The sequence below is a fragment of the Musa acuminata genome, chromosome BXJ3-9, assembly GCF_036884655.1.
Source record: "Musa acuminata AAA Group cultivar baxijiao chromosome BXJ3-9, Cavendish_Baxijiao_AAA, whole genome shotgun sequence".
Lineage (NCBI taxonomy): Eukaryota > Viridiplantae > Streptophyta > Magnoliopsida > Zingiberales > Musaceae > Musa > Musa acuminata.
In genome coordinates, this window is record NC_088357.1 from 39,793,502 (window position 1) to 39,865,590 (window position 72,089).

Here is a 72,089-nt window from a genome sequence, read left to right on the forward strand (position 1 = left end):
AAGACTTAGTTCGAAAAAAAAGGTATTAACTCGACCTTTGTATGTTTCGAATAAAACATTATAGAAGTTCCTTCTAATACTTAGTGGATTGATTCTGGTGCTTCAACTCACGTTACCAATAATACATAGGGATTTCTTTCAATCAGGAAACCAAAAGAACATGAATGATTCATCATTATAGTAAATCATCTCAAAGCAAAAGTCATACCAGTGGGGACTTATCATCTACACTTAGAGACGGGTCATTTGATGGATCTTGTTGATACATGTTATGTTTCTACTATTTCTAGAAATTTAGTTTCCCTATCTAGAATTGATGAGTTAGGATATTGTCTTTCTTTTGATAATGGTAAACTCAGTATATTTTATGATTCAATAAAAGTTGGTTCTAGAATTCTGTATGATAGTTTGTACAAAATTAATTTGAATCTTGAGTTTATAAAGACATTATTGACCCTGTAATCAAGTGTTGGATTGAAACGTAGTTTTAATAATAAATGATCTTCTATATTATGGCATAGACGATTAGGGCATGTCTCCAAGGAAAGAATTAAAAAATTAGTGAATCATAATATTTTAAATCATTTAGATTTCACTGATTTTGATGTTTATATAGATTGCATTAAGGTAAAAAAATAAACATATAAAGAAAAATGCCACAAGAAGTAACGAACTCCTTGAGATTATTAATATTGATATTCGCGGACCGCTCCATATTCATTATTTTAGTGGAGAAAGGTATTTCATCACATTTATAAATGACATGTCCAGATATGGCTATGTTTATCTAATACATGAAAAGTCTCAAGCCGTTGATACTCTTGAAGTGTACATAAATGAGGTCGAGAGACAATTAGATAGAAAAGTTAAAATTGTCAAATTCAAAAGCGGTGGTGAATTTTATGACATATATGATGGATCTAGTCGGAATATTGGTCATTTTACTAGATTTCTAGAACAATAGGGTATTTGTGCTCAATATGCATTAATAGGTGTGCTACAGCAGAACGATGTTGCTAAAAGGCGAAATCTTGCTCTTATGGATATGGTTAGGAGCATAATGAGTTATTCCTCTATACTTAAGTCGATGTGGGGTGAAGCTCTTAGGACAACAATGTATATCTTGAACATGGTTCATAGTAAGTCAGTTCCATTTGAGTTGTGGACTGGTAGGAAGCCAAGTTTGAGACATTTACATATTTGGGGGTGTCCTACAGAGATAAGAGTATTCAATCCACATGAAAAGAAATTGGATCCAAGAATTATTTTAGGATATTTTATTAGTTATATAGAAAAATCCAAGAGATACATATTTTATTACCCTAATCATAGTACGAGGATAGTTAAATCTGATAATGTAAAATTCCTAGAAAATGATGAAATCAGTGGGAGTGAAAAATCTCAAATGATCAATTTTGATATTGAGGAGATTTGGGTTAATTCTCCTATATCATCTCTTATTTGAGAGATTGTTGTTCCTCAAATCAATGAGAGTATTGATTGCTAGTCATAGGTGCCCTATAAGCCAATCACGTGAGTGATGACACGTGTGACTTGACACACAATCTTTTTGCTTATTATATTTTGGTATTTTGTCACTTCATATTAATTGCTGCATATATGCATCTATATTGTGATGTTCGTGGACTTGTTCAATGGGAATCAGATCGTGATGAGATCATGATAATGAGACCGATTTACCTTTAAACACATACCCTAAATAATCCTGGTCTTAGGTTACTCGAGAGGGACATTGAGATAACCGGATAGACTAGCATGTTATATACCCATCCATATGATGGAGGTAGCTGATCTCATAGCTACTCGTGTGGGGACACTAAGGATACAATACAAGTGCTCATTGGAGAATGACTTCACTAATTGATCTGCTCATAGAATACTCGATGATTGATGATGCCTTATTGTCAAACAACGATTCCATAGTCCTAGTAGTGTATCTGATCCTTAGACTTGAGACACCAATGATGTCTTGTATGAGTACTCCACTCTTTAATACTAGATTTATAGGTTTGGAAGTTCCAAATCTAGTAAAACAGGTTATTAGGAGTGATAACCAACCTTACGAGGGTTATTGAGTGTCAATAGAGGATCATCCGCTCTCGGTATCATGAGAAGAATATCCTGTGTGTTCTTGTTTAAACAAATCCTTGGCCAAGGTTATTCAGATTGAGAGAAAAAGAGTTCTTTGGGAGAATACGATTAGAGAGAGACTCGAGGAGAAACCATATAGACCTGACAGAACCATGTCTGATATATGGTCTCTGAGATATTATATGGTTAAGGGACTATAGGTATACCGTAACTAAGAATAGATAGGTCCAAAGGATTGGATTTCCTTGTATCGTTTGTGTTGAATCTTATATTTTGATGATGAAACTACTTGATATATGTTATGATTTAATCTGCATTTTGAGTGACGCAGGATGCTTCGATCAGGATGAAACAATTAAAGCAGGAAAACTCATGTTGTGCCGAAGGAACATGTCAGAAGATTACACGTCGGGCCGATGGATCGGTCGACGTATCGACAGAAGGCTTCGGGTCGTGGACTTGGGCATCGAGCCAAGAAGAGTGGGTATTGTGCTAAGGATATTAGAGTTGTAGAGTCAACTGGCCGATTGGGCAATAGGCCGCAGAAGAGGACGATGCGCCGAAGAATCGAACGAAGCATCGAGGGATCAATGACATGTCGGACAACTTGGTTAATTGCTTAGGAATAATTGTCTCGATCAAAGTTTTGTTTTACATGTGCAGGATTAACTACGATGAAAGTAAGACATGCAGCAGGAGTTACGCTGGAGTCAAGACTATGATCACGGTGGGAGTTTGAGAGTTCGACGGAAGTTCGGACGGTCATCGGAGGTTCTACGAGAACAAATTCGAGAAGTCTAGGAGCTTGCTAAAGAAGCTCGTCGGAACTCGCCAAGTGGATCATCGCAAGTCCAGGAGTTTGCCGGAAGTCCGCAAGAGCATCATCGAGGGTTCATCGGATGATCGACGGAAGTTCGCCGGAAGCTCGCCGAAAGAAGCGATTGACGCACCGGAAGCAAGCTGTAGTAAATGTCTAAAAAAATTCGTAGTTAGCATGATGATTAAGTTAGAAATGGGAGGTGATCCCATTAACTTAATCTTGGGGCAATTGGGCCCTTGACAGACCCAAATTGGGCCGAATGGATCAGCCCATTCAGACCCAGATTTCTTGGCCAAAGATGGCACCGCATGGGTCGACGGTGGCACCGCCCAGGGCTCAGTCTCCGAGCTCTAGTTGGGCGGTGCAACCGCCTCTGATAGAGGTGCAACCGCTTGAGCTCGGTCTCCGAGCTCTAGCAGGAGGTGCAATCGCCCTTGACAGGAGGTGGCACCGCCTAGAGGCTCAGTCTTCAAGCTCTGCCAGGCGGTGCAACCGCCCCAGTCAGGCGGTACAACCGCTAGACCCCGAAAATCCGGGAAATGATAGTTTTGAGCTCGAAATTCAAATTGGGTTGGGGCCTATAAATACCCCACCCTTTCAGCAATGAAAGGGCAACCCAAAGGCACCGAAAGCTTGATCTTTCTCTATGATTTTAGAGCTTAAAAGTGTTGTAAAGTCTAGAAGTTCTCCTCCCTATTTTCTTCCAAGTTTTGATCTTTCAAGAGAGGAGAGAAAAGTTTGTAAGGGTTGTCTCCTAAGCCCGTGAAAAAGACTGAAATTGTAAAAGGGTGGTTGGCCTTTGCCTATTGAAGAAAGGCCTCTAGTGGACGTCGGTGACCTCGTCGGTGGAGGAAGCCAGAAGTGGATGTAGGTCAAGATTGACCGAACCACTCTAAAATCGCGGTGCTCTCTGGTTTGCATTTACTTTGAGCATATTATCTTTACTGCAAACCTCCTCAATAGCTTACTGCCTTCTGCGAATTTACGATCGTGTTTCAAAGTTCAGTATTTTCTGAATCGGTGTTTAGACGTAAATCAGTTTTATCATACGAATATCATATTTTAGTTTGCGCTTACATTTTGATTTCCATCATAACTGCAAACTGCCCTTATAGATTCGCTTTAACTGCATCTTGCTTGATCACAAGTTAAAGTGATTTATGAATCGGCTTTTCTACCGAAATCGCTCTTATCGTATGAACACAGTTTTATTCGTCGAAAGTTTTCCACTGCACTAATTCCCCCCCCCCCTCTTAGTACTCCTGATCCTAACAGTTTGGGGATTGCGACGTAGTGGCCTAGTACGTTTGTAGTCAATGAGTCAAGTGAATTATTATCTCCATAATAATTCACTAAACCAAAAGGAATTTTGATAGGGATGACTCATGACCAACTTGATATTAGGCCTAGAGGGTCACACATATATGGTAGGTGTTGCAATGACGAGTAAAGGTTCGGATATGAGATATCCGCTGGAGCCCCTATTTTATTGGATATCCAATTAGCCCTTAAATTATTGGATCCCATGGATGAGATCCATAAGAGCTAATAAGAGATTATTGGGTAGAGATCCACTGATCTAAAAGGCTTGGGTAATTAGATGAAGATCCAATACCCAAAAGGGCAGGATCTATTAGGGTTAATTAGGGGCATCTATAAATAGGAGGGAACTATAAATGCCCATAGGCTAGGGCTTCTTAGTTGTCACCTCGTATTCTCCTCTCCCCTTCTCCTCCTTAGATAGCAAGTATGGAGATTTGAGTAGCGTCGTCGTAATCCTACTATGTAGATTATAGTAAGAGAGGAGGATGCTTGACCTTCTTCAACCACTCTTACAGATCTATAAGGATTTAAGGATATACGATCTCCCTAAGTAACACAGCTATCTCACGTGTGATTTTTAGTTTTGCAGATTTTGCACACCAATTTTCACATGATGATAAACACCTTTTGAGAAATTTAAGATTTTTATTTTCTGTTCTTTCGCTACGTATGTGATGTCGCCCCTATTGAATCTCGAATTTTGATGATGAAACCAATTGATGGTGTTTATTAGATTTGTGTTTTGAGTGACGCAGGAAGCATCGATCAAGGAGAGACAATTAAGGTAGGAAGAATCATATTGGGCCAGGGTAGAATATATCAGAAGATTAGATGTCGAGCCGAAAGATCGATCGACGTATCGGTAGAAGGCTTCAGGTCATGAGTTCGGGTATCGGGCCAAGAAGAGCAGAAATTACGCTAAGGAAATCAAAGTTGCAGAGGTCAACTGGCTGATTGGGTAATAGGCCCCAAGAGAGGACGATGCGCTGAAGAATCGGACGAAGTGTCGATGAACCAATGACATGCCAGATAACATGATTCAAGCTTTGTAATAATTGTTTAGATTAAAGTAGGTTTAATTTGTGCAGGATTAACTATGATAGTGATCAAGGCATAAAGCAAAATGAAGTCCCGGAGTCAAGAATGAGACTTCGTTGGGAGTTCGAGAGTTCGTCAGAAGTTCGGACGTTCGTCGAAAGTTCTGCCGGAATTGACCGAGAAGTCTAGGAGCTTGCCGAAGAAGCTCGTCCGAACTCACCAAGAAGATCGTCGTGAAGTCCAGGAGCTTACCAAGACTCTACTGGAACATTGTCGAAAGATCATCGGAAGATCGTCGGAAGATCGCTAGAAGAAACCCAGACTAACCGGACCGAATTTGCTTAGTGTATGCCTTAAATTTCATAGTTAACACATAATTGAGATTAAAATTGGGCCAACCTAATTAGGGCCAGTTGGGCCCATGTATAGACTATGTTGGGCCAAGTGAAAGGCCTAAACAGTGACCCAACATGTGGCACCGTCATGGCACTACCTCCGAGACTATGTCAGGCGATGGTACCACCCAGCACAAGTGGTGGTACTGCTAGGACCCAGGAAACCCGAGATAAGACCTTTTTAGGCTCCAAGTTTGAATCAAATTGAGGCCTATAAATACCCCTCTCATCCTTGGTTAACTCACACAAGAATTGAGTGAAAAAAGTAGAAAAACTCTGTTATAATCTTATGAGTATTAGGAACGAGTCGACACTAAGAGAGGGGGATGAATTAGTACAGTGGTAAAAATTACGTTGGTTCAAAATCTCGTTGCGATTAAAGTCGATTTCAGAAAGATACTTAGAATTGAAAGCGAACGAAAGAGCGTAATGGATGTAAAGCGAATAAGTTTACAGTAAAGATAAATTGCATAAATAGAAATATAATTCAAGTTTATAGTGGTTCGGTCATCATGACCTATATCCACTCTGTCGATTCCTCTTTCGTTGAGGCCACCGGCATCCACTTTCGGTCTTCCTTCAATAGGCGAAGACCAACCACCTTTTACACCCCTCTTCTCTTTTTCAGAGGTATAGGAGACAACATTTACAAACACTCACTCCTTTTAAACAGAATTCTAAACTTAGACTAGAGGAGGGGATCTCTCAAGTGATTACAATAGTGTTTTCCCACTTTTAAGCTCTCTGTGCTTGTGTAAGTTAACCAAGGATGAGAGGGGTATTTATAGGCCTTAAGTTGAATTAAACTTGGAGCCTAAAAATATCTTATCTTGGGTTTCTCGGGTCTTGGTGATACCACCGCCTACAGCACTATCACTGGGCGATACCACCGCCCAGTCTGATGGTACCACCACTTGGGAGATTATGTCTGGGTGGTACCATCATCCAGACTAACGATACCACCGTCTGACACTGCCACTGGGCGGTACCACCGCCTGACATTGCCATTGGGCAGGACCATTGCCCAGACTGGCGATACCATCACCTGACATAATCTCGGAGATTGTGCCAATACAGTACCACTTGTTGGGTCACTATTTGGGCCTTTCATTAGTCTCAACACAGTCCATACATGGGCCCAACTGGTTCCTAATTAGGTTGGCCCAATTCCAATCCCAATTATCTGCTAACTTTGAAATTTAAGACATTTACTAAGCTAAACAAGTCCGTAAGTCTAGGTTTCTTCCGGCGAGCTTCCTGTGATCTTCCAGCTAACTTCCGACGATCTCTCGACAATGTTCCAATGGACTCCTGGAAAGCTCCTGGACTTCACGACGATCTTCTTGGCGAGTTCCGATGAGCTTCTTTGGCAAGCTCTTGAACTTCTCGGTCAATTTCGACAGAACTTCCGATGAACATCCAGACTTTCGACGAACTCTCAAACTCCAAATGAAATCGCGTTCTTGACTTCGGGTCTTTATTTTGCTTTATGCTTTGCTATCATAGTTAATCCTGCACACATAAAACCTACTTCGATCTAGACAATTATTACAAAGCAAATCAAGTATTGTCTGGCATGCCATTGGTTTATCGGCGCTTCGTCCGAATCTTTGACGCATCATCCTCTCTTGCGGCCTATTGCCCAATCGGCCAATTAACCTCCGCAACTCCAATTTACTTGGCACAATTTCTGCTCTTTTTGGCCCGATGCCCGAACTATGGCCTGAAGCCTTTTGCCGATATGTCGACCGATCCTTCAGCTCGACGTCCAATATTCTGACATGTTTTCTCCGGCCCAACATGATTTTTCTTGCTTTAATTGTCTCTCCCTGATCGAAGCATCCTATGTCACTCAAAATGCAGATTAAATCATAAACATTATTAATTGGTTTCATCATCAAAATCCGAGATTCAACAATCTCCCCCTTTTTTATGATGACAACCAATTGATGACAGAGTTAACCTTAACTCCTCCTATCAATATGCCATATTGATAAAACTCTTGGATTCAAAAATCCAAGCAACATGTTATCATAAACTTATGTATAACATCATCATACTTCTCCCCCTTTGTCATCAACAAAAAAAGAGAAGTTCAACTATCAAGTGTTTGAGATATTACAGTTCAAATCATTACATAATAAACATTATCTTCAGTTTTATCATCGTACAAGCTAGCAAAAATTTTAAGTTTTGCAAGTTTGTAAATTTTGTTATATGTGTAAGTTTAACATGTTTTGCTTCTTGAGATAGGCAAGATAGCACTTTTGCTTCTGTTAAGAGTGCAAGCTATCAATTTTGCTTTTTAGCAAGTTTTGCTCCCCCTTTGTCATTGTCAAATAGAGAGGAAGAATACAATGTTGTAACTCTTTTCCCTTTACATCAATTTTCAAATCATGACAAAGGTAAACAACAAAAATGAATGTCAAAAGATCATATATCATTTTTGACCAGTTTCTTCTTTTTGTAAATATAAAGTATGATAGGAAACAATCTTGATTCAAAAAGAAAACTCAAGTTATAATTCTAAAAATTCACAAGAAAAATCATGATTCATTTGACAAAAAGATTGTTGATTCATACATTTGAATAAATATTTTTAAACCAACATCACTTCAACTCATCATGCATTATTTCAAAATGTAAAATCATCAAACATGATACAAACATTTGTTTTCAAAACCTTCATCATTACTCCCATGCATGATATTAAAGCATTTATGATACCAAACATTAAATCAACATCTTTAAGTATTTATCACTTCATGATTGTTGGTACCAAGTATTCATCATTTAATTTCTCCTCTTAAGTAAATGACAAGAAGAAACAAGGAGAAGAAATGATATAATATCTTGATTGATGCATAAGAAATCTTTAGTTATAAATCTCAAAAAATCAAGATAAAGCTCATTCAAATTCAAATCATAAAATCAAAATCATTTTCAAGAGATTCATAAAAAGGACATAGATAGATTCATTAATCTCTCCTTTTTAGAAAAATGGTAAGAAGAAACATAGGAGTTCAAAAATAAGATCTTGATTCATAGAGAAATCTCATGTATCAAATATCAAGAAATCAAGATGATGATTCATATAAAAAAAATATCACAAGTTATAATAAAGTGAAAATCATCGTTTATCTTCAAATCGTTCAACTTGTTAAATCAACAAAGTCACTTTTAAGAGATTCATAAAAATGCTACAAATAGATTCATCAAAATCAATAAGATATAGAAAAAGAAATTAAAAAAAAATATTTTTCTCGTTTTAGTTATTTCAATTTAAGTGATTGATTTCATATAAGCATACTCAAGTTTTTCATATGAAAACCATACATCATGGTTTAAAATCAAAAGAGTAAATCTTATCATTGAAATCATCAAGATTAATAAATCATAAATTACCCAAAAATCATCATGCATAATTTCGAAATATATATTTATTAAGATTGATCATTATGCATAAAATAAAATCATCAATTATGGTATCAAAATATTTAATATTTTCATTACATCATTAAATATGTAATTTTTATATTTATTTTCAAAATTAGCTAGAAAAAGAAAAGCATGATCCCCAATTTTTTTGGCATTTTCATTCATTAAACATGTAATTTTCAAGAAAAATATTTTTTCTAAACTAAATTAAAAATAACTCATGAAAAACATTATGTAATTTCGAAATAAACTAAGGGGATTTTGATTACTTGTCATCGAAAGTCATTAAGGCGTAGTTTGCAATCTCACCTTTGTTGGTTTGTTCTTCATCGGTTTTCTTATCATCGGATGAGCTCGATTCGTCTCAAAGTGCTTCCCTCTTCTTGCGTTCATAGCAAGTAATTGTATTCTTTTTGTTCTTTAATTTTTGTTTCATGAACTTTTTAAATTTCATAGTAAGGAGTTCAAGTTCACCATCATTTAAGCTTATGCTCGAGTGGTCTTTAATTGTTCTAAGTCTGAAATCCTTCTTGTTCTTTGGAAGGTTATCCTCAAGTTCGTTTTATACCACATTAGTCATTTCGTAGGTCATTAAAGACCCGATAAGTTCTTCGAGTGTAAACTTGTTTAAGTTTTTTACCTCTTGTACTACAGTTACTTTTGAATCCCAATTCTTATGAAGAGAATGAAAAATTTTATTTACAAGTTCAAAATCCGAAAAACTTTACCAAGTGCTTTTAGACTATTGATGATATCCATAAAATAGGTGTACATGTCTCCAATAGTCTCGCTAGGTTCCATTCGAAATAACTCAAAATCATGCATCAAAATATTAATCTTAGAGTCTTTCCTCTACTAGTGCCTTCATGTGTGATTTCAAGAGTGTACCAAATCTCAAAAGTCGTTTCACAAGTCGAAATATGATTAAATTCAATTTTATCCAAAGAGCAAAATAGAGGGTTCATAGCTCTAGCATTTAAGGAAAAAGTTTTCTTCTCCAAATCATTTAATTATTTCATTGGAGTAGAAGACTTTTGAAAATCACTTTCGATAATATTCCATATATTCAAGTCCAACGAAAGCAAGAAAACTCTCATTCAAGTTTTCCAATATGTGTAGTCTGTCCCATTGAACCAGGGAGGACGAATGAGAGAGTGACTCTCTTGAAAGTTGAAAAGAGCCACTTCTATTTGGGTGTTAAACCAAATGAGAAAAACGTAGCTCTGATACCAACTGTTCGGAACGAGTCGGCACTAAGAGGGGTGGGTGAATTAGTGCAAGAGTAAAAATTATGTTGGTTCAAAATCTCATTGCGATTAAAGCCGATTTCGGAAAGATACTTAGAATTGAAAGCATACGGAAGAGCGTAGTGGATGTAAAGCAAGTAAGTTTGCAGTAAAGGTAAATTGCACAAATAGAAATACAAACTGAGTTTATAGTGGTTCGGTCGTCGTGACCTACATCCACTCCACTGATTTCTCTTCCGTCGAGGCCACTAGTATCCACTATCGGTCTTCCTTCAATAGGCGAAAACCAACCATGTTTTACACCCCTCTTCTCCTTTTCAGAGGTTTAGGAGACAACCTTTACAAGCACTTACTCTTCCTAAATAGAATTCTAAACTTAGACTAGAGGAGGAGATCTCTCAAGTGATTACAACAACGTTTTCCCACTTTTAAGCTCTTTGTGCTTATGTAAGTTAACCAGGGATGAGAGGGGTATTTATAGGCCTCAAGTTAAATCAAACTTGGAGCCTAAAAATGTCTTATCTTGGGTTTCCCAGGTCCTGGCGGTACCACCGCTTGTGCTCGGCGGTACCACCGTTAGGGAGACTGTGTTTGGGTGGTACCACCGACTGGCGGTACCACCGCCTGACATTGCCACTGGGTGGTACCATTGCCCAAACTGGCGGTACCACCACCTGATAGTCTCGAAGACTGTGCCACGATGATGTCACTTGTTGGGTCATTGTTTGGGCCTTTCATTAGGCCCAACACAGTCTATACATGGGCCCAACTGGCCCCTAATTGGGTTGGCCCAATTCCAATCCCAATTATGTGCTAACTACGAAATTTAAGACATTTACTAATGTAAACAAGTCCGTAAGTCTAGGTTTCTTTCAGCGATCTTCCGGCAAACTTCCGACGATCTCTCGGCAATGTTCCAGCGGACTCTTGGTAAGCTCCTAGACTTCACGATGATCTTCTTGGCGAGTTCTGACGAGCTTCTTTGGCAAGCTCCTAGACTTCTCGGTCAATTCCGGCAGAACTTCCGATGAATATTCAGACCTTCGACGAACTCTCGAACTCTCAACGAAATTACGTTCTTGACTCCGTGACTTCATTTTGCTTTATCCCTTGCTATCGTAGTTAATCCTGCATACATAAACTAATGTCTTGCTGTCATTAGTTTATCAGCGCTTCATTCGAATCTTCGACGTATCGTCCTCTCTTGCGGCCTATTGCCCAATCGGCTAGTTAACCTTCGCAACTCTGATTTACTTGGCGTAATTTCTGCTCTTTTTGGCCTGATGCCTGAACTCATGGCCCGAAGCCTTCTATCGATACGTCGACCGATCCTTCGGCTCGACGTCCAATCTTCTAACATGTTTTTCTCTGGCCCAACATGATTCTTCTAGGTTTAATTATCTCTCCCTGATCGAAGCATCCTGTGTCACTCAAAACGCAGATTAAATCATAAACACTATCAATTTCATCATCAAAATCCAAGGTTTAACAGTGAGAACTCCTTTAAAAGCTCTAAGTGTTAGTATAGTTTAAGAGATAAGTGAAGGGTGTGTAAAGGTTATCTCCTAAACCTGTGAAAAGGAGAAGAGAGTTGTAAAAGGATAGTTGATTTTCGCCCATTGAAAGAAGATCGTTAGTGGATACCGATGGCCTCGATGGAAGAGGAATCGGTGGAGTGGATGTAGGTCATGATGACCAAACCACTATAAATTGGTTTGCATTTCATTTTGAGCAATTTACCTTTACTACAAACTGCTTTAACTTCTTACTACTTTCACTACGCTCCCATACTCTTTCAAGTTAATATCTTTATGAAACAGTTTTCATCATAATCGAGTTTAATCGAAATGAAGATTTTTCAAACCGAAGTAATTTTTTCGATGTACTAATTCATCGCCCCCCCCCCTCTTAGTGCCGACTCGTTCCTAACAGCCCCTAAATTTTCCTACATTGATAAGGGTGAACAACAAAATAACATCGAAGAACTCTCATATGATGTTGATGTCGAAGCTGATGATATTGTAGAACAATCACAATTGGAGAAGATCTCAAAGGAAAAGGAAATATGTCATTTTTTATGATTATGTGGTATATCTATAAGAATCAGATTATGATATAGGAATAAAAAGAGACCCTTATCGTTTTCACAAGCCATAAAAAGTAACGATTCTAAAAAATGGTATGATACAATGAAAAAAGTGTTAAAATCAATGGTCCAGAATGGTGCTTGGAAACTCATTGAATTGCCCAATAATTATAAAAAAGTCAGATGTAAGTGAGTCTTTAAGACAAAACATGACTCAATGGGTAATATCGAACGATATAAAGCCAAACTTGTGGCCAAAGGTTTTTCTAAGAAAGAAGGCATCGACTATAATGAGACTTTTTCTCTAGTTTCTAGAAAGGACTTATTGAGAATCGTCATGACATTAGTAGCTCATTCTGAATAGGGATCTAGATGAGGAAATCTATATGGAACAACCTGAAGGATTCATAGAAAAGGAAAAAGAAAGTTAGACTTGTAAACTTAAGAAATCCATTTATAGCCTTAAACAAGCTTCTAGACAATGGTATATAAAGTTTCATAATACCATTACTTCCTTTGGATTTAAGGAAAACACTTTTGATCAATACATATATATGAAGGTAAGTGGGAGCAAGTTTATTATATTAGTCTTATATGTGGATGATATTTTACTTGCCAATAGTGATCTTGGTTTATTACACGAAACCAAGAAATTTCTCAACAAGAACTTTAAAATAGTTGATATGAATGAGGCAACCTATGTTATTAGCATTGAGATATTCAAGGATATATATAAAGGATTATTAGGATTGTCTTAAAAATGATATATTACTTATATCTTAAAGAGATTTATTGTGCAGCTTTGCTCAGCTAATGATATACCTATTACTAGAGGTGAAAAATTCAGTCAAAACAAATGCTCAAAAAATGACTTAGAAAAGAATCAAATGAAGAATATTCCCTATGGGTGCGTAGTTGGAAGTCTATTATATGCTCAAACATGTACAAGACTAGATATTAGTTTTACAGTTGCAATGTTAAGAAGATACCAAAGCAACTTATGAATGAAATATTGGAAAGCTATAAAAAAAGTAATGAGATATCTGTAGGAGATGAAAGATTATATGCTCATATACAAGAGATCAGATCAGTTTGAAGTGATAGGATATTCAGATGCTGATTTTATAAATTACCTCAAAGTAGGAAGTCCACTTCAGGATTTGTATTCATATTAGCTAGTGATGTAATTTTTTAAAAAAATGTAAATCAATCGCTTATTATATCATTAACAATGGAAGTTGAATTTGTGGCATGCTTTTAAGCCAGTTTTCTTCTCTAAGAATGATAAGTACTCTAGTGGTTCTGAGCACATCGAGATAAAGTACATAGTGGTTAGAGAAAGAGTCCAGAAACAACAAATGTCAATTGACAACCTGAGCACCTCTATGATGATTGTTGTTCCATTGACAAAAGCTTTACAATAAAAAATATTTAAAGAACATATTCTGAGGCTTATGAACAAGTCATAAAAGATATGGTGATGCATGTTTAGATAGATACTATTATTGATATTTTTCTTGCTTAACTAAAGTTATTTTTCTGTACTATCCTATTTACATTTATGTTTATGCATATTATAGTTGAATGCAATAATAGGATTATCTTGACAAGACAAATTACAAGGGTCATTATGGACTATATTAAGAAAGACTAACAATGTTGTTGTACATATAAGGGAGTATGATTTTGATGATATACAACTGCTATGACTCGCATTAATAGTTGGACTTAATATAGTATTATTATGTTTATTAGACTTATTGGCTTGTTTTAAAATTCATGACCATGTATAAAATATTTTTTTAAAATTCTTTGGAATCCAATTAGGTAAAATTATTTTTAAATTAATTTTTTATTTATTTTGATTTTAAATATTTCTTTATATCTTATCAATTAATATGTTAAGTGAGAGAGTATTAGATTTTGTGACCCTTTATAATTGGATAAGATATTTATAATATAACTAATTGGATGATGACATATATTGATCAATAGAAAAGAAATCAATTTAAAGTATGATTCCTTATAAGATAATCTTGTTGGAAGGAACTCTCCTAATTACTTATATCGTCTGTTCTCGTCTATAAATAGACAGGATCAGTTGATGGATTACAGTCTCTCTCTCAACTCTTTTTCCTAACTGGTCCTGTGAAAGGATAGAAAGAGATGTGAAGGATCTAGTTCTTTTGCATATTGACCATGATCTTGGATCTAAAGACGGTCCTTACAGATCAAAACATAAATCTCTTTTTCAGATGACATTAAAAGGTACACATTATAAAACTAAATCTAATTTTATTTGATTTCAATTCTAACATTGTTTTCGCATTTAATATAATTTTATTACTTACACTTTTCACTTAGTAATTTCAATTATAAGGATACTAATATGATAATATTATGATATCTTATTAGAGAGATAGATATTAAGACCTGTCAAATGATTCATGAGATATTATCTGCGGACTTTAAGATCAATCTATAACACCTCGGGAAAAGAATATTATAAACCTACTAATATAACATTATGATATAACCCCCACCTTTTTTTTTATGGAAAGCTTTGAACATTATCGATAATGAGATTGATCTAATTTGGGGTGTCTCATAAATATATTTGATGAAACATGAAAGCCACCATGATTTCGTAGATGCTTAATTTTATAGTAGAGATAAGTATCCCATAGGTTATATAGTATACATCACATATTCACATGGACTCATAGGACAATTACAAACTAACATGTCTAATGAACCAAAATATGGCTATGCAGTTTTTGAGCTTTTAATGTAAGCCAAGTTTACTAACACCAAATGCTTAGGTATGGCAAAGTTAGCGATTGGATAGAAAAGCATCACCACCAAATTGCTTTGGCTAATGCTAGATTTAGTGAACAAAATCCTGTCACAATAAAGTTTGTTGGAAAATATTGAAGTTAATACGTAGTTTTTATTTTTAAAATAAAAAAATTACTATATCAAATGAGACACTCAAGAATTGTATCAAAAAATTATTACTGCTTGCAGAAGTAAAAGGTATTGAGAAATGTGAACAGCTCAAGAATTACAGTGATGATTGAACTTTTATATGAAAAGATGTGGCAGTAGGAACCAGTACTTATTCAGTATGTATAAGAAACTTAATCAAATAAGCAGCTCTAATATATATATATATATATATATATATATATATATATATATATATCCATTAAACATTCATTTTCTTTATCCACTTGGACTCAACTTGCATCACATGTCAACATATATTCTCTTACATAATTTTTTTGTAATACATTCCAAAACTTCAATAACATACTAAATTCTAGAAAACAATTGCAACAAACGTACTCAAGAGAAAATAAATATTTACTAACAGTGAATCTGTGGTGGAGGATATAGTCAATAAATAAATATAAGCATATGAAACATGTAGGGACAAAAAAAATCAACTGGTTTTATGATAACTGTATCACATCAGTAGCATATGGTTCCACCAATATTGGTCAGAATATTATGCACATAATTGCATCGTACAGGAGCATAAAAGCAACTCGATCCTGATAATGGGTGTTGGAAAAGCAAGTAGAAGACTGCAAATAAACATTTGAACACAGGGAGTGCTAACTTCCAACAACAACAGAGAACGTTCATAAAATCGAACAATCCATTTCTAAAACCAGACATGGAAACAATGATGCTGAGACATTGGTGACCTCCCTATAAGCAATACAAGCTCCTCTACATACAGAGAATATCAGAAAACGAAATGATGAGGTAGGTACTGGAGAATTAACAAGCTTTATACATGGAGAGTTATAATATGTACATGAACACAGTCTGAGGTCACTGCATCCATAGAAAAGCAGTAAACATAGTATTTTGAGAACTAAGATATTCAGCAGGTACATAACTAAGAGAAAATTCTATCTTGCCTCATGAGTTGACACCATTTCATTTCCATCAAAAGATAGCATGCTAAACGCTGGCTGTTAAGAACAAATCAGTATAGATCGTGATAAGTTAACACTATCTCATTTCTATCTAAACATAGCATGTTAAACCCCTGATGTTAAGAACGTATCAGTATATATTGTGATATATGTGGGACTGCGTTGATCCTTGCTACAGGCCTATGACTAAATATTCAATTTTCTAACTTAAGGTACTATTCTGACTCAAATTACACCTCTAATCAGATATTCTGGTTTTCTTGTTCTCCAAATGGTCAGTCATACCAATTAAAGCCTTTTATTTCTCCATCTTGTTTACTGAATTTTCACTTGCATACAGGTGCAAGCTCACAATGGATAAATAATTCCTCAGCAAAGTCATCTACAAAACCATCAATCTCCCAGAAGAAAGAATCAGAAGAAGATGCAACATGACTGCATGGTTTGATGGGGAAAACAAAAGCAACAGCTAGTGTAACAATCTGGAGCAATTCAAACACGATAACACTTTTGACGAATTGGCTCAACACATTATGTGATTCCATTTTCAGTCTAAGAAATCCAATATCTACTTTCCACTCTCGTTAAAAATTCAAGTTTCTTTAAGGATAAACACCCTCGAATCACCTCTCAGATTATCAAAGATTTCCTGAACTTCAGCTACCATCGTCAAGCCTTTAAGAATGATCCCAGCAATCTAACCAAAAAAACAGATTGCTATGGCCTTAAAATTTTTCAAAATTGGTCTCATATAATCCTCCATGAATCTTCCATAAAAAAAAAATAATTAATATGAAAATTACACTTATCTATCATTTCAGAGATTCATAAAATCATCCTTAAGTTTTGTCATGGAAAGGTGATTACACTAATTGTTCTATGTTACTCAAGATCTTCCTGCTATCTTCCCACACCTAAACTCTGCAACAAAGAAGTTTTGCATTAGCCCATTCAAGTAACAAAAAAAACCTAACATCTGCAGAACATCCATATGCAGAACAGAAAAATACTTGAAAAAATGATTATTGTCTTAGGGGGAAAAAAAGGAGAGAGAGTAATAGCAGTGAGGATTAGAAAAAAAAAAAAGCATAAGGCAAACGTATAAAATAAGACTTGAATGCTAGAATAGATCCACTAGAAAGAATATCGTTGCCATCAGTTCCAGTAGCCTCTGTTGCATGCTTAATTCAAGGCTGATGTTGAGGACAGCTGCTTGATATTAATGCAAGCACAAAAAATTGTTCTCATGAAGTGCCGAACTATAAAAAAAACTTCGAACGCTGAATTAGCTAACACTTTCTAAGTGCTAGAATATAATAAGAACTATGTGCCTGCAACATCAACCAACCACAAGATAACACCACATTTCGATTTCTAAAATCAAACCACCATTCACAGATAGTGCATTCTAACATGTCTAATGGAAATTCATCCACTGCTGTACAAATGCAGCTTCGTGGATGCAGCACAGAAGATACTTCCAATGAGATCTACAATAGATGAATAAATATTCTCTAACTCAGTGCCATTCATACCATATATCAAACCATTGATATAGATGTCATTGATATCTATCACATAGCCTCTCTTTACCAACAGATCTTTGCCAAAACTAAAACAGATTTCTATAGTCAATAACTGGTCAATAAGTATTAAACAGATAAGCATTTGCACATCTAAGACAAAATTTCACCTTTGTATGCCCTAATCATCCCCATGCTCGCTCGATGCTGCCATCGTCATCAGTTACCCATTTCCAGAAATGTCTCCTAACAAAAATTGCCTTCTCCATTGCCTCAATGCCTTCCCCGTTCTCTTCAGTCGAGAATTCGCCCTCCTCCGGCAGTCCCTCCACCTCGGCATCAACAAAATGCAAGACGTATCGTGCCGGAAGGCCTGGGTACGAGGCGGAAGTCCTCTCCTCAACCCTCATATTGTATGACCCCGGCACAATCTTCACGACATCCTTCCCCAATTCCTCACGCACTGCACGGGCGACCGCCGCCTCCACGGGTTCCCCGGGCATCATCTTCTCCGAGAGGGGCCGGTAGCGGTGGCGTATAGTGCCGTCGGAGAGGAGTTGGTGCGATTCAACAAGGACGGCGCCGCGAGAGTTGCGGATCCTCACGGCAGCCACGTTGACAACGCGGAGAAGGGTAGAGGAGCCATCTTCGCCGCCTCTTGTCTCATCCTGGGAGTGGGGGAGGAGAAGGAGCGAGGCCTCGCCGTGGAAGATCTCGAGCCAGAGATTATGAAGAGATTTGGTGCCGGGGGAGGCGCCCCACGAGGCCAAAGCGTCGGAGGGGAGGCGGGGTCGGATCCAATCATTGAGCGACTCCGGCGAGGAAAAGGAGAGGGACGGCGGGGGGGAGTCAGCGCGTCTCATCGTCACCGCGTGGTAGGGGCCCCGATGGCGGCGGGAGACAGGGGCGAAAGTAGATAAGGGTGGCCTGAACAAGCAGACGACGGAGAAAGACGCTGCGGCGGCGAAGAAGAGGAGATTAGGAGGAGAGGGGAAGGGGAAGGCGGAGAGGAGGGCGGCGGTGAAACCAGCGGTGACGAGAGAAGGTAGTGGGCGCATCAGGCGGCGGCGGCTACCGGCGCGTTACTCCTAAACTGCATCAGTTGTGGCTCACGGTGGTCAGCCGAGGACCGCCGCCCGATTTAGTGGATTTTCTAAGGCTGGAAATCCTCCAATCCCGGGCCGGCCTTCCAGGATTTGGACCAAATCAACCTTTCATGGCCCAAATTTAATGACAGTCTGAATCTTGATGTCATGCAATTTAATCTAAAATATTATATTCCTTAATATTATCAACATGTCAGTTTTGAAGTCACTGACCCGATGACTTTTAGTACGAATCACCAAGCAGCAAGTCCCAGATCGGGCGAGGATAGACTCCATGCTTGCTTTTTGATCAGAACCGCCCAAATCATGTAAATAGATGACGTCATACCGCTCACCGGGGACCACACTCTTCCGTCAAAGCAACACAGGGAACAGCTCTCGCTGGTTTTGTGGACCCGGCGCTGCTTTTATGTGGAGCGGACTCCCTCGCCCCAATGGCAGGAGCTCCAGACGTGTTTTATTGGCCGGTTCATGGGCTCGAATGCCCGTTTTCCCCCCCCTTTCTCCACCCCTCTTGTTCAGATGGCCCTCCTCCTCGCATGGCGGACACCGACGGTCATCTCACCGTCCCCTCCTGTCCCTCGACCTCGATGACCCGCTCTATCGCCGGAGCATCGCGGATGACCCTCGTGTATATCTTCCGGTACCGGACGCCCTCCATCTCTGGGCTTAAACGGTGGCGTAAAGATGGTTGTCTGCCTGCCGCTCGGCTGGTGCCCTTAGCGCTTGCCATCGTGGTAGAGCAAGTCGCCACGGTTGGGCTCTGTACCGGGGGAAGGACGAGAAGAACCCCGTGACACGGTGGCGATCGAGCGTCGTGCGGATCATCAGGATCTGCGCCCGGTGCGTCCTCTTTTCGTTTGCGTGAAACAGGATTCCTTGGTTTTTGGGTCGTGATGCTAATGGTCACCGGAAGTCGAGTGCATTAGGGTTTCATGGTTCTTGATACTGGTCTTTTGGTTCCAGAAGCTAATGGCGTTAGTTTGATCAACAGGCCCAAGCTTTGGTCAAGAATCCCAAGCTTATCTTTTGGTTCCAGAAGCTAATGGCTTTAGTTTGATCAACAGGCCCAAGCTTTGGTCAAGAATCCCAAGCTTATCTTGTCTCCCTTTTGCAAAGTTTCACTGCCTTCTCTCGGTACATAAGAGATTGGGCTGTCTTGAATCGTGTCTGTTATGTGTGAAATTACGCCTAGAGTGACAAAAAATTGACACTGAGATCATATCAAATTATATTGTTTTTAGCTTCTTTTGTAATAATATTTTAATCTGTTTGGGTCTGGGCATTCCCTTCTCTATGTTTGAAGATAGGATTATTGCACCGTTCTTCAGGAATCAGGAGGGTCAACGCAGGTTGCAGTAACATGATTTTGAAGTCACTGCGCTGATGTCTTTTACGAATCTCCACGCAGATAGTCCCATGATCGGGCGACGAAAGACTTCCTCCTTGCTTTTTGATCGATCAGAACCGTCCGAATGGGATGACGTCATGACATTCTAGATGGCCTCACACCGTTCTATTCTGTCAAAGCGACCTCACCTGTAATGAGCGGGGCAGGGAAGCGAGAGTGTCTCTCGGTCGTGGGCCCCCAAACGAACGGTTGTGGCTCGCCGAAGAGAGGTACTTTCATGGGGCTCGCTTTCTTTTTCCGCTTTCTCAACCGCCCATTCTTCTTTTCGGTGGCTTTCGCCCTCCCCTTGGCTGATGTAGACGGCGATCTCGCCGTTCCCTCCTCTCACTCGACCTTAATGACTTCCACTATGCCGGAGCGCCACTGGCGCTGCCGCTGATGATCCTTCGGGTACCATACGCCCGCCGCCTGTGGGTTCAAAGGTTGGCGCAAAGACGTCCCTATGCCTGCCGATTGCCGCCGCTCGGCTGGTGCTCTTGGCGCTGGCGATTGTGGCGGAGCACGTCGCCACAGTTGGCCTATCTTCGGAGGGAAGGACAAGGGGAGCCTCGTGCCACGGTAGTGGCGCAGCGCTGTGTAGATCATCAGGATCTACGCCAGGTGTGTCCATTTCTCGTTTGCATGAAATAGGATTCGTTGGTTTTTGGATCATAATGCTAAAGATCGCCAAATCATGGTTAGTGAGTCTGAGTGCATTAGGGTTTCTTGGTTCTTGAGGCTAATGCATGATTCTTTAAAACTGGGGGATGGGTTTAGTTTGAACAAGCTTGACCAAAAGACTCAATCTTTGTTCAAGAATCCCAAGTTGATGTCGATTCGAAGGTTTCATTGTATGACCATGGGCCCAAGCTTGTCCTGTTTACCTCCTTGCAGAGTTTTCCTGCATTCTCGATATATAAAGCTTCGACGTTCTTGAATTACGTATTTTATATGTGAACCCATGAAATTCCTATTTTCATACTAAGTTCCCTGTACGATTTTTGTAAATATGCACCTAAACTGACCAAATATTGTTTCGTAAATCTTCAATCAAGACCATACCAAATTATTCTATTTGCTTTTAGTTTATCTTCTTTTGTAATCATTTTCTTCCCTGTTTGGGTCTTTGCATTCTCTTCCATATCTAGTTTCTTCTCATCGTTTCCGTTTTTTGCTTATCTATTCTTTTAATGAAAGAAGAACTGATCATGCAAGGTTCCTCTTTTGGACATAACTAATTGTTAGAGTTCATAGAGGAACGAACATATCTTGTTGCAGGATGTATCTTTGTTCTGAAGGTGGACCAACAGTACACAAACCTAGGTATCAGATGAGGTCAACTAGGAACTACCGAAAGTAATAACATGACTTAACAGTAGTGTATGCCAAAGCTCTTTAATCTTTAGGTTATACATAATTCTTTTCATCTTGTGGTAGGAAATACAAGTGGCTTTATCGGATTATTTCATCTTTCAGGATATACACATTTTCTCTCTTTGTGGTAGGAAATAAAGAGCAAGGTTATTGTAATGGTTGGGTGCTGTATGTGCATGGTACCTTACTTTTAGTTATTATCAACTTTTTAATATCATTATGTGCTGTGCATGGTGCTTTTCTTTAATCATTACCAACTTATTAATATCATTATGTCCAGTGTATGGCACTTTACTTTTAGTTATTATCAATTTTTTAACATCATTATGTGCAATTATTAGGTGCTGTGCAAAATTTTCATGGTTACTGTTTAAGGAATAGATAGACATGTGTAGTGTGCTTCCCTCGAGAGGATTTATGGTACTCCACTTTAGTTCCACACTAGTTGTCATAAAATAATTGAATTAATTTATAGATCTAGATAATTCTACTGTCATTATCTTGGGTTTAAGCATTTTGAGTTTGATCAGTTGGTTGGACTTATGAAGATCAAGTTAATAGTTCAGTTCTATTGGTGAGGTCGTGCAAAATAGTCTCAGAATGGATTAATATTTTCGGTGAAGGCACGCCACAACATGGAGCACCTACCAAGTTAGACCTCGTGTGCACCATACTAATGCGTGATTTTGAGCAACGAATTAAGATTTGATATAATGAATCTTAAGTGGGTGAGATTGTGATATATAGTTTAATTTCACATTGGGCATTGCAAGAGAATTGAATTGGTTTGTTGGGCTATATGGTGTGCTATTAATATTAACTCGAGCTGAAGAATTTTGTGTAGATGGTTCAAGTCTATAAGTTAATGGGTCGGTTACCCATAGTGGCAAGGTACAAATAGAATTGAGGCAACTCTTTGTATGTACAGCATTAACATGCCTACTTTCAGAATATATGGACAAACTGCACACTTTGTAATTGCTCCTTTATGTTATACGGGGTACTACTTTGACCAATAGGGCCAAACTATAATTAGACACAAGAAACTAAACAAATGCATCCATTGTGCAAGGTTGGATCCAAGTTGATTCATCAACAAAACTTAGTTAGCAACAATTAGAACTGATATCAAGTTGAGGATGACTAAACAAGTTTCTAGGTTTCAAACTAAATCAGTTTTAGACAAATCAAAGCCATTTTCCAAATTGTGGGAGAGATAGTCACCATAAAGGTAAACAAGAGCGAGTTGGGAAAGAGTAAGGAAAGAAGGCATCCACTTTTGAGCATTGATGAGCATCACTAGAGTGTTTGTATGAAATCACTTTTTGTGAGGTTGACTGTGAAGACACATATGAGAAAGATAACAAAAAATAAAACATTGAGTTGGAAAATCATTGATTTAAATTAGGTTTGCAAAGTATGAAATTTTGTGGCAGAGTATGATGAGTTGGCTCATCAATATACATGCTTAGTCATAATCATCCTTGTATATTCAAGTTGATGATGCAAATCAAATCTAACTTAGGAGTATACAACACATGCCCAAGCTTTGCTCAAGGCCATGTTGTACATTGTTATTTTCTGCATGGCTTACCGTTGCACCTTTATGCGAGTATTGTCAGACAGATATAGTTTTTTAAATTGATTAAGTACAAAACAACTTTAATACAATTTCATATGCTTATAGGAAAAAGTATAAATGAAGTTATTTTGGTTACTTAGCTTGTGGGGAACAGAATTGTGAGAACTTCCAAATTCCATGTTTGATGTATTTTCTCTACATTAGTGGTCATGAACATTTTCTTTATCCAATTTCTACTTATTTTTGTGATTACATTTTTCATTGTAGGGCTTTGAATTATTTGCTAAGAAATGTTGAGATAAATGCTTAGAAAAGTACAGGATTGGATTTTGCCTTTTTATCTAATTCATCTTTATTATAAATGGTTGTTTGTGTCTGTTACTCTATCAGATATTATTGGATTAATTGAAAGGAAAGGCCTGCTTCAAGGAGCAGTTTGTAGTCATTGCATATACACTGAGATCATATTTTTCTTTGACTATTTCCAACTATGATTGCTTCCAAATTACATGACAAATTACCACCCTTGGAACTATTACTAGAGAGATGCTGGTGGGCATATTTTCTTTTGTCCTAGAAGCCTTTCTTATATTGTAGCTTTGTTTGTGTGATTTAGTCATTTTTTATGCTTTACATAACATACTTTGAATGAAAGATTTTATATTAACATGTTTCCTGTGTTATATATGTTGATAGGTTCTCTAACACAATCAAGAAAGCTCACACTTCATGAAATAAAGGTACAAATACTGGATTTTTTAGATCAATGCTATCATTTGTTTCCTCAAGTTTTTATCTCCTGCAATTGTACTTTTGTGTTAAGATGATATGCCTTATTGGACTCACTTATGTCAACTCACTAAAATTACATATATAAATTATTATGAGATATGGCCTGTCTGCTGTTAAAAAGTACATTTTTGCACTAGTAAGTACAAAATTGAGCATAATGTGTATGATCAACAAGCTTGTCATGGTGATGCAGTTTTTTTGAAGATCATAACTAATTTCTGTAGGCTAGTGGTAAACTTAAATGTCTACAAGCTAAATATCACCTCATGAACAATCTTACTCTGCTTTTTCTTAAGGTTAATGGTTCTCTTTTATAGAAGTCACGTGGCCATATAGAGCTGTTGCGACAGCCATCTTAGGGTAAACAAAAATACGAGGTTGGTTTGCAACAGATTTCAAAAACTTGTTTCTTGATCTAACATCTCAAAATACCAGTGGCAATATTGCTCCTAAACCATAGGTATTGTTATTGTATGTCTATCTAGGTGCAATTTAAGATTTTCCTGACTAACCTTTTTTAGATTTTGAAACAGCGACATCTCATTGGTTTTAGGGATATGCTTATGGTCTCTTAATTGCGATGTATTTTTTAATTATAAGCTTTATTAGAATTCTTGTATGTATATTCTAGATTACTCTTGTTCCTACTAACAAGAAATATTTTCACTTATTGTTATTAACTTCTTAAGATGTTCAATGATCAGATAAATTATGCTGAAGTGATATTTGCAAAATTCAAAATTATTAATTGATATAGAGTGAGAGTTATGGAGTTCATGAACCATAGAATCTCTGATGAGATATCGTACGATAGGTGATGCATTTTGGTCAAGGTTACCTTTCCATCATGTCATTATATTATGAAGGTTTGAGTGAACTACTGTCTATGTTTAGGAGGTCTAGTCTTCAGTTTTGGTGTAATTATAGGTATCTTATTGATAAAACATACCGTCTGGACTACTTCTAACCAAAATGACTTGGCTAGACTTGTAGTTTTTAACATTACCTCAGTCCTTAATACTAGAGTCCTATTCATCCGCTCTGCGAAACATAAAGTTTTCTGCGCCTCTTCATGATGGAACTAGTTATCTCCAATGCTAAAATGTATTTACTTCTAGTGGTATATTTGTCAAACTCTAATTTATGTTGTTGATATAGTTAGATTTAATAGTCAATTAGAACTTGACATATGGAACCTAGTTAAATCATGGATAGCCAACCGAGGCCTGACACGTATAGCTGAGTTGATTATGTTTGTCTGTCTAGGCAATGATGTGGTGCCACATGAGTGTGCCTAGTCAACTAGGCAATGCTGTGTCCCTTCATAAACATGCTTAGTCATTATAATGTCCAAAAGGAAATATTTCCCACAAATGTCCTAGGTTGTGAATCCCCAACTAATACTCCGATCTGTCACGGACTTAGCTGGAATTGCCTAAGTTGTGAGGCACCCTTGCGGCAAAGACGCTAACTTAGCTTGCGTTGCTTAAGTCGCACCTCGCCTTTGCGATATACGTCCGCAAAGATTAGCCCACTTGCAACCTCTCGTAGGTCTCGAAGGACCTGTAAAAGAGAAAGTTGATTAGTTCAAAGAACGAGCGACGGACAAGTCCCGACGTCTTGTGAAAAGGGGAAGCTTTACAAGCAATTCGGTGAGCACCTTGCGTGCACAAGAGAAAAGAGGGAGAGGAGGAAAACAAGGACTTTAGAAGGTTGAACGAACAGTTGCAAGTCCACAAACAGCTACTCACCGGGTGCCGGGTGCGATAACAAGTTCCCATCAAGGTAACGTGCGAACTTGCGAAAGATTGTTCAACGCCCGACACTATGCCAAAGCCCTATCCCCCATGGTGCCACCCGGGTAGTTCCAGGGTGCTGAGATGGCCGACGTTTTGCGTACGACAGCGGGCTATAGAAAACAGCCCGTGTCACGCGAAAACGGAGCTGTTTTGGGTTGTTTTGCTCGGTTCAGTGAGCGATCGCACTGTAGCTCTGCAACTTGTTCGAACTTACATTTTTACAAGCAAACGAGCATAAAACCAAGCCAAAACATGCTGCCATGCAGCTGTACATGTAAACACAAATGACAAATGGTTTGTTGAACAGAGTTGTTGCGGGCGCACGACGACCGTTCGTGACATTCTCCCCCACTCAAATTGTTGACGCCCTCGTCGACGCTTGTTGGTAGTTGTTGATGATTGCTTCATGTCGTAGGGCGTCTTCGGGCTCCTAACTGGCTTCAGTTCGGGGAAGCCTTCGCCACTTCACCAAGTACTCGGTCTGCTCAGCTCCAGTGGGTAGCTTTATCTTGCGGTCCGCTAAAATGGTTTCAACTCGCTTCTCGTAGGAGGCTCTGATGGGGGGTAGTCAAGTTGGAACACTTCGGGAAGCATCTTGCGGATCCGAGTGGTAGGCTTTCAAGTTGCTGGCGTGAAGAACATTGTGAATTTTGAATCACGCCGGCAGCTGCAACTTGTTGGAGATGTTGCCCACCCTTCATACTTGCGCACCAATCCTTTATGTACTTTGTTCCTAAAGAATTGGAGTGATGCTGGTTGGAGCTTGACCAACACCAAATCGTCGATCTTGAACTCTTGTAGTCGCCTGCCCAAGTTTGCCCATTTCTTCATTCTTTTTGCCACCTTCTTTAAGTAAGCTCGGGCAATATCTGCATTTCGATGCCACTCCTTTACAAAGTGGTAGGCAGATGAACTACTCCCAGTATACTCGATTACCATGGTATGAGAAGTTGACGGTTGTTACCCTGTAATGATCTCGAAGGGGCTCTTGTTGGATACAGAGTTCCGCTACAAGTTGTAGGAGAATTAGGCAATGTCCAACAACTTCACCCAATCTCGTTGGTTGGCACTCACGTCGTGCCGAAGATATTGCTCTAAGAGCGAGTTTATCCTTTCAGTTTGGCCATCCATCTAGGGTTGGAGGCTTGTGGAAAAGTATAACTTCGACCCCAACAATTTAAATAGCTCGGTCCAGAATCGTCCCAAGGATCGAGCGTCTCGATCACTGATGATATTGTACGGGACTCCCTAATACTTCACCACATCCTTCATCATCAGCTTGGCCGCCTCCATCATCAGCAGCAATGAAAGTTGCATACTTTGAAAATCGATCGGCCATCACGAGTATCGATCCGAGTCTCCCTACTATTGGCAAGCTTGATATGAAATCGAAGGAAATGCTCTCCCACGACCTTTATGGTACAGGCAATGGCTCCAATAGTCCCATCGACTTTCACTGCTCCACCTTGTCTTGTTGGCAAGTGAGGCACGTTCGAACATATTCCTCCACATCAGTCCCCATCTTCGGCCAGTAGAAGGCCCTCTTCACGAGAGCCAAGGTTCTGTGAATGCCTGGGTGTCTCGCCCAAAGGGAATCGTGATACTCTCTTAAGAGTTTACGCCTCAGATTGTCCACTCGAGGAACATAAACCCTATTTCCTTAGGTGTAAACGAGTCCCTCCTGGACCCAAAACCATCGTGCCTTGCCTTCTTTAATGAGCTGCATCAGGGTTACTGCCTGGGGATCACTGTATAGACCATCCCTGATCTTGGAAAGGAAGTTGGAGTGCAATTGACTCTTGGCCTCTACCCTCCAATTGTACGACATTCACACGCTCCACAATCCGACTCAATGCATCGACCACGACATTTGCCTTTCCGGGCTTGTACTCCATTGCTATATCAAACTCAGCCAGGAAGTCATGCCATCGTGCTTGCTTTGGGGAGAGTTTCTTCTGTGTTTGGAAATAGCTCAAAGCGATGTTGTCTGTCCTTAACACAAATCGCGATCCAAGAAGGTAGTTTCGCTAAACTCGTAAACAGTGGATCATCGTTGTCATTTCCTTTTTGTGCATCGGATACCGTCGCTCGGTCTCGTTGAGTTTATGGCTCTCGTAGGCCACCGGATGACCCTCTTGCATGAGTACTCCCCCAATAGCGAAGTCTGAAGCATCTGTATGGACTTCGAAGGGCTCCCCATAGTCTAGCAATTTGAGCACTGGTTCTTCCAACACAGCAGCCTTCAGATCTTGGAATGCAATTTCACATTTATCAGACCACCTCCAAGGCTACTCCTTCAGCAACTCCATCAGTGGAGTTGCACGCTTCGAATACCCCGTTATGAAGCGTCGATAGTAGTTGACGAAACCAAGGAAGGATCTCAACTCTGGCACCTTCTTTGGGGTTTGCCATTCCGCAACCGCCTCCACCTTCGATTTGTCCATCCGAATGGAGCCATCACCGATTCGATGCCCCAAGAATAAGATCTCCGTTTGAGCAATGTAGCATTTCTCCCTTTTCACGAACAAAGTGTAGAAACATAAGAACCTTGAAAATTGTCCGAAGGTGCTTAACATGCTCCTCGAGCGTTTGACTGTAGACGACGATATCGTCCAAGTAGACAACCACGAACTTATCCAAATACTCTTTGAATAGCTGGTTCATGAGAGTGCTGAACGTGGCCGGAGCATTGGTTAAGCCGAAAGGCATCACCAAGAACTCAAAGGCTCCATACCTGGTCACACAGGTAGTCTTCGCTTCGTCGCCTTCAGCAATGCGCACCTGTCAATACCTCGACCGAAGGTCGAGTTTTGAGAAATACTTGGCTTTGTCTAATTGGTCGAATAAGTCCGCGATGAGCGGGATGGGATACTTGTTCTTCACCGTCACTTTATTGAGGGCTCGGTAATCGATGCATAGTCTGAGACTTCCATCTTGTTTCTTCTGGAAGAGAATTGGAGCTCCGAATGGTGCTTTAGAACTGCGGATGAGACCACCGCTTAGCAGTTCACCTAACTGCTTTCTGAGCTCTGCCAACTCTGGAGGGGGCATGCGGTAGGGTAGTCTCGCTGGAGGCTTCACTCCTGGCTCCAGCTCGATGTGGTGATCCACACCTCTGCGTGGCGACAAAGTCTTCGGCAACTCGAGTGGCATAACATCCATGAACTCCTTCAGGACATTTGCCACCACAGCAGGTTCATGAATGACCTTCTCATCGAGTGGCACTAGCTTCATAGCAGCCATGAATGTTAGTTCACCTTTTCGTACCCCTTTCTTCAGTTGTAATGCCGATATATATTGGGGTTCCCTGGTTCCTTTCTGAGAGACGGGAACCACACAGGGGTCGTCACCTCCCATCATACATAGGGAGTTTAGGAATGGCATTGGCACCAACTTCGTCGCGTACACGAATTCCATTCCAAGAATCACTTGGAAGTCGTCTAGTGGCACCGCCATCATGTTTGTGCTCCCGCTCTATGTTCCGATCTTGATAGGAACTCCCTTAGCCAACTCGGAGATTCGCTTGGCCTCCAAGTTCACCGCCTTCATTCGACTCGGGCTCTTCTCCAAGATCAGCCCAAGTCGTTTTGCTTCTCGATCGACAATAAAGTTGTGGGTAGCACCCGTGTCCACCATTGCATGGGTCGTTTAGCCATTGAGCTTTATGTCTACGTACATTAGCTCGCCACTTCCTGCTTTTTGTAGCCTTGTCTTCGTGTTCTCCCCCACTTGACCCCGCATGGTGTTCAACAAACGCATTGCTCCCATCCGGGGTCCTTGCGACTCCTCATTGTCGCTGTTGGATTCAAAACTACTCGAATTAAGAGCGACAGCCTTGCCCTTGTCCGATCGCGGGGGATGGATGGAAGCTGTTAAAGCATTGAGTGCTTATTTTTGTGGGCACTCTCTTACCATGTGCGTCTCTCCGCACAAGAAGCATCTGCCAGGTTTCGGGGCCTTGCCTTTCGGGCTTGGCCCTTTGTGGGAACTCTTCTTCCTTTGTTTGCCCCCGAGCTCCTTCCCTTGAGAATATTTTGGAGGGCGATTGCCTGAAGATTGTTTTCATTTTCTCCGGGCTTCAGAGGAAACAAAGTCGGTGAGCCTTTCTGCGGCATCAATTGCTCCGATCACATCGGCGACATTCCTTCGATGTAGTTCTTGTTGAGCCCATGGCTTCAAATCATCGAGGAAGCTGAATAGTTTATCCTTCTCGGGCATGTCTTGTATGTCCAGTATTAGTGCAGAAAATTGCTTTATGTAGTCTCGAATAGAAGTATTTTGGTGGAGTTGTCTCAACTTCCTTCTTGCGACGAACTTTGTGTTCTCCGGTAGGAACTGAGTTCTCAACTCCCGCTTCAAGTCCTCCCATGTGTCAACTCGACACCGACCTTGTTGGATCTCCTCCCAACAGGTTCGCCACCAAAGTTTTGCTTCTCCGTTCAGATACATGGTTGCTATAGAAACTTTGGTTTCTTTATAATCAGGCCTTGTAGCTCGAAAGTTTTGTTTCATGTCAAACAAGAAATTCTCAAGCTTTGGCATCTCGGGCACCTCCATAACAATGCAGCTCGGGTGCTCTCAAGTTTTGTGCCGGTGCAACGCGGGTGTTGCTTCCTCCCGCATTCAAGGCCCTCGTGAACATGGTCACCGTGGAAGTGAGTTCCGCCACGACTTCCTGCAAGTGTTGCACGGAGTCTTTAGTGTCATCTGACAATCGGTCGACTAGGGCCTCAACCTTGTCGATCCGGGACTCCGCTTCTTCTTGCGAGCTCTCTACCCCAACAAGCCTTCGTTGGCGGTAGAGTTCCTCTAAGCTTGCTTCAAGAACATCCAAGTGGGTTTCCGCCGCTGTGAGTCTCTCCTTACGGCTCTTCTTCCCGGTTGGCGCTCCAGATTGCGCCTCCTCCGCTTGCGGAGAGTAACCAACTTCTCGTTCATCATGTTTGCTATCGTGCTCCACTTGAGTGACTCCAACGACATGAGAGCGAGTATGCACTTACAGCCCACCTGCGACTGCTTGGGGCAAGGGTCCGGCTTGCCCCGTCTTGCTTGATTCGCCACGATGCTTTGCCATGGCGAAAATACGAAGTTCCTTCGCTGCTTGCTCTAATTGCTTGCCCGCTCTGATACCACAATATCACAGACTTAGCTGGCATTGCCTAAGTCGTGAGGCACCCTTGCGGTAAAGACGCGAACTTAGCTTGTGTTGCCTAAGTCGCGCCTCGCCCTTGCGATATGCATCCGCAAAGATCAGCCCACTTGCAACCTCTCACAGGTCCCGAAGGACCTGTAAAAGAGAAAGTTGATTAGTTCGAAGAACGAGCGACAGACAAATCCCGACGTCTTGCGAAAAGGGGAAGCTTTACAAGCAATTCAGCGAGCACCTTGCATGCACAAGAGAAAAGAGGGAGAGGAGGAAAACAAGGACTTTAGAAGGTTGAACGAACAGCTGCAAGTCCACAAACAGCTGCTCATCGGGTGCTGGGCGCGACAAGAAGTTCCCGTCAAGGTAACGTGCGAACTTGCGAAAGATTGTTCAACGTCCAACACTATACCGAAGCCCCATCCCCCATGGTGCCACCCGGGTGGTTCCAGGGTGCTGAGATGGCTGACGTTTCGCGAGCGGCAGCGGGCTGCAGAAAACAGCCCGTGGCTCGCGAAAACAGAGCTGTTTTTAGCTGTTTTGCTCAGTTCAGTGAGCGGTCGCATTGTAGCGTTGTAACTTATTTGAACTTACATTTTTACAAGCAAAAGGGCATAAAACCAAGCCAAAACATGCTGCCATGCAGCTGTACATATAAACACAAATGACGAACGGTTCGTTGAACAGAGTTGTTGCGGGCGCGCGACGACCGTTCGTGATAGATCGGCCATATATGCCCAATCAATTAGGTGATGTAGTATAATCTAAGCATGACCAATGAGTGAGACAATGATGTGGCACCATGAAATATTCTCCACTAATGTCCTGGGCATTCTTAGCTTGGGGTCTATAAAGAGAGGACCTCTTTAGGTATGTAGACATTCCAAACTCACTCAATTAAACTCACTTTCTTGAGCTTTTGTTGACTTAAGCATCGTAAGGGATTTGCGGAGCACGTGCTCGGCATAGATTTGCAAGATCTTTTAGCTTGAGAGGAGCTTGGGAGGAGTTTGCCACCAAGGGGATGAGACTACATTTGATATTCCTAGGGAGCGTCTGGCTTTCAATCACGACACATTCGGAAAGTAGACTAGGTCGGGTCAATATCACTACCTTGGGCTGACGACCAAAACCATCACCAACGGATGCTTACTTGTAATATAATGCATACGAAAAGGTTAAGGTTACCAATTTAAGATCAGTAAGAAGCTTCATGTTTGAGCTTCCTTGTTCTGACATATGACCTGATTTGTGATGCCATATCATATACATTTGTTGATGCAACAAATGTATCTATATCTTGAACCTTTCTCCCAAAATCATATCTAGATCTATAACGATCTTTTCTGCCTTCACAACAAGTGCACCTCTGACAAACTTCATGATTCCTTGTCTAGCATGGATGCTACAGCCAAACTCATCTAATTGTCCCAGGAGTAAATGGGTTTCCCTCTTACCTGTCACATGTAGGACCCCTTGAATAGTGTGAATTATGTTTATCTTGATGGTGTCAATACTAGCAATTCCGAAGGCATAATTATCCAAAAATATACATCCTCTTAAGATAGGTTCTTATTGTTATATCCAGTTTCTTCTGAAGGTCATGTGATAGGTGCTGTTGTATTCACTAGCTAGATATTAACAAACTGTTATCTGCCTTCCAAAACTATAGAGCTCTTGTTTAATACTTCACCATCATCTGAGATGCTTGCTACACGTCCTTGGATATTTAGTTACTCAAAACATTCAATATCCTCTATTTTATGATTCATCATTGTAAGGTGAGAGAATAAAATAGAGTTTTGATATGATCCCACTGTCGTGGATTCTAACACTTGAAGAGTGTGGAGCATTTTATTAAAATTATTTTGTTGCATAGTGACTTGACCTCGTCTAACTTTTTCTTGGTATCCCAAATCTCCTTGTTGTTACTGTCTGTCTTAATCTGCTTCTCACTCATATACCTCCCACTGTTCAAGGAACCCTAACCCCACGACTAGGCTCTTGATACCATTGTTGGGGACTTCATAGTGTGAAATAGTATCTTGCAACTAAAATTGAAAATGGGAAAAGTGAAACCAACAATCTGGCTCTTGATACTGTTGTTAGGAACTTTATGGGGTGAAACAGTATCTTGCAACTAAAATTGAAATCTAGAAAGGCAACATGCTTTCAGATTTAATATGGTAATTTAGCCTCCGATTAATAGAAGAATTTCACTGTGGCAGAATATATAGATCTCTCTCTCTCTCTCTCTCTCTCTCTCTCTCTCTCTCTCTCTTGTAATAGAAGTGATTTTTTTTTTTTGAGTGAGCTTTACAACTGACAAAATTGTCAATTGAGTTGGCTTTATAAGCTTGCAGAACACTTTGGGCAAGGGAGTAAGATTTGGCAGCCAAGAGGATTCTTCCATCCCTATCTTTGAGGATGAAGCCTAGACCTGCAACTTCAGTAGAGGTGGTGAAAGAAGCATTGCATTCAAGCATATAGTAGAAGCCGAAGGAACAGTGACAAGATAATCAGAATCAGTTGTTCCTCATCCCCCTCTGCGCCATGTATGGCATTAACAACTATATTAATAAGGACCGACTTACCCACTTGGGAGTGGAGGTTCCTCTTTCAACCCTAAACCTTATAAACAACCTTGTTAATCAGTTTGTCTTGGAAAGATAAGGAGATTATGAAAGTACCCAAGTACTTCATATGCCAGGTCCCCTCTTTCATGTTGAAGAGGTTATATATTTTATGTCTGGTTTGGAAGGAAGTAGACTTGTGGAAATAGATAAGTGATTTTGTTGTGTTGACCTTGAGGAGGTTAAAGAATGCAGAATATGAGTCAAAGGGCATTGAGAAGGTTTCTACAGGTTTTGTCACTAGTTGTAACAGCAAGAATGATATCGTCCCCAAACATAAGATGTGAATTGTTTTGCATTAATAACAATGTGAGAGTTTATAGTAGTGAATGGGGATGGCATTAATTACAGCATTAATAGGATCGACTTACCGACTTGGGAGTGGAGGTTCTTCTTAACCCTGAACCTTACAATTAACAAACCTAGGGGGGGAAGTTCATATAGCTTAAGGTAGAGAGGATGGCTTCCTTTAGGTTGATATTTTTTTTAGGAGGATCAAAGGGGTTTTCCTCTTGGACCTATACATTCAATAGATAAGTTCGTTAACGATGATGATGCTGTCATAGATGTTGCGACCTTGGGTGAAGACAGATTGGTTCTGATTAATTATTTTGTCAAGGGAAGGTTTGAGTCTCAAGCGATTAGTCTTTAAGTTTGTAATTTTGGAAAGGGAGAAAATGTTAGAGATAAAAGACTAGGAAGGATCTTCCCCAACTCGGAGGGATGAAATCAATCCTGTGAAAAGCATTACATGCATCAAAGATATGATTTTTTTTAAATTACATCTCGTAATAAAATTGAACGTGTTAAAGCCATGAGGATTAGGACTTTTCGCTTTCCCAATCCAATTAGGAGTGTCAAGAAATTTCAGTCTGAGTAAAAGAGGATAGTGAGGTTGTTGGAGAGATGGTTCTGGACTTCAGGGAGATCAGTAAACTTGACATTGGTGCTGCAGGAGCAGTAGTGTTCCTTCTTCTCATTAGTTGAGTTGGCCACGTTAATCTATTTTTACTCCTTGTAGGCATTTATTTGATATCATCAAGTCCTGTACCTATATTCATCTTTTTGTTTGCTGTCCTTTTTATCTTCCTCATGAACCTATAAACTTTGGGCTTATTACTTTTTCAAAATAAGTGGTTCGGGAAAGTTCTTTCTCTTTTCCCTCGTATTCTTCACAAGAATTCTAATGTTATCTTAAATCTCTACTTTTTCTTTGGTGCTTTAGCAAGTAATCATCTTTAGCCTGGTAGCTTTATATGAAACTACTGTTTTTCATTTAGGGCCAGCATGTTTACGTTTCATTAGATCTTTTTTGAAGATACTTTTTTTTTTTAAGATACCATCGTCAACTTTTAATTTAGTTAAAACCTCAGCACAATCGTGTTCTGTTTTTTTTTTATTTACTTTGCACGCTTTGCCAACTGCAGTGGAGGAGAACTTGACAGATGATTTTTTGTACGAAACAGGTAATGCTGATATGGCTGCGCATTACTACTACTGTTGTGGGTCGATGACATCATTCTGATGCAAGTAGTGCGGCTGATCAACTTTTATGCTAGCAATCTGAGAGATGGACGATAATCACGATGATAGATCAACTTTTGATCGTAAGTCTATATACATTGTGAAAATTGAGAAATTGAAACCCCCCCACCCTACGGCTTCTCCTTATTCGTGAGGCATATTATTAAAACGTTGTAGTCTTTTTTTTTTCCTATATATATATATATATATATATATATATTTGGACCGTTAAGCTGGAATTAAATCAAAAACGGATGTTAAAATGATGTTTGAGTGTTCTCAAGCAAAGAAAAAAATGTATTTAGACTTTTTAGGACTTATTGCAAACAATGTCCATATTTACACCAAAACTTTAAAAACGGTACAAATTACATGTCACATGACAATGCATTTCTCTTTGGTTTTTGAGTCGCTTTTCTGTGCAGCGCCAGCGTTTCTGGAGACCTGTGGAATTTTGCAAACCCCTTTTAATTAATCTAAATATACTAGTCAACCAAATACTTCAAAAGCAGAAGCATAAAAAAACATATTACATGTGGGGCAGTTAAAACAAATGACACTCAGCTTTACCCAAATATGAGAGAACGACGCAACTTGACCCAAAGCAGTACGACACAACCAAGAATAGTTCCTGAACCCGGGGACTTTGGAGATGGTGACAATAATCTCATAACACACTTCCAACGTGAGACTACTACTGATGGGTAAAGTAATTTACCATTTTTAATCCCCAAGTGCAAATTGTCCTACTAACACTAAAAGAATAAAATCCAAATAGCAGGTAGCACCAACCTTTACCAAATATTAAAAGCTGAATGCAGTTTGGAACATAATCAAGTGAAAGAAACTACGATATGAGGTTGAAAAGCACAAACCTGAGGACCAGTGACAAGCCTCGAACGACCACCAATAGATGACTGTTGAGAATGTTGTTGTTGTTGTTGCTGCTGCTGCTGCTGCTGCTGCTGCTGATGTTGCTGCTGTTCAAACTCCTGCTGTTGAAGTGCTATTGCCAGTTGCAAATCAGAACTGCCAAGGTCATGCATAAATAAAGGATTAGTGTAAACAGAAAAGAAATAATACAGCCAGTTGGATTGTCATTTCATTCAATTAAAAACCATGAAGAAATTAAGATTGCAGTACCAATAATCAACACTAACAAGGGTCACCCAGCTTTAAGACCATGAACTGATTACAAGTCATCCACCTGAGTTGATCGGAAAAAGTTATATAGTTAGTTTGTTAACTAGTCCGGTATGGTCACAAGACATTTAGTTGTTGTCGGGACTTGTTACTCATCTAATTTTAAGTTTTTATTTGATACTCATCTCATTAAGGCCAACAAGAAATTTGATAATCTTGGAGTTTCAGCCACTTCCAGCTGATCTAAAGCAACTCTGCCAAAAAACTTATCAGTTTAAGATTAGTTTCACCAATTTTCAGGATTTTCATAATTTCAGGTGTGTCCAGTCCACTCATGACAGATTTCGGTGTGGTTCACTAGTTTCAACTGAAGCCAATATTAGATAATATATCATTTTAAATAATATATCACTTCATATCATGTATGCCACTGGCACAGTAATGGAATGTAAGATAAGCACTGATGAGCAATGTCTCGTATGAAATATGAAACAGAGGTATACAACACTAAACCATGCCTAAAGCACTTCAATCGTTTGTTAAAAGCATTTAAGTGGTTGATCCATGACTTTAACACAATGACAAACATTTTAAGACATTTGTGGAATGAAATCATGCAGGTGTTACATTTAGTGCTAATAATTCCAACATCAATATCAGCTCGATTTGCAAAATGTGGTTATGTTACATCCAGAAACCTAGAATTCAATATCTTCTTTAAGTAACAGGTCCTCGAAATTTCTAATATTACTTCCGAGCTCTCAGCGACTATAGGTTGCTTCAAATAATTTTCTAATTTATGTGAATAAACTTTAAGCCTTTGAGCATACTGTAGTTCATGTAAACATGAGAGACAAACAGGCTAGGTTGAAAGAGAATATAAAACTTATGCTATTGTTTTTAGGGTCAAGGTCCATTTTAACCTGTGTGGTTTTGGTCATGGACCACTTAAGCTCTTATGATTTACTCGTGTCTAAAATAACCCTTACATTTTAAAAAACATAACATATAAGTCCCTCCCGTCAAGTCTGAGTTAACATACGTTAAAGTCTGCTTACGTGGCATACTGACTCACAATAAACTATTAATATAATGATATGTTTAATTTAAGTTTTTAAAAAAATTAAGATCCATTTTAGCTCTTGTGATTTTGGCCATGAATCACTTAAGCCCTTATGATTTACTCGTATCTAAAATAACCCATATATTTTCAATAACATAACATATAAGCCATTCCCGTTAAGTTTGAGTTAACAAACGTTAAAATCTGCTTCCGTGGTATACTAACTCACAATAAATCATTAATATAATGACACATGTAATTTAAGTTTAAAAAAGGATTAAGGTCCATCTTATCGAGGAAGAGGACGAGCTCAAGATGGTGGTCGCTTCCACGATAGCGCCTCCTCCCGCCTTTGATGGTAGTCTTAATTTTTTTTAAGCTTAAATTACATATATCATTATATTAATGATTTTATTATGAGTCAACATGTTACGTAAGCAAACCCTAACGTTCGTTAACTCAGACTTAACAAGAGAGGCTTATATGGTATGCTTTTGAAAATATAAGGATTATTTTAAACACGAATAAATCATAAGGGTTTAAGTGATCCATGGTCAAAACCACAGGAGTTAAAATGGACTTTAACTCTTTTTTAAACTTAAATTACACGAATCATTATATTAATGATTTATTGTTAGTCAGCAAGCCATATAAGCAAACTAACTTTTATTAACTCAGACTTGACGGGAAGGGCTTATATGCTACGCTTTTTAAAATGTAGTTATTTTAGACACAAGTAAACCATAAGAACTTAAGTGATCCATGATTAAAAACATAGGAGCTTAAATGAACCTTAACCCTTGTTTTTAATATGAACTTGAGAAACATAACCATTGATGTGAAACCATATTAAAAGGAAAAGGTACATGAGTAAAGAATTCTAACATATAGAATTGTTGTCTTACTAATTATATTATTCCATAAAATCTTCAAATCATGGCTACAAGAAATTGATCAGATGTAATTGCTTTATTTTTAAAAATTGCTTTGCCAATATAACAAAACATAAAACTAAAGCTTTGCCCTAGTATCTTAGTAAGAAGTTCCCCCTACACTCGTTATCACTGAAAAATGTCATGAAATTCTTGTGAATCAACTACCATATATATTTATATATAATGGCTACTACCATCAACTCCATATATATTTAATGGTTTAAGTTTGTCAATAGTATAAAACTCAAAAGCCTAAAATAAGTTGTTTCTTTTTGACAGTAAAATCTGCTCATACAAGTCAACCAAATCCTACAAATCAGAATAAAAAAGAGATGTGTAAATGCGAGTATACGACCATCCATCACAAATGAATAACATCATCAGAATAAACCAAAAAAGATATTCACAGTTAAAATGCACAGTTATATGATATAAATATGCAATTTTGACATAGATACCCTTGAAGTTACCATGGTCTCAGTTAGTGTAGGAGTTCCATAGAGATTTCCAGTGAAACTTTGATATATTAGCCACACACCCTCAAAATCCCACCATCAAAATCTCATCATTCAAACACTATTCTCCAAATCCCATGATTTAAGTTCCCAAGTCCATTAGCAATTTGATATCTTAAACTAAACACTCTCTATATCCCACCATACAAATTCTGGGATTCATTATCCAATGGTATCATAGGCAATTCTGGGATTCTCAACTGCTTAAAATTTCCTATTAAGAAATTGCTACTTAGAATTTGGACACTTATTGGAACTTTTGATAAATATCAAAATTTCATACCAAATGGGACCTAAAAGTAGGATTTTTAATACCGTTCCGTATCGTCCGATACAGGCGGTACGTACCGGTCCGCTAGCTGACTAGCACGCAGACCGCCCACTATCGGGTGGTATTAGCCTAGCTGCAGCAAGGGGAGGCGAGGAAGAAGAGGGCATTTGAAGAAGAGAGAAGCATCAAGAAAGAGGGAGAAGCATTGAGAAAGAGTACCTCAAAGTCAACGATGCGCCGTCACCAACGTCTCGATGAACCTGAGCCCATCGAACCTCGGTGTGAACTTGTCTTCCACGCCCTTTCTCAATCCCGATTCGACGTCCCCCTCCCTCGACGATCCCGATCTAGGAGGTAACGACGAGGAGAGTCGTACCTCTTTGGAGGGGGAGCTGGCGGGGATCAAGGGAGGTAACAACGAGAGCAACGGAAGAGGCAGCCGCGAGGAAGATGGCGAAGACCCCGGCCTTCATCTCCAAATAGTCTCCTTCGTCCACTACTTCCACACGGAGAATCTTCCGATATCGTCTTTCTTCTCCCGACCTCTTAGACATCGAAGGTCGCACACGAGGCGACGAGGAAAAGAAGGACGAGGCGACGACGATAAGGCGACTGCTCAGTATGTCATATTTTCTTTATATCTTTATATATTGATTTTTCATTTTTATATCTTTTTATATATTAATTTTATATATTTAATATCGCTCGATACTAGAATTGATTTTTATATTTTTTTCTAGATGTACTACTTGGTATATCGTATCATACCATACCAAGCAAAGCTCAGTACACCGATACGATACGAAATTTTAATCCCTGCCTAAAAGTTTCACGCTTCCTAACAACTTTGAAAGAAGTACTTCTGAATAAGCAACCATGCACAAAACAGACTATAACATTCCCAAAAATAATAATAATAGATAATTAAATACAATAAATATGGAAAATTATAATTTCTACACTTGTGAGATAACCTTTATTCACTTAACCAACTTAGTGTTGAAATCACTACAGTGGATGTAACGAAGACTAGGTATGTTAGGTGTAGTCTTAGAGACCGAAAAGAAACACAAAATCCCTAGGGGGTATTCCAGATGCTATTTAAGCATGTCAGGGTGAATAAAAATAAATCTAGATGGAGTAAAAGCCCTCCTTAAGAGGCATTTCTTGCTTCCCCTTCAATCATTTGTTATTTTAATCTTTTAAAAAAGTTTGTGTGTTTCTTTTGCTTATATCTGCTAACAACCCATTTTGATGGTTGAAAACATGATAACTCTTCAAGTGTCAATAAGAGCAATTACAGTGACATCATGTCACAATTGTGAGGATATTTTGAAGGATTAGCAACTTTGGAGAGATGACATTTGAACATGAAGCAATGAAAGGAGCAAGAATTATTGTATACTACTTTCTTCATAAATGCTATTTGTTGTCATTGGTCTCAGCTTCTTGTTCAGACAGATTGATGGTAGGAAGACATTGTTCCTCCCTTGAGTCACTAAGGTCTCTTGTGATAAATCTATCCATTTGCAAGTAATGTAATAAGGTTGTGATCCAGGTTTAGTTGAGAACTATATGCTTTAGTTTCTAGGTTATCCTTGATTGCCATTTAAATTTATATCAATAAACTTCTATTTGTTAAAATTTGCAATCAGCAGGCTTCAACTCAATTCTTGTCTTCACATAAAGATCGAAGCATACACAGTAAATCACAAGACATAAAGTAGTTAGAGATTAGTTATTTTTAAATGATCTTGTAATGATCTTTCCTGAACTTCATGAGTTCAGTTTCCCATGATCTTACTATATATGATCACAATAAGTGATTGCTAAGCTGCAGAACATAGCATGCTCCACAGCTGGTGACAATAGTATCTACTCCAAAACCATTTCCAGTAGCTGGTGAAGGCAGTGTACCTTGAAATTGTGAACATTGTGGTTGATCATGAAGTGCTCAGGAGGGATGCACAATCAAGAAATTGCAGAAGAAGCTTATAGAATAAGCACTTATTGGGACTTATTCTGCAAGATGCAATTGCTCCAAATTCTAAATTTACTTACCTCCTCGATTGTAAGTATGAATAATTCTAAACAGATGGAACACTTGTTCTCCAGACCAAGTATTCTAATCGCAAGAGATACAAGAAATACCATGTGGTATGTACTAGTCTGATCAGAGACCAGGTTGTAAACCAGGTGATTCTGATCAGTATCTTCAGATAAAGCAAAGATAGGCAGCTGAACTGATCCTGAATTATATAACAGACTGATATCATGATGTAGCACTTACAAATAATGATCTAAACCTTCTTTAATTTAAACAAAACCTGTCAAAACTCTAATATAACAAGTTGTGATTCTTCATAGGAGAAACAGGTTGAGACAACACCGATAACATGTGGAGTGGAGATGAGGAAGAGAGTGAGATGCGGGAGGCTAGGGCCAGGTCTCTTCTCACTTGTTCAAAGACAGCACCAACGAGGAAAGCAAGGAATGGAGGAAAAAGCTAAGAGGAAGAAGACAATAATCAAAAGGCATGTTCCTTCCCCCTTTCTCTTTTCCTGTTTTACTGAATTTCATCATATTTTTATTTTAAATTTTATTTTACTTCCAAATCAGACGGTATGCTGGTACCATACTAATCTGACCAGTGGTTAAGATATTGCCATTAAAACCAACTCCTTGTTCCAGATGATAGGTGGCCAATGGAAAGGATGACCTCTGCTGGTTTAAATGATACAACTTAAAAAGCACATGTGAGCCAAGAAAGAATTGAGCATCTCATAGGTTGTAAAACTCTAACTAAAAAAGTATCTATCCATAAAGGTGTAGCATAGTTATCCCTACAAGATTTCTACAATAAAGAAAACTAAAGCATAAACATTATAACTACTTAAAACTTCATATCAATTTTTCTCTAGTGATGACCTCACTCCTCTGCTTATGTAGGCCATAAGCCATATAAAAGAATAAACCTAGAGTACTAATACAAATTTACTAATCCTAGTAATTAAACCAAACTTAAAATAAAGGAATCAAAGCTAGCTTCATGTTTCTAACAATTCAATAAATGTTGCCCCTTCAGACAACCAAGATCATGTCATATGACTAATACGGACTTCAATACCTATAGGAATAAAAAGAGTTCGAATTACAGTTATACCCAATATTAGCAAATGGTAGAAAATGATACCCTAATTAAATTAACTAATATTGATCTGTATTGGATCTTAGACTTCAATACTTTTCTACAAATACATAAAGCATCACCTAGTAAAATTTCAAAAGGAAACCAGTTCAATTTCCTCATGCAACTTATAATCAAACATATGCTACTACAGACATCTAACAGATGTATTTCCAAACAAAACTAAATTTAAAAGTACAAATACATACTTAAAAGCCGAACTCGAGGGACCTGTGCTCTCAAGTGCTGCTAGATAATCCTGCAAATTGAGAAAACAATTAATCAGATATATATATTCAAAGATTTTGATCTACTGACAGTGCTAATACATACAGCTGTACTCGTCATAGCACTTTGTTCATTCCACGAGTCACGGACTTGATTGTCAGCCTTAAATTCCATAAAATTACCAGTCATGAAAACTGTGTCCCCATTGACCTTAAGGATACAAACAGAAGAAATCAACAAAAAACCATTGTAAAGACCATAATGAATTCAGGCAAAATACTTCAATTCAAAATTTGTTAAGCTAAGGTAATATTAATGAGCAAAGCACACTACATCAAAGAAGAAAAAGGAAGCTGTAAGCACCAAGGATTGAAATTTTGTACCGTATTGGAGTTTTGAGATTCGTTCGGTATGGTACAGTACTGTATACTGAGTAGTACATTTCGATATCCCGCTCGGTATATATATAAGTAGAAAAAAAAAAAAGGCTGATTGCCTCATCGCCCTTTTGGTCCGTGGGGAGAAGAAACTAAGGTTTCTTCTCCCCACGTGGGTAGAAAACCGACGCCTCGTTATATATATATATATATATATATATATATATATAAAAGTAAAAAAAATCATTTTCTGCAATGTCACCTCAATGACGTCGCCTCTTTTCTGCCCACGACGTTGCCTCTCTTCTTCCCACAATGTCGAGGATTCTTCTCCCTACACGAATGAGGTGAAGTCGCCGACAAACGAGGAGGGAGAACGGCGCCGATCTCCAGATTCTCCTCTTCTTCCTTCTCTTTCTTCCCTCAGTTAATACCACCCTTCTCCCTCTTCTTTTTCTCCCTCGGTCACCACCCGATTTAGGACGATAACAGGACGGAAACAACCCCAATCAACGGTACCGCCCGATAGCGGTCGGTCCGTATACCAGTCTATTGGTGGACCGGTACGTACCGCCCGATACGGGTGGTATTATTCAAAATTAAAATCATTGGTAAGCACGCATCAACCAAACATCAAATAGAGCATACCTCATTCAGCTTTTCCCAAACCAAATCTGGCTGGTTCATATAACCTTGATCAGTAGCCAATAGATACAGATCACCATTGAACTACACAACAAGTACAAAATTTGTAAGAGATCCCTCAGTATGGATTAAATAAATAAGAATTTCACAATCTTATCCTGTTACAAGTAAAATGTACATAATCAATACAAATCAAAGAAATTAAAGAGCAGACATACATGATCCACTTTATCATTTTACCTTGAACATAGTGCTGAAATGATTATTTCGGAAGAAAACACAGAGTTCTCTCTCCTTAAGGCCTTCTTGCAAACAGAACAGCCTGCAAAAACAGTCTTTGAACAATATAAACTCCAATCACATTTTCATTGCATAAGAAAATAACATGCACATTAGAAAGCGATGACACTTCACCCGTAAATTGTCAATTGGCTTGCATTATGTTCCAGAAAATTCTTTATAAGTTGCCCTAGAAACAAATACAACAGATAATTTTCAAGGATTTTTTGTCAGCATTAAAGGAGTCATAAGAACCCCCAATACTAAACAAGAAGCTTTCAATAAGGCCCAGAAATTGTCTTACAATGCTTGTGAGCAACCTCATCACTTGTATTTGCAAGGTGCCTATTCTCTTCTGTTTGTTCAGCCTGTTCAGCAAGAACCATCTCACCTTCATAGACTGGTTCCCGATCTGCATAGATAGTTAGTCCAGATTCAAGGATACATTCTTCTCCTTCATATATCGGCTCACCCCCAGGACATGAAGTGACAACCTCAGAAACATTTGAAAGCTCTTCAATTCCATTTGAGGATTGCAAATTGTATGGTGAAGCTTTGTTTAAAATATCAGTGGAATTTTCATGAATTTGAGAGTTGCAATCTCCAGAGCAAGCTTTTGAGATAGACTCATCATTTGCTGAAACAATCATCAGGTCCTTGTAACTGCAATACCTGTCTGAACCACCATTATCAGGAGACTGGAAATTTGTGGCCTGGTTGGGCATTACCATATCAATTTCCTCTGATTTATTAGATATATCATAAATTACAGATCCTTCATGGCCTGTCTGACACGTATCGTTCCCAGCAACAACATTGGAAAGCACAGAACCATCTTCTGCAAACACAACACCCTTGCAATCAGCAGATGCATTGCATTCTTGCAATGCAAAGGAATCTGAGTGGTTGCTTTTGTTACAATCATCTCTGGCTTGTTCCCCAAAAGTATCAGCACAATTTCCAGCACAAGATCTCTTATCATTTGCATCTAAACCAAGAGATGAATCACTCAAACCACCAACAGATGATACAGAAGCACTAACAGGATTTGAAACTTCATCCCTTGAGAGATTTAAGACCCTCATCAGCTCCTCTTCTTCTTGGATATCACCTTTCCCTTTTCTTTGATCGTCAAGGACTGGAACCTGATGATCATCAAATGATCTACCTCTTGAAAGGTTTGGTGAGGGAACTCCTAAGGTAGCAGTTGTAGCTGCAGCAAAATCAACACAATCTTCTTCTTCTTCACCCCTACTATCTCCTTCAGATCTTTTTGTTTCAAAAGCAACAAGCTCAGCAACTAGAGTATTGTACGACTTTGACCCAATTGCAGCTGCAGTATCAGTGTCCTGAGATACAGCATAGATAAGTTAAATGCCTTTGCTAGCGATTCATCTATACTAACAAAGGCTAAACTAGTCAGCATAACAACTGTACGCTCAACTTAGAGCCCAAATATTGACAACTAAATACCAAAAATAAGGGTCGATTTATTTGAACAAAAGAGGTATAGAATTAATAGGGCAAGTGCTCGAATATAGGGTGAAAGTTTTTAAATTAAAAAAATTCAAGTGCAAAGAAAAAAGGGATGAATATGAAAAATATAAAAATTATAAACTCAACGAAACAAAAAACGATCAAAGTTGAATAGCACCATAGATTCAATATAAAAGAACAGGCACAAGAAACAATGTAGTGAATATCAATGCTGAAGCATTGCAAGCTTAAGTGTAAGTAAGAGGAATAATGGCTTATATTAAGAGGACATGTAACAACCACAGAAATCTTGGAGAACAAAGACCCTTCTTGACATATTCTAAGCATTGTTACAGATATTAAATTGAACTTTTTGTAGAATACACAATCTCTCCTATCTTTAGAAGGTAACACTGTTGCTAGGCTTGCTAATTTTGCCATCCAATCATTGGAACAGGATCTTGAATTGTCTATCGCTCCTATCTGCAGTTTTTGTTATGCTCCAACAAGAGGGGCTTAGGATGTATGCATGTAGTTAAGTAAAATATTTACCTTTTATTGGAAAAAAAGGTTAATGTGGATTCTATTTTGACCACTGTCCAATATATGTTTTACTTCTCATGCTCAACCACAAACAGTTTGGAATCCTCTACAACTTTTGATTTGACATAAGAACTTGTGAGCAGCTTATATTTTTATTAAAGTGGTGTCTCTAAAAAATCTCTATAACCAGTTTAACAACATTAAAAATATATAGAAATATCAGATTCCTATGTTTAGTATACCTCCAATCTTTTGTCTTAATTGATCACATCAAATATCCATCATTGTGCTATCATTATTGATTTGGTTCGTATTTCTAGCCATCACATCCAATTTGTATCTACATCCACCCCATCCAGAATTCTATATATGCCACATGTCATATTTGATTAGGATTTCATTTTGAACAAATAGTGTCAACATCTAGTGTATATCAAATACACAAACCAGTATATTCATATCTGCTCATTAGAAGTGACTAAAAATTTGTGTTTTTTTGACTACTTGTTCCATATTGTATCTGTTTTCATCCTTGATGATAAAGATGCAAGTAACAAGAAGTATGAAAAGAAGTGATTCTTTAAATAAAAGGTACCCATTGATAGATAATGGCCCATATTAGGCATGATGCATCCCACAAATAAAGTGAGTAACCAAACCATAAATAATAGAAAAGAACATGATTAATACACAATCTACGCTATGTACACTGGAAGAGGCCTGATAAACAAAAGAAGAAGAATAATAAAGAGAACAATCACATTTGGTATGCAGGAACAAAAAGAAGCACTTGAGAAGTAAGGTCCAAGATCTTTCGATCTCCCAAAAGTTGATATTACTTAGGTATTTTTAACAAAAATGTAAATCAACTTATCTTCGAATGTAAGAGATCAGAAACAGGGAAGTAAATTCAAAGGATTAGTCAAGAATTTAGAACAGGCAAAGAACTGTATATAGACCAAAACTATGAGAACCACAACAATTAGAATGTAGCAGCATAGGAATAGAGATTGTCCTTGTATGTTTCTCCCCTCCAAAAAAATAAGAAAGTTTTACCAAGTTCTCTTATATTTTTTATATAGATTTTTTCGGTTCAAGAGTAGCATAGACATCATGCTTGTTCTTCATGTAAACAAACAGCCACATAACTTGGTTATTCCATGTATGCCATGTGCTTGGTCACACAAGGAATATCCCTAATGTAACTTTCTTAATGCACATCAGACATGCTATAAACAAATATTAAGAAGTTGAACTTGAGAAAATCATTTTCTACAAACATGAATTAATGCCTGATACTGGTCTTAATTTTACCAAAAATGAACTTTTGATAAAGAACAGGAGGCACTGTATCTACTTAATCAGATAACTCTCCAGCATGTACACAAAATCAAAGCAAAAGCAAGTCAAGTACATCTCTCATGAGCTGTAGAACTTTGAACTGCAATACAATTCATTTTAAAGCTTGCAATTCAAGGTCTTAATTTAAAAAAATAAAAAAAAGGGAATAGAACCAAGATCTCTGGATATATCAATCAAAGATAATGTCTACTAGCATGCGCATCCAGAAAATGTACAAAAAAATGTACACCAGTTCACTGATAAATAGCACTTAGATCTACACATTCATAAAACATTTTTCAAAATAAAATTTCAAAATTACTTATGTTAACTGCTTAGTAAACTAACGGCTCCTTCAAGGATACCCAGAGAATCAATGAGCCAGAAAGACTTATTTTTTCTTCGCCTGGTATTGTCAAATCTATGAAGCAGAAATCCAAACATACAAAAATGGAGACTGTAAAGTCAACAACACAAAAGAAAATGCAATAAAAAGCAAAGTATGAGAAATGAGAAGTGAATCAAGAATATTTGGCAGTATGCTTACAGAAAAATCTGGAATAGTAAACAAAGATAACCTTCAACCATCACCAGTAATATGCCTCTTGCATTTATCATCAGTTTTCAACAGGAAGATGGAATGAAATTACATTTATGGCGCATGAAAAGCTCACCAGAAGTTAAATGTTCAAGATTCTAATGCAAAGGCATGCACTCCACTTCCACACATCATGGTAGCAAACCAAAATAACAAATGCAAAGGCATGCACTCAGCATAGCCCAAGCACAAACAAAAATGATGCACATGACACTGTTTCTGAACTCAGAATCCGATACAGTAGTATCTTTAATATAGTTATCCTTTCTTCCCAAAGACCATCTGGTGATTTCGTAATTAAAATTAAACCTGATGATGTGCTCTTCTATATTTCAAGCAATTTAATTTGATTTACGTTGAAATGAGCTTACAAAAAGATCAAAACTTGTTAACATCGACTTTAAGCAGATCAAATCAAAATTTTCCATTTACCGAACACTCCACTAGGTAGTTTTTATTTTTACAATTTTAATTGAATAAGAAATAAGCAAACTTATAGTCTGATATTAGGATTCAATATAACAAGAAGGTACGATGATGATGGGTATTCCTCCACATCCTGAATCAACAACAATGATGGGGTTTCCTGTTACGATGTATCTGTTGCACCAAGAAAGCACCTCTCAGACGTTTGTGTTACTCAACACCATATCCATCGGGCAAAATCGATAATATGAAGCATTTGATACACGTACTTTTCTGTGTCAAACATACATGAACTACCAAAAATTTGACCAACCTGTACTTAATGGATATTGAATCTAAAGAAAAAAAAAGTATTAACATGTTTACTTGAAAAAGAGACTTGCACTGCAAAGCATGAAAAAAGAGAATATATGATAATAGATTCAGTATGATATCAAATAACAAGAATAACTGAAATGAGACAAGAATAAGAAAATGTTATGCACAGTAATTCAGAATATCTAAGGAAAGATGGTCCTGCATGAGTAATTAATCAAAACAAAAAAAATCATATCTACTTCAAAATTTGTCAATCATCAACTTATAGGGATTTGAAATGGTTTATTCATAATGTGAGAACATGATATTGTTACACTATCATGACATGAGTCAGAATAACATAGCACTAAATTGCGAATAAGCTATTCTATGGATGACATTCAAAATGCAGATGAACACAACAGATAATGAAAAAAGCCATCAGGTGAGGATATTAAACATTTTAAGCATAGCATTTTTTCTAGCATATATTTTTCTGAAAACGAATGTCATCAAACCATTATGTCAAGCAGAAAGGAACCATAGTTTTTTAGGTGTATAGCAAAAAGAAATAGGTAAGCAAATAACTCACAGCAAACAACAAAATACCAACATGGACCAGAGTGGCATGGAAGGTTACCTGGGGATCAACAATCCAGCCATGATACAGACCAATATCTAGGAGATCAAATATGGCGCATTCCCGGGTAAACTCAAAATCATTAATCCTACATAATCAAACGCAACTAGTAACATGTGATTTCATAAATTTGACATCATAATTTTTCATAAAAAAATAATACAGATAAAAACACAAGGGTTACAATTTCATATGGTCAGTAAGAACCAAAACTGAGGGCAACATGGGAACGCACTTCCTAAAATGCAGATTTACATCGATCCCGGTCGCAAGACGAGGCAATAGGTCAATTGCATCAGAAATGTTCTGCCGCTGATTGGTGACATAGCCATCATCCTTGTCCTGAATGCAAGAATCAAAAGAATAGTTACACCAAGACTTGACTACAAACCAAGATTCTTGTAGCTGAAAATGGAAGATACAAACCTGCACGTTGCTGTTGGAATCGATCAATCTTTCAGCGACAAGAGAGAGCAACTTCTGCAGCGAGACCTCCGACGCCTCCAAGCTCAAACTGAGATTATTCCTCAGCAGCAAAACATTACCTACAAACAGCAAGAAAACATACCCGGATCAAACATCCCAAGAACCATCAAATTAGGTCAATCAGACAAGAAACTTCCAAGAAAGTCAAAGCAACGCCGCATTCGATCGCTTGCGGAGGAACCGGAGGGGGAGGGGAAAGGGCTTACAGATTGCGAGGAGAGGACAGGGGCCGTTGTCGTTCTGGAGCACGATTGGAGTGGCGCGGCCGAGAAACTGGACGACCTTGGTCTTGTAAAGGATCTCCTCCGCCCCCTTCCGCTGCTCCTCCGCCTCCATCACCACCGCCTCGATTTCCTCCTCGTATCACCGGCCGAATCCCTAGCCCTTCCTCTCCACCAACTAAACCGTACAGCGGAGAGGGATCGAAACAACAAGAAGTAACAACAGCTCGGAGGAATTAAAAATGGAAACCCGAACCCCCCCCTCTCTCTCTCTCTCTCTCTCTCTTTCTCCCACTTCTTTTTCCTCTATCTCGGAGCTGCAGGGAGAGGTAATTAATTATAGAAGGGGAATTTTGCAGCTCGCATCTGGCCGACGCGATTGTGGCCGTCGGATGCCGGAAGTTCGTGACGCGTTGCGACCGACGGCTGTCATCCAACCGTCGAATCATTGACGAAAGCGAAGGGTGGTGTGGGCGTGGCATGCAACATCGGAGGATATTAAAAATCCTTGCTACCCAATTCCAATCGGACGGCTCATAGGAGAAACACAAGCAGGAAAGCGTACATGGTACGCTCAAGATGCGACTTTGACAATGGCAATTAGAGGCATGCTTGCAGAAGATCCTTGCTTCTCTTCGCTGTTAAGCATACGTTGCGAGTTTGTGCCCTTTTTTTTTGCAGCTTCCAGAATTGTTAGTCGTCGACCGGAGAAGAGGCTCTATTTATTGTCGCATTACGGTGGTGGCTACTCCAATCAAAATTCGACATGCGAATATCCGAATCATCAAAACGTTACTGCTCAATCAATTCATCCGAACCGGTTCTGGAACCGGTCCGGTCCCGTTGTTAAATTATGAGAAAAAAAAAAATCAAACCGGTTCATTTTTAATTAAAAACAATTTAAAATATCAAAATATAATTTAAAATAAAAATAGTATTTTTGTTAATAATAAATTGTCGATTTGAATCGATGAATAGCCCATTTTGATTCTCAAAAATCAGGGATTTTAATTAAATCATCTGGATTTAGTTCCCATTCATCATGAAACTGATGAACTATTAGACTGAAGATTCTAATTCGATTTGAATCGAATTGTAATTAAGATTAGTCTAAACACCCAAAAAAATATTTAATAAATATGAACATTTTGACACTTTATATATATATATTTATTTATTTATTTATGATAATTGCATAGTTTTTATCCACCATGTATGTGTTTAAGCATATTATCATTATGTTATTGGTTTGAGTCACGCCCTCACCTTTACATACATCATCAACACATTTAAGTTGTGGCTTTTGGCAACAGCTCATGCACTAATTTTCCTTTTTATAATGAGTGCAACATTTGTATATGTTATTCTTTTAGTTCTGAATATAGATATTAAACTTTACAAAACTCAATGGCAGAAGAATATATTTATTTTTATCAGGATTAAAAGGTATTTTAAGATTCTTAATGAAAGAAATTCTAATATGATAAGTGCTCGTGCACGAAGAAAATGACGATCAGGTTTATTTCTCTAATAAATACCTCATATATCTATAGATTTTGATGGGGAAGAATAAGATATGAGAAACATTTTGAGTGTTTATGAATATTTCTCTAATATATCTAAAGAGGGTGTTATGAGAAGTTTTTAAAAAGAGCGAGAGAAATATATATAGTTAAATTTTTTGAGATTCATATAAGAGAATATATAAAGAAAATTTATAACTTAAGACTAATTTAATTTTTTCTATAGATATAAGTAAAACTTATGGAAGTATATTAAATCTTATGTCGACTTTTTAAATTTTTTAATTTTAAAAATCTTTTCTTTTTTTCTCAATCTTATGCAATTAAAATAACATAATTTATTGTTACTTTGCAGCTAAGGCAGGTGACAACTTCTATTATTAAAATACTTACCAACCAAGGCAGGTGGCATCTTTATCTTTTCAATTTCGTAATTAAGGATAGATTAAAATAGTAAATAAATAAGATAGTAAAAAAGAAATAAAAAGTTTAATTTCTAAGCAAATGCACTTGTACTTCACAAGAGACTATTATGTTCTCTTTAACAACATCTAAACAATAGGATGGGAAAAGTTCTTCTATGCTGGTGTTTAAATTTGATGCAGAGCTAATTATTTAGATGTTAAATATGGAACTATTGAATTGTATAAGGAGTCTTGGGTTTGACTGTATGTTTTCAAGCATATAAATTTTATTATATTTTTTTGGAAAGAAACATGAGTATTTATTAACTGGTTAACAAGTTTTATCCCTTTCTTCCTGTCCTGTTCCTTTTGTATTCGTAGGATCTCATGACCGATAGCACTTCATCAATTTTTTAATGCTCCTCCGATGAGGATGGCTTGTTGTGTACTAAACCTTTACAGTAATATATTTTTTTGAATCATCTATGAGACTCTTTTGGAGGCAAGCGAGCAGGATTTGATTGGTAGTTCAGCTCATTGATCAAGTCTTCTCATGTTCTAACTGGGGTAAAACCCCTTTAGCAGAAGTTTTGCTTGAAGGTTAGATGATGGAGCTTCAGCTGGAAGCATGTGGATTGCAGTATGCACACCTGCAAATCCAATGCTCACACTTGTGTGTTTCATTGCTAACTAGCAGCTACTAAAGCACAGAGCTGTCCACTGGACCGGTGCAGAGGCTCTGATGATGACTACTGGGGAATGTCATTATTTCAGTGTGTAGTTCACAATGGTTATTTAGTCTGTGAGACTGCTGCCGTAAGGACAAGACTTGCGAATGATCATTTATATAATTTTATTAGTCGAATAAAAATTTAGAGATTTATAGAGTAACTATGAATTATATTAGAGAACGATGCCAGTGATAATCGGATCATATACATAAGAATCTTTAGGTATAATTGAACAATAAAAAATTATGTAAGAAACTGATATCAGTTAAATTAATCCAACTTAATTTAGATTCGTGTGCATAAGATAGATCTATACGAAGATCAAAATCAATATTAGATAGGGTTAATAGTCCCTTCAAGATTTAAATTAATAATAAAATGAAACAGTAGGTGGTGTGGATAAACATCGATTGAACTATATTTTTATGACATAATGAATCTTTTATAATTGGTTTAGTTTGAAAAAATGTTTTATAACATGAGTAGAATATTTTTAGGATATTTTATATTTATGATTTGGTTATCGAATGGGGCTCCCATCGCCTAAATTGTCACATGTCCAACATGGGAATAAACATTTCTTCTATCAAATTCATACTTTTCTTTCTCTAACCAGTTCAAAAGTTTATATATATATATATATAGCTAATGGTACATCCTTGTATTTTGAATGAACAAATCACAAGTCCATCAATATCTCACTGAGTGCTCCAACTTGACCAGTCTACCAAGAAATTACTAAAATGGTTTATCAACTTCCGATACTGCACGTATTGCAATTTGCTCTAATATAACTCTAAATAAAACAGGAAGATAAATTTGCAGCAGAGATCCAAATGGTAGGAGATGTTTTCCTGCTGAAGACATTGAAGGATTCCTCATCAGACACTTGGGAGGGAAGCAACGTTGCTTTGAGTTAACATCACTGAGGCCAGCATTAAAGATCTCATTATGTTTTCGTTTAGGCAAAGCAACTCAAACATGAAATGATAAAATGAGACTGATGATCGCTATAACTCAAACTTTGAACTATAACTAATATATCAACAGAAGTATAAATTATATATATATATATATATATATATATATATATATATATATATATATATATATATATATATATATATATATAATCCTCATTTACTGATATGATTTGTGATGTCTAAACTTTATAAATATGATAAATGATATGCTTACATTTTTAATTTTTACGATTTAAGTACATGCTTTTCAAAAATATTATTCTTAATGTTTTATGAAATATTAATTAAGCATACATAAGTATTAGTGTTTACGTTAAGCATAATACAATAAGCTAAAGTACGTTAGCGGACTTAATATGAGATTAAGTTATAGTAATAAGAATACATATAATGATTAAAAGTGACGATTGAATTGTAATCGACTTTAAGTAAGAAAGCTTAAGTTTTAAACCTCATGTATATGGAGGATAATAAGCTACTTAGACATGAATAGAGTAATAAAAAAATAAATACAAATGTAAATTAAAAAATATTCTACTACAGGTTGAGGTATATAAGTGAGATTGAAGGATGAGTTTTGATAAAAAAATATCATTTTTGTTAAACCAAATTAAACTTAATTAAAGTTACTGTAACATTAAAATTATATTAGTTTTAAAAAAAAACTTGAAGTGATGCCTAATGGGATTGAACCTTAGACATTAAGGTAACCTCTTAAACATTTTAATCTTATTTTGGCCTCATCCTCTTTACCAATCTAATAATGTATGATTCTTTCTTTTTTTATAGTCATTCTCTCAACATTTCTCATGCAAGCTAGGAAACCCTAAATGTAAGAAATATTAAGATAAGAAAAACTCAACTCTTCCCATACTATACATGAGCTTTCAATTTTATAGATTATAAGTTGATTTTTCTAGCTACTTTTGAGTAAGATAGACTTCAAATTTACTTTTGATTTTTGGATATATTTTTGATGATTCTCTTGTGGTTCTAAAGCCACTAGTATGACCTTAATATGAGACATGCATAGAATTATTATGCTCTAAATTTGAGGTACTCGGAATCCTTTATTTTTTGTGAAGGGGTTCTGTTCAAGCTTAATTAACCCTCTTAGGTATATGATTAGGTTCTCATCTTTTGATATATTTTAAAAGATTTTCTTAGAGTTTGTGAGATTTAGAATTGAGTATGTACCATTTTTATATGTAGATTTATAAGTTTAGACTATCCCAACCTAGTTTTAGTATAACAAAATAGGTACCGGTAGAATTAGGATGATAGTTTAGCATCTAAATGATTTGATTTTAAGCTAAATTTCGATGTGTACTTAGTTTATATGTTTATTAGTTTTCTATAAAATTTTATAATAATTCAAGATCATTTGGTTAGCTAGAATAGTGAAATAAATTTTTTTCACAGAATGGTGCAATGGGTTGATTAATATTAACTAGTTCATTTAATTTTAAAATAAATTATTAAAAATTAATAATAAAATATAGATAAAATTTTAATTAAGTATAGTTTATTTATGAGAAATTTTATCAAACTTTTTCTATAGATTATTATAATAAATTATTATAAATCAATAATTCAAGAGGTAGGGTTCTTAATTAATATATCTCATAACCCTATACTCTCAATTTGATAGGTGTATCGCTCTATAGCATACTTGATCATTAAGGAACATTATCTTTCCTTGGCATCTTCATTTTTTTATTTCAATCAGTATAAGTTTAATTTACTACAAAATAGTGGCCATATTAATTATTATATGCATATGAAATGCATGTTTGGACGAATATGATCATCATGAGCTCAATGCGAATATATATATTCTATAAACATAAAATATATAAACTATGATAAAAATATCTTATATGCATGCATATATGATGATGTGTAATATAGGAGTGCACGGATATATTATAATGTACAATCCACATATATACTATGACATGTAGTGTGAAAATACATGTATATATTATGATGTGCAGTGTAACACAAGAGTACCTAATTTGCTGCAATTAGCTCGTGTGGATCTTGGTGATTCTATGGTATTCCCTATAGCCCATAATATTGTCTTATAGCTTTTAACCCAGTCCACTTAAATATGACAACACATTGGGATAGAATCATATAGTCCTTGAGGAACTATGTGAACTTTGTACTCAAGTATTCTCCTTCTTAATCTGATCGAAGAGTCTTAATCCTCTTTTCAGTTTGGTTCTCTACTTCATTCTTATACTCTTTGAATATCTTGAATGTTTCGGACTTTTACTTCATCAAGTACACATGTCCATATCTAGAAAAAATCATTAGTAAAATTAATAAAATAGGAGTAACCACCTATGGCGTGAGTTAACATGGGACAACATACATCACTATATATAAGTTACAGTAACTCAGTGGCTCTTTGTCCAGTTCCACTAAATAAAAAGTTGGTTAGTTTTCCACAAAGGCAAGATTTGCAAGTTATATATGACTCATAGTTGAATAGATCTATGTATCCATTCTTCAACAACTTTTGGATTCTTCCTTCGTAGATGTGACCTAGCTTATAGTGTCATAGGTATGTATTGTTCATCTCATCTCATTTCTTCTTGGACATACTTATATTCATTATATATGGAGCAATATCTAGCATAAATAAACTATTATGTAATGCTCCTTTAGTGATAATTTTATTATTCAGTATTATTGAATAATTATTATTCTCAAAAACTAATTTATATCCACTAACTATCAAACATGAAATGAAATAATATTTTTGATAATACAAGAGAATAAAATAATATGCATTCAATGCAATAGTAGCTTCACCAAGTAGATGTTGGGTGATCTCGCCAATAGCCACTATAGCAACTTTTGATCAATTGTCTATCTTGAAGTCCATCGCACCTCTCACCAATCTCCTAGGTCGTGTCAGACCCTACAATGAATTATAGATGTGATAAGCACTACCTGTATCTAATACCTATGTGTTATTATGAGAGTCTAAGAGACTGATCATGAATATACTTAAAGCTTCTCCAAGCTTCTGTTTCGCCCTTTCTGCAATATACTCTTTGTAGTTCCTTTTCCAATGCCCGTCTTTGCTATAGTAGAAGCACTGGCCTTTATCTTTTATTAGGTCCTTCTTAGCAACATTTGCTTTACCCGGTTTGCCCTTACCCCTATCATTCTTAAGGGACTTCTCCACCTTCCTTTTCTTTCTAGTCTCACCAGTATAAAGAATTAGCTTCTATTTTTTGACGGTACTCTCAACCTCCCTCAACATACTGAGAAACTCAAGAAGAGTCACCTTAAGCTTATTCATGTAAAAATTTATAATAAATTAAGAAAATGAGCCTGAGAGGGACCGAAGCATAAGGTTTATACATAGGTTATCCTCTAGGATCATTTCTAGACCTGTGAACTTCTCTATCCACTTAATTATCTTAAGGACATAATTTTGAATTGGTGTCTCCTTTGTCATCTTAGCATAAAAGAGATTCTTGGATATCTTATATCATTGACTTCTTCCCTGTTCCTCAGATAATTTATGAAGATATAGGAGAATGGATCTAATATCCATTATTTCATATTGTCTTTATAACTTGAGAGTCATAGAACCTAACATATAACACTAAGTAAGAGTGGAGTCATCTTTGTACTTTACATAGCAAGTGATCTCATCCTCGCTTGCCTCTTCCTCGGGCATAGGCATCACTGTGTCAAGGACATACGTGATTTTTTCTATCGTAAGAATGATTCTCAAGTTGCGATGCCAATCTATATAATTTAGACTAGTGAGGTGGTTGACATCAAGTATACCACGTACGAGATTTGAAAACGATATTTTTATAAATAAATATATAATAAAAATAAATAACATGCAGATTTTACGAAAATAAACAATTAAGATATAGACTTTTATCTTAATCTACTCCTACTATTTTCTTGTGAAACACATAACTCCCTCTAGTATGTGAATAAGAGACCCCCGACAGATCTTTAGTGGAGATCAGGATCCAATCGGTATTATGTAACCTCGTGGGACTTGACCAATCACACTAAGCCCGAAAAGGTAGGCAAGTGTTGTCGATCACAACTCTTTATGATTCCCATCCTATTCGATCTCCGAACTATCATAGCCTCGAGGGACTCGACTAACCATGATGTTTGGTTAAGTCATTACCATCGATACAAGATGAGTTTGATTTGATAATATGCCCTCAAGAGACTCGACCAAATATACCACATCCTCAGGTCACTGGTGATATCTCTATGTCATTGGCAAAATCTCGAATCACAATATATGTGAGCCTCAAGGGACTCGACCAACTCAACCTACGTCGAGAATCGATTTCTCCTTGTAACGATGGAAGGCCACATTGGTCAATCTAATTGTCTTACATTCACCGGCTTAATATTATCGAGAGAGGGGATTTTGATTCGGTCTCCTAATATGATATATCATATACATACATATTTAATATATATCTACATCGCATACAAAATATATACATATTTAGTAGGTATATAATCAATCACACATCATATGAGTAATCACACTAGATGATCATAGACCACAGCCTAATGTTATCAAGCCTGAGCTAGTGGGCCTAATCACTCATATCATAATCTATGCGTGCATCGATGCATCTCTATGCCCTCTAATCATCAATCTTGTCCTCATCGATTTTGTCGATATCTCGAAGCATCTCCATGCATCATAATCGTCCGTCTTGGTCTCGTGGGTCCTATTGTCACCTTCACACTCTCGTCGCACCTCCTCGTATAATTACAACATAATCACAAGAACGCAAACTCGATAATAAATGAGAAAAAATAGAGACATGTAGGCCCCAATAATAATAATAATCATATCACATATATACACATTATATGGTCTATGGTCATCCATTCACATCACACATCACAAGTACACATCACTATATAAGACTACTAAATAATAATAATAGTTAATTAAAATTTTTAATTAATTAATTTTTTTAAAATTCGAGATATATAAGAATTTTTTAATTTATGAAGGGCATTTATGTAATTTAGATAGAAAGGAGAAACCTTGGAATTTCTAAAATTTAAATGGGTAAAATTATCTTTTGTCCAAAAAAATCCCCTCTATGTTTCGGCTGTTGCCATCCTATTGACACCCACTAGTGCGGTAGTCGTAACTCTTTACGGTTGTCGCCTTCTCGCTGGTGGGTGACAGTGCGGCGATGCCTTGTAAGCAGGCTATCGCCTCATGTAGGGCGATCGAATGTGGCCTACCCACAGGCATTACCTTTGTAGGTGCCCTTCGGGTAGATGACCGCCAACTAGCACTACTCTTGCTTGCAAGTGGCCTACCTGCGGGTGGGGCTATTGTTTCCCGTAAGTGGCTAGCCCACGAGTGCAGCCTCAATGGGCAAGCATCTCCTCCATAACCCTTGTGCACATGCCACCTTATTGTGAGATCTGAAAACTATGTCAAACGTAGCAATAACATGTAAAACAATTCTATGCGATTGAACACAACACACATAATTTAAAAACCAATTATTCACACGAATAACCTGGCTTTGATATCACTGTTGGGAAATCTGAGTTAGCATCACATGCATAGTGAAAGAATAGAAAATAAAATCCTAAATTTTTTCACAGAAATGATGGTTTCATCATCGTGCGAAGATTGGTGTGCAAAAATAAAAAAAAACTATGCGACCAAAAAAGATGTGTTACCTAGGGAAATCATATATCCTTGAAATCTTATAAATCTATAGGAGAGGATGAAGGAAGTCAACTGTCCTCTTTCTAACAGTGATCCATATGGTAAGAGCTGCGAAGAAGCTCATCAAATCGTTGTACAATCCTCCTTTCCATGTACACCATGTTAGAATCAAGTTGGCACTAAGAGGGGAGGTGAATTAGTGCTTTCGATAAAAATGATGTTGATTAAAAGATTCGTTCGATAAAGCTTGTATATGAAAAAGCGTTTAAACTTGAAAATGTTCATAAGTGATTGAGGGTAGTGAGCAAGTAAATCAGTGGATGATGAGAATGAAAAGCATGAAAAAAATGACACAAAAAGAAAGCACATCAGATTTATAGTGGTTCAGTCATTGTGACCTACATTTACTCTCAATTCCTCCTCTATTGACACCATTGATATCCACTGACGGTCTTCCTTCAATGGGCGAAGACCAACCACCCTCTTACAACTCTTTCTCCTTTTTACATGTTTAAGAGATAACCTTTTACAAGCCTCACACCTCTCTTAGATTGATAACAAAGCTAAAGAAGGATGAGGAGGACACTTAGTACTTTTTCAACACTTTTACAATCAAAATCTTAGACTTTTATTTACACTTTTTAGACTCTTTTATGCAGGAAAGAGTGGCGTATTTATATGCCCTAATGGCTTAAAAAAAATAAAAAAGTATCTCATCCCAAGTTTTCGAGGTACTAGCGGTATCACCGCTAGTATTGGGCAATACCACTGCATGCAGATCGACATTGGGTAGTACCACTATCCAATCTGGGTGGTACGACTACCTGATAGAGCCTCGGAGATTGGGTTCTGGCGATACTACCGCTTGACAAGGCAGTACCACCGCCTGACAACATTAACTGCCAATGGTACCATTGCCCAGATCACTTGGGAGACTAAGCTTCATGTGGTACCACCGCCTAGTTTGGGTGGTGTCACCACCTAACATGGCTCTAAGTGGTTGAATGGGCCATCCAATCGGCTAAAGTTAGTCCTGTTAAAGGCCCACTTGGCTCCTAATTGAGTTGATAGGATTTCTCTCAAAACTAACTCAAATTAAAATAATAACTATAATATTTAAGGCTAAAATAATTACAATACACATAGTCTAAGTTATTCGGCAAGTCAATTGTTCAATCGAACTCTCGGTAAACTTCCGACGAATTCCCGACGATCTTCCAACGAGCTTTCGACGAACTCCCAGTGAACTTCTAGTGAGCTTTCACTACATCGTTTGATCCTTCGGTGTGTCCCCGATATCCGGCTTGATGCCCGATCATTGACTCTAACCTAACTTCGATTCTTCTTTAATCATTTTATCTTTCTCACGATCGTAGTTAGCGAAAAACTAAGAAATTCAAAAATTATATAAGAGAAATTCATGTATTAGAAAGATTTAACATGCCTAATTCTCTTCTGATAAAATAAAATTATTTCTCATTCAATGGTTTTGTAAAAATATCAGCTAATTGATATTTTGTATCAATACATTCTAGAGATATATCATGATTATTAACCTGATCTCTAATAAAATGATATCTAATGGCAATATATTTAGTTCTAGAGTATTGAATGAGATTCTTTGTTAAACATATTGCACTAGTGTTATCGCATTTTATAGGGATGTTTTTCAAATAAATTGCATAGTCTTCTAAAGTATTTTTTATCCAAATAATTTGTACATAACATGTATTGTAATATATTCAGCTTTAATTGTAGATAATACAATAGAATTTTGTTTCTTGGAAGACCAAGAAATAAGTGTGTGACCTAAGAGTTAACATGTTCTAGATGTATTTTTTCTATCTATTCTACATCTAACAAAATCAACATCGGCATAAGCAATTAATTAATTTTTTTTTAGATTTTGATACCATAATCCTAGATTAGGAGTTCCTTTTAAATATATGAAAATCCTCTAAATAGCTTTTAGGTGAGATATCCTCTAAACATATTTTAAATATATGGAAATCCTTCGGTCCAGTTGCAATCAGATATAGTAAACTACCTATCATACCCGTATAAGTCTTTTGATCAAAATTTTCTCCATCATAGTCCATATCTAACTTTATGGAAGTACTCAATGGTGTATTAATGACCTTAGAACTATCCATATTGGACTGTTTTAATAGATTTAAAGTATATTTAGTTTGACTAAAAAAAATTTCATCACTTAGTTAGTTAATTTATAATCCCAAAAAGAAAGTTAATTCACGAACAAACTCTTGGCAAAAGACTCATATAAAGACTCATTTGAAGAACAAAAAATGATATTATCAACATAAATTTGAACTATAAGAAATTTATTTTTAAAATATTTAATAAATAATATGGTATTAACCTTGCCTTTCAAAAAATTATTCTTAATTAGAAAGGAACTAAGTCTCTCATACCAAGCCCTTGGAGCTTGTTTCAAATTATAGAGAGCCTTAGATAACTTAAAAACATGATTTAGAAAAATAACATTCTTAAATCTGGGTGGTTGTTCAACATAAACTTCTTCGGAAATAAAACCATTTAGAAAATCATTTTTAACATCCATTTGAAATAACTTAAAATTATTACAACTAGCATAGGTAAGGAAAATCCTTATGACTTCAAATCTAGCTAAAAGAGCGAAGATTTCTTCATAATCGATACCTTCTTCTTAGTTGTGTTAGGATCAAGAATGACACTAGGGGGGTTGAATTAGTACAGCAGATTAAAAATGATGTTAGTTCTGAAATTTTTATACATTCGATGAAAACCGATATCGGAAATGCTTAACTTTGAAAGTATACGAAAGAGTGTAATGAGAAGGTAAAGCAAGTAAGGCAGTTTGCAGTAAAGGTAAATTGCACAAATAGAAATGCAAACCAAGTTTTATAGTGGCTCGGTCGTCGTGACCTACATCCACTCCCGATTCCTCTTCCGTCGAGGCCACAAGCATCCACTAACGGTCTTCCTTCAATAGGCGAAAATCAACCACCTTCTTACAACTCTATTCTTCTTTTAACAGGCTTAGGAGAGAACTTTCACACCCCCATAACCTCCTCTCTTAAACTTCACTAACGCTTAGAGTTTGAGAGAAGTTCACACAAGATTACAATAGCATTTTCTTTTCTTTTTGCTGTCAGTTGTGTGTGATCTAAGTAGGGATGAGAGGGATATTTATAAGCCCCAAATGGATTCAAACTTGGAGCCTAAGTTGTATATGACTCATAGCTGAATGGATCTATGTATCCATCCTTCAACAACTTTTGGATTCTTTCTTCGTGGATGTGACCTAGCTTATAATGTCATAGGTACGTATTGTTCATCTCATCTCATTTCTTCTTGGACATACTTATATTCATGATATGTGGAGCAATATCTAGCATAAATAAACTATTATGTAATGCTCCTTTAGTGATAATTTTATCATTCAGTATTATTGAATAATCATTGTTCTCAAAAACTAATTTATATCCACTAACTATCAAACATGAAATGAAATTTTTTTTTTTTATAATACAAGAGAACAAAATAATATGCATCCAATGCAATAGTAGCTTCACCAAGTAGATGTAGGGTGACCTCGCCAATAGCCACTATAGCAACTTTTGATTAATTGTCTATCTTGAAGTCCATCTTACCTCTCACCAATCTCCTAGGTCTTGCCAGAACCTATAACGAATTACAAATGTGATAAATACTACTGGTATCTAATACCCATGTATTATCATGAGAGTCTAACAAATGAAGACTGATCATGAATATACTTGAAGCTTCTCTATGCTTCTATTTCATCCTTTCTGCAAGGTACTCTTTGTAGTTCCTTTTCTAATGCCCGTCTTTGCTATAGTAGAAGCACTAGCCTTTATCTTTTATTAGGTCCTTCTTAGCAATATTTGCTTTGTCCGGTTTTCCCTTACCCTTATCCTTCTTAAGGGACTTCTCTACCTTCCTTTTTCTTTCTAGTCTCACCAGTATAAAGAATTGGCTTCTATTTCTTGATGGTACTCTTAGCCAGGGGGCCTCTATAAATAGGAGGGATTCAGAGCCTCATAGGCTAGAGCCTTTGCTTGCCTTTCCTATTCTCCTCTCCCTCTCTACTGTGTGGATCACCGCTAGAGAGGAGGATGCTTGACTTCCTTCACCCTCTCCTAAGGATCTGCAAGGAAACAGGGATATACGATCTCCCTAAGTAACATGATCTACTATATACGCAGTTTTAAGTTTCGCGGATTTTGCGCACCAATCTTTGCACGATGACGAAATCTCTTTGGGAATCGAGGATTTTATTTTCTTGTTCTTCCGCTGCGCATGTGATGTCGCCCCCAAGATTTCCCAACAGTGGTATCCAAGCCAGGTTGTTCGTGCGAATGATTAGTTTTGAACTGCGTGTGTTGTGTTTAGGAAGAATTTTGACGTCAAAATCGTTGACGCAAAAACAAGGAAGGGCAGCAACAGTTGCTGCCCTCGATCTGCGTGCGTGCAGCGCATCCGAAGGCGGGCAGCACAAGGGCTGCGTCTGTAGCAACCGGCTGACGGCCTGCTTGCAGCAGGCTTGCGTCCAGCGGGGCTGGCAGTCCGCGGGCAGAGGCGCCTGCGGCTGCTTCTCCCACGGGGTGAGGCACCGCAGGGCAACGACACCTGCCGCCGCTGCTCCCGCGAGCGAAACCCCCCCTACAGGGGCGACCGCCCGGCGGGACAGCACCGCCTGTGGGCGTTGCCCCGCCGGCAGAACCGCCCGCGGGGGCGCCCACCTGCAACGGCAACGTCGCCAGCGGGCGTGCCGCCTGCAGGCGAGGGCAGCGCCCTTGCTCCGCCACACAGGCCGCCGCCAGCAAGGTGGCGGCGACGGCAGCAATAAGAGGGAATTAGGGTTTTGGGCAAAAAGATAGTTTTACCCTTGTGAATTTGAAAATTTTCAGTTTCTGTCTTTTATCTAAATTATGAAAATACCCTTTGGAATTGAGAAATTCCCTACATGTCCCTGATTTCAGAAAATATTAATTAATTAAAAAATTTAGTTGATTATTATTTTTATTATTATGTAGTAGTTCTACATGATGATGATTATTTATACATGTGATGTATGATGTGTGTGTTGGGAAATCATGGGGGCGACATCATATGCGCAGCGGAAGAACAAGAAAACAAAAATCCCCGATTCCCAAAAAGATGTTCGTCGTCGTGCGAAGATTGGTGCGCAAAATCCGCAAAACACAAAACTGCGTATAGAGATTGTGTTACCTAGGGAGATCGTATATCCCTGTTTCCTTGCAGATCCTCAGGAGAGGGTGAAGGAGGTCAAGCGTCCTCCTCTCTAGCGGTGATCCACACAGCAGGGTTGCGACGACGCTCCTCAAAACTCCAGGCCTACTCTGAGGTGGAGAGGGAGAGGAGAATAGGAAGGGCAAGCAAAGACTCTAGCCTATGAGGCTGTGAATCCCTCCTATTTATAGAGATCCCGTGTCAAAACCCTAATGGGTCCTTTCCCTAGTGGGTATTGGATCTGCATCCAATAAGACAAGGGCTCCGTCGGATATCTCATATCCGAACCTCTACTCATCGCAATGCCTACCATATGTGTGTGACCCTCTAAGCCCAATATCGAGCTGGCCGTGAGTCATACCTGTCAGAACTCCTTCTAACTAAGTGAATTATTATCTCTGTAATAATTCACTCGACTCATCGACTACGGAAGTACTAGGCCACTACGCCGTAGTCCCCAGACGATACAGGGGAATCCAATCCATTGGACCTGTCTGTCCTCAGTTACCATGTACCTATAGTCCCTCATCCATCTAATATCCTAGAGACCGTATATCGAGCATGGTGCTGTCAGACCCATACGGTTTCTACTTGAGTCTCGCTCTAATCGGATTCTCCCGGAGAACTCTTTCTCTCTCAACCCGAATGACCCTGGCCAGGGATTTGTCTGAGCAAGAACACATGGGATATTCCTCTCATGATACCGAGAGTGGATGATCCTCTATCGACACTCAATAGCCCTCGTAAGGTCGACTACCACTCCCAATGACCAGCTGTACTAGATCTGGGAACAGCCAAACCTATAAGTCTGGTATCAAAGAGTGGAGCACTCATACAGGACATCCTTGGTGTCTCAAGTCTAAGAACCAGATACACCACTAGGACTACGGAATCGTTGTCTTACAATAAGGCATCATCAACCATCCAGCATTCCGTAAGCGGATCAATCAGTGAACTCATTCTCCAATGAGCACCTGTACTGTATCCCTAGTGTCCCTACACGAGCAGCTATGAGACCAGCTGCATCCATCATATGGACGGGTATACAGCACACCAGTCTATCCGGTTATCACGATGTCCCTCTCGAGTAACCTATGACCGGGATTATTTAGGATATGTGTTTAAAGGTGAATCGATCTCATTATCGTGATCTCATCACGATCCGATTCCCATTGCACAAATCCAAGGACATCACAATACATATGCATTTATGCAATAGTTATAAAGTGATATACGCCAAAAATATAATAAGCAAAAAGATTCTGTATCAAGTCACACGTGCCATCACTCACGTGATTGGCTTGCTGGGCACTTATGACTAGCAATCTCCCACTTGACCTAAAGCCAATCACCTATGTGTCTGATCCCCATCAGACCCCTGTGACGCTCAAAGACAATCTGAGACAATGGCTTTGTTAGTGGATCTGCAATGTTATCTTCGGATGGAACTCTTTCCACTGCTACATCTCCTCGGGTCACGATCTCTCTGATAAGGTGGAACCTCCTCAGAACATGCTTAGATTTCTGATGAGACCTAGGTTCCTTCGCTTGAGCAATTGCCCCGTTGTTGTCGCAATATAGGGAAATCGGCTCCTCACTATCCGGCACGACTCCCAAATCTGTGATGAACTTCTTCAACCAGACTCCCTCCTTTGCTGCATTTGATGCAGCAATGTACTCCGCCTCTATGGTCGAGTCAGCAGTGGTATCTTGCTTGGAACTCTTCCAGCACACTGCTCCTCCATTCAAGGTGTTCACATACCCTGAATTCGACTTGCTATCATCGACATCAGACTGAAAACTTGAGTCAGTGTAGCCTTCAACCTTAAGGCTATTACCTCCATATACTAGTAAAAGATCCTTAGTCCTTCTCAAGTACTTAAGGATACACTTTACTGCTTTCCAGTGCTCCAAGCCTGGATCCGCCTGATACCTGCTCGTGACACTCAGAGCATGCGCTATATCAGGCCTAGTACATAGCATGGCATACATGATAGACCCTATTGCTGAGGCATAAGGTATCATATCCATGTTCGCCCTTTCTTCTGGAGTCTTTGGGGACATACTCGTAGAAAGCGATATCCCATGTCTCATCGGTATGAGACCTATTTTGGAATTTTCCATGCCAAACCTTTTGACAATAGTTTCTATGTACCTGGACTGGGACAAGCCAAGCATCCTTTTGGATCTATCTCTATAGATTCTAATCCCCAAGATATAAGATGCTTCTCCTAAGTCCTTCATGGAGAAGTGTCTAGATAACCAAGCCTTTATTGTGGATAGCATTCCTATGTCATTCCCAATGATGAGGATGTCATCCACATATAACACCAAAAAGCTAATAGCGCTCCCACTTACCTTTCTGTATACACAAGGCTCATCTTCGTTCTTAACGAAGTCATAAGATCTGATTGCCTCATCAAATCTTATGTTCCAACTTCGGGAAGCTTGCTTTAGTCCATAAATGGATCTAAGCAACCTACACACCTTATCTGGACAGTTCTTGGACACGAATCCCTCAGGTTGCATCATATACACCTCCTCCTCCAGGTTCCCGTTGAGGAATGCGGTTTTCACATCCATCTGCCAGATCTCATAATCATAGTGTGCTGCAATAGCCAATAGAATTCTGATGGATTTTAGCATTGCTACGGGTGAGAAAGTTTCGTCGTAGTCAACACTTTGCCTTTGACGATACCCCTTAGCCACTAGCCTTGCTTTATAGGTCTCTATCTTTCCATCTACTCCGATCTTTTTCTTAAAGATCCACTTGCAACCGATGGGTACAATACCTTCGGGTGCATCAACTAGGTTCCAAACCTTATTGGAGTACATAGAATCCATCTCAGAATTCATGGCTTCTTTCCACTTCCCGGAGTCTATACTCATAATAGCCTCCTCGTAGGTCTGAGGATCAATATCCTCTACATCCTCTGCTCTAATATGTCCCACATATCTCTCAGGAGGATGGGATACTCTATCAGACCTGCGTAAAGTTGAAACTTGTGTATTAGATACCTGAACAGACTCGGGCTGTAGAGTGGTGCTTGAGCTTGGTTCTCCAACCTCGCTCAATTCTATCATTCTCCCACTGTCTCCGTCAAGAATGTGTTCCTTCTCAAGGAACACTGCTCTCTTAGCTACAAAGACCTTTTGGTCCTCGAGATGATAGAAGTAATACCCACAAGTTTCCTTGGGGTATCCCACAAATTTACATCGCCCTGTCCTTGATTCTAACTTATCGGGGTTGTGTCTTTTAACATGGGCAGAGCAGCCCCAAATCTTAACTACTTTAAGATCAGGCTTCTTCCCTTTCCATATCTCATATGGTGTAGACACCACCGACTTAGTTGGAACTCTGTTCAGAAGGTAAGCTGCGGTTTCTAGGGCATATCTCCAGAATGAGATGGGTAGGTCAGCGAAACTCATCATGGACCGTAACATATCTAATAATGTACGATTTCTCCTTTCAGAGACACCATTGAGCTGAGGTGTATAAGGAGGTGTCCATTGGGATAATATCCCATGGTCCTTGAGGAAGTGAGTAAACTCTGTACTTAAGTACTCACCTCCTCGATCTGATCGAAGAGTTTTGATACTCTTTCCAGTCTGGTTCTCCACCTCATTCTTATACTCTCTGAATTTCTCAAAGGCCTCGGACTTGTACTTCATTAAGTACACATATCCATACCTTGAGAAATCATCAGTAAATGTAATGAAGTAGGAGTAACCTCCAATGGCATGAGTTGACATGGGTCCACATACATCACTATGTATGAGTTCCAACAACTCAGTGGCTCTCTCTCCAGTTCCACTAAATGGAGAGTTGGTCAGTTTTCCACGAATGCAAGACTCACAAGTTGCATATGACACATAGTCGAATGGATCTAGATATCCATCATTTAGCAACTTTTGAATCCTTCTTTCATGGATGTGACCTAGCCTACAATGCCACAGGTATGCACTGTTCAACTCATCTCGTTTCCTTTTGGACATATTTATATTCATGATATGTGGAGTGGTGTCTAACATAAATAAACCATTATGCAATGTTCCTTTCGTGATGATCTTATCATCTAATAATATCGAACAACCATTGTTCTCAAAAACAAATTTATATCCACTAACTGTTAAACATGAAATGGAGATAATGTTTTTGATAATAGAAGGAACAAAATAACATGCATCTAATGCAATAAAAGCTCCACTAGGCAGATGTAGGGTGACCTCGCCAACAGCTAAAACAGCAACTTTTGCTCCATTACCCATCTTGAGGTCCATCTCGCCTCTCTCTAGTCTCCTAGGCCTTGCCAGAACCTGCAACGAATTACATATATGATAAGCACTACCGGTATCTAATACCCATGTGTTATCATAAGAGTCTGACAAATGGAGACCGATCATGAATGTACCTGAAGCTTCATCAAGCTTTTGTTTCGCCCTTTCTGCAAGGTACTCTTTGCAGTTTCTCTTCCAGTGCCCATCTTTACCACAGTGGAAGCACTGGCCTTTGTCCTTTGTTGGGTCTTTCTTAGCAACCTTTGCTTTACCTTGTTTGCCCTTGCCCTTTCCCTTCTTAAGGGACCTTTCTGCTTTCCTTTTCTTTATGGTCTCACCAGTGTAGAGAACTGGCTTCTCTTTCTTAATAGTACTCTCTGCCTCCCTCAACATATTGAGGAGCTCTGGGAGAGTCACCTCAAGCTTGTTCATATTAAAGTTCATTATGAACTGTGAAAAGGAATCTGGTAGGGACTGAAGCACAATGTCCACACACAAGTTATCCTCTAGGACCATTCCTAGACCTGTGAGTTTCTCTATCCACTCAATCATCTTTAGGACATGGTTCTGAACCGGTGTCCCCTCAGTCATCCTAGCGCGGAAAAGGCTCTTGGATATCTCATATCGTTGAGTCCTTCCCTGTTCCTCAAACAATTTACGGACATGTAGGAGAATGGATCTGGCATCCATCTTTTCATGTTGTCTCTGTAACTCTGGAGTCATAGAGCCCAACATATAGCACTGAGCAAGAGTGGAGTCATCAATGTACTTCACGTAGCGAGCGATCTCATCCTCGCTTGCCCCTTCTTCGGGCGTAGGCATCACTGTATCAAGGACGTACACGATTTTCTCCGCTGTGAGAACAATTCTCAAGTTACGGAGCCAATCCGTATAATTTGGACCAGTGAGGCGGTTGACATCAAGTATGCCACGTAAGGGATTTGAAAGCGACATTTTCTGAAAATAAAGATGTAGCAAAAATGAATAACATGCAGATTTTGCAAGAAATAAACTATCAAGATATGGACTTCTATCTTAATATGCTCCCACTATTTTACTAACGAGTCACGCGATACCCTCAGCACGTGAAACGGAAGTCTCCGGCAGACTTCTAGTGGGGATCAGGATCCAATCAGCGTCTTAGTGTAACCTCGAGGGACTCGACCAATCACACTAAGCCTAAAAGGTAGACAACTCTTGCCGATCACAACTCCTTGTGATTCCCGTCTTGTTCGGCCTCCGAATCACCATGGCCTCGAGGGACTCGACCAACCATGATGCTCGGTTAAGTCAACACCTTCGTTACAAGATGAGTCTGATTTGATGATATACCCTCGAGGGACTCGACCAAGCATATCATGCCCTCAGGTCACCGGTGACATCTCTATGTCGTAAGCAAGATAGCGAATCGCGATATAGGTGAGTCTCGAGGGACTCGACCAACTCAACCTACACCGGGATTCGGTTCCTACTCATAACGATGGAAGGCCACGTGGGTCAATCTAATTGCCTCACGTTTACCGACTTAATATTATCGAGAGATGTTTCTATGATTTGGTCTCCTATTATGACATGTCACACATGTACATATTTAATATATATCTACATCGCATGCAAATATATATACATATCTAGTATGTGTATAAGCAATCACACCAGATGATCATGGACCACAACCTAATATGATTAGGCCCGAGCCAGTAGGCCTAATCACTCACATCAAGATCTATGTGTGCAACGGTGCATCTCCATGCCTTCTGATCGTCCATCTCGTCCTCGTTGGTTCCGTCGACATCTTGATGCATCTTCATGCATCACGATCGTCCGTCTCGTGGGTCCCGCTATGGCTTCCACGCTCCCGCTGCGCCTCCTCATGTGATTACAACTTAATCATAGGCACGCAGGCCCGACAATAAACGAGAAATATAATGGAGGTTCGCAGACCTCAATAATAATAATCACAAGTACACACATCACACGGTCCATGATTATCCGTCCACTCATCATACATCACATGTATAAATAATCGTCATTATGTAGGACTACTAGATAATAAAAATAATAATCAACTAAACCTTTTAATTAATTAATATTTTCTGAAATCAGGGATATATAGGGAATTTCTCAATTCCTAAGGGTATTTTCGTAATTTGGACAAAAGACAGAAACTGGAATTTCTCAAATTCCGAGGGGCAAAACTGTCTTTTGCGCAGAAAACCCTAATACCCTTTCCCCTTTTCGCTGCTGCGCCGCCGCCGCCGCCACCCTGCTAGCGGCGGCCTGTGCGGCGAGGGCGAGGGCACTACCCTCGCCTGCAGGTGGCACGCCCGCTGGGGTCGCTGCCGCTGCAGGTGGGCGCCCTCGCGGGCGCCGCCGCCTTCGCGGGCGGTTCTGCCCGCGAGTCAGCGCCCGCAGGTGGTGCTGTCTCGCTGGTGGCCGCCCCTGCGGGGTTTTTGCCCGTGGGAGCAGCGGCCACAGGCGTCGCTGCCCTGCGGTGCCTCAGCCCGCGCTGCTGCCCCGCGGCGCCTCTGCCCGCGGGCTCAGTGGCCGCAGGCGCTTCTACCGAGCGGGCTCCCAGCCCCGCCGGCCGCAAGCCTGCTGCAAGCAGATCACCGGCCGGCTACTGCAGGCACAGCGCTTGCGCATGCGCCGGCGCTGTGCTGCCTGGCTGCGGCTGCGGCTGGCTGCAGGCATGCAGATCGAGGGCAGCAACTGTTGCTGCCCTTTCTTGCTTTTGCGTCAACGATTTTGACGTCAATATTCTTCCTAAACACAACACACGCAGTTCAAAAACCAATCATTCGCACGAACAACCTGGCTCTGATACCACTGTTGGGAAATCATGGGGGCGACATCATATGCGCAGCGGAAGAACAAGAAAACAAAAATCCCCGATTCCCAAAAAGATGTTCGTCGTCGTGCGAAGATTGGTGCGCAAAATCCGCAAAACACAAAACTGCGTATAGAGATTGTGTTACCTAGGGAGATCGTATATCCCTGTTTCCTTGCAGATCCTCAGGAGAGGGTGAAGGAGGTCAAGCGTCCTCCTCTCTAGCGGTGATCCACACAGCAGGGTTGCGACGACGCTCCTCAAAACTCCAGGCCTACTCTGAGGTGGAGAGGGAGAGGAGAATAGGAAGGGCAAGCAAAGACTCTAGCCTATGAGGCTGTGAATCCCTCCTATTTATAGAGATCCCGTGTCAAAACCCTAATGGGTCCTTTCCCTAGTGG

The 72,089-nt window shown here is 38.6% G+C and overlaps 2 protein-coding genes and 1 long non-coding RNA gene across 3 annotated transcripts; 1 reads left to right on the forward strand and 2 right to left on the reverse strand.

Moving 5' to 3' along the window:
- Positions 1-17,909: 17,909 nt before the first annotated feature.
- LOC135648832 (uncharacterized) lies at positions 17,910-19,110 on the reverse strand. Its single transcript, XM_065166801.1, has one exon. The coding sequence runs from the start codon at positions 18,988-18,990 to the stop codon at positions 18,118-18,120; it is 873 nt and encodes a 290-aa protein (XP_065022873.1). The 5' UTR covers positions 18,991-19,110; the 3' UTR covers positions 17,910-18,117.
- Positions 19,111-19,495: 385 nt separating this feature from the next.
- On the forward strand, positions 19,496-35,422 carry LOC135649468 (uncharacterized). Its single transcript, XR_010501273.1, has 4 exons — positions 19,496-19,881; positions 20,450-21,049; positions 24,081-24,124; positions 35,218-35,422. It is a non-coding gene; the product is annotated as an uncharacterized LOC135649468 (long non-coding RNA).
- Positions 35,423-35,563: 141 nt separating this feature from the next.
- Positions 35,564-50,252, reverse strand: LOC135649467 (uncharacterized). Its single transcript, XM_065167843.1, has 12 exons — positions 49,932-50,252; positions 49,666-49,784; positions 49,475-49,581; positions 49,240-49,327; positions 44,223-45,267; positions 44,054-44,108; positions 43,880-43,961; positions 43,643-43,723; positions 42,723-42,827; positions 42,599-42,648; positions 36,151-36,304; positions 35,564-35,719 (listed from the first exon to the last, which is right to left on the reverse strand). The coding sequence occupies exons 1-12, from the start codon at positions 50,059-50,061 to the stop codon at positions 35,651-35,653; spliced, it is 2,085 nt and encodes a 694-aa protein (XP_065023915.1). The 5' UTR covers positions 50,062-50,252; the 3' UTR covers positions 35,564-35,650.
- Between the last annotated feature and the right edge of the window lie 21,837 nt (positions 50,253-72,089).

Bases quoted from the DNA above. Each gene is read 5' to 3' on its own strand.
- LOC135649467 (XM_065167843.1), bottom strand. From the start codon at position 50,061: ATGGAGGCGGAGGAGCAGCGGAAGGGGGCGGAGGAGATCCTTTACAAG. The intron at 49,328-49,474 runs GTGCGTTCCCAT...TTGATTATGTAG, and splicing joins GTAAATCTGCATTTTAGGAA to GATTAATGATTTTGAGTTTA. The intron at 43,962-44,053 runs GTGAAGTGTCAT...CTGTTTTTGCAG, and splicing joins AGCCAATTGACAATTTACGG to GCTGTTCTGTTTGCAAGAAG.
- LOC135648832 (XM_065166801.1), bottom strand. From the start codon at position 18,990: ATGCGCCCACTACCTTCTCTCGTCACCGCTGGTTTCACCGCCGCCCTC.